The sequence below is a fragment of the Protopterus annectens genome, chromosome 10.part0, assembly GCF_019279795.1.
Source record: "Protopterus annectens isolate FY-2018-M chromosome 10.part0, PAN1.0, whole genome shotgun sequence".
Classification (NCBI taxonomy): domain Eukaryota; kingdom Metazoa; phylum Chordata; order Ceratodontiformes; family Protopteridae; genus Protopterus; species Protopterus annectens.
The window spans coordinates 659,364,000-659,436,088 of NC_056744.1; positions in this window are offsets into that span (position 1 = coordinate 659,364,000).

Genomic DNA, 72,089 nt, shown 5'->3' on the forward strand with positions numbered 1-72,089 from the left:
ATTGAGGAGCATTCTTCCTTCACCAAGGATGATGCCACAGTATGAACATAAAATGATTGATTTCAAAAATTAGTTTAGTTTTTGGTGTCACTTTGGGGGGTATACAATATCTGTCAGCATGTTGTTTTGCCAAGGATGGGCTGCACATGTCCTCCTGAGGCTTCTGGATACTTTATCCATCCCCTTAGAGCCTTTTTAGGCAATGCCAAAAGTAGAAAAATACCAACACAAAGTAAAAGTCTTCAAGAAACCTTAAGGTGTTACTGCTCAGTGGTAGGAGCTTAAACAAAAAACTCCACACCCTTCAAACCCTCCTCACTATGGCGAATGTAGATATCTGTGACAGAGGCTTGGTTTAAAGCCATAGAAAGTACTCCAGCAGTGCTAGGCTACATAGCCTTTCACACATTTAGACCATCAACAGCACAAACTGGGGCCAAAGGTGGAGGTGTCTCAATCTGTGTTAGCAACAAACATACCTCCAGGTTAGTTAAACAGTATAATACCATAGAGCTCATCAATGTGCAAGTCACTATAGATAAGATCTCTCACCATATCATGGATAGCTGCAGGTCGCCACCTATGCCTCTAGAGTCTCACGACTCTTACCTAAACCTATTACAGGCACTCACCATCCAACCAAGCACTCAATTCATGGGTGACTTTAACTACCCCTCTGTATACTGGGAAACCTACACCATCACCCAGGAACAGATAGTGCACACTGCCATCAGAGTATTAAACATACTGGTGCTCATCGCTATGGGAGACTGTTGCACCCCCTATGTCATGTCCTCACTAGTGATATTGGGTCACAAAGCTGTCCCCTTTGAAGTAAAAATCAACCCAGAAAACCCAGCTAAACTAGTAACTCTAAGGAACTATTCTAATGCAAAGCACATCCTATTAAGTGACAGTATCTCAAAATTTAAGGCTCCCCTAACCCTGAGACCACAGCTAACAATGCAGAATTATTCACAAAGTTCTTATACATATGTGAATGACTGCATAGAGACCGTCATATCTACCAGAAGTAAACCCAAAAGAAACACTAAAAACAAACCCACTGGTAGAATCCTCACCTAAGCAGGGTATATAATAAAAGAAGAAAACTCATGACCAAAATCAGGAAGAGCAACTTCCTTAAAGACAAGTGTTCTTTTATGCAACTAAAGAAACTAAGAGGTCTAATTAAGTCCAACAAGGCCAACTATGAGATCAGGATAGCCCCACAGGCTAAAGAAAATCAGAAGGCCTTCTTCAGCTATGTCTAAAACCTTAAAGGTAACAAACAGCAGTTTGTGTTACCTTTAAGATAGCACACAGCAGTGTGCTAAACTGGTGGTGAACAGTACCACCTTTATCGATCAGGGTGGCATAGCAAATTTACTGGCTGATAAATTCAGCTCAAACTTCATCCTCCACTACCCCAAAGCTTCACCAGGTGAAATCCCCTCCAAAATACTACCCCCAGCTATTAGCAGGGACCAGATGCTGGCAGCACTTGCTAAAGAACACCACCTCCATGAGTCTCACAAACATCCTCGGTTGCCTCCTGAACAGTCCAAAGCACTACCTATCAGGACCACTTGAGGCACTCTTCAACTTCAGCCTTGAAACAGGCTACATTCCAAGTAAATGGAGGTCCATAACAGTCATCCCCCTCTGCAGTGATGAACCATCATCTGACCCAGGGAACGACAGACACATTAGTCTAACAACCCTAATATGAAAAGCCATGAAACGATTTATCATGAAAATAATAAACAAGGACATTGGCAACCTACAGGCACTTCTGTGGTGGTGCAGCGGTAGCGTTGTTGCCTCACAGCAAGAGGTTGTCCCGTTCGATCCTCGGCTTGGGTTATGAGTGCCATCTGTGTGAAGTCTGCATGTCTTCCCCACGGTCGAGTGGGCATTTGAAAGACATGCGTTGAATGAGCGTGCCTTTGAAGGTTGGGCGTTGGGCTGGCAACTCAACACCATAAAAACCAACTGCCAGTCATTAGCAGACCGGAGTTCAGCTGTGGCGACCCCTAACCGGAAAAAGCCGAAAGACAAACAGCAACAACATTGACAACCTACAGGCACTGGACCCATTTCTATTTGGCTTTGGTAAGGGAAGGTCATACCTACTTAACCTGGTAAACTTCTTTGAGAGGGTCACCAAGGCAATGGATGAGGGTAAAACATTGCATAATGTGTATCTTGATCTAACCAAGGCATTTGATACAATATCTCATTCAGGCATTGTTTACAAGTTCTCTGAACTAGGCATACATCCTTACATGACTCTCTGTATTTTCAGCTAGCTCACAGATAGAACCCAAGAAGTCAAGGTGTTATTTCACACCAAGACTCCAACATATTGCAAAAGGGTATAACACAGACAGATGATTGGTGTCAAAGTCATGGGTTAAAACTCAATGCTCAAACCAGACTCCTCGCAGGTAAGGCAAGTGCCAAGGCCCAAGAAACCAGAACAAAACCAAGACAAAGGGCCAGCACCTGTGGAAATTGCCAAAAAGTATAGCTTTATTAAATGAACATATCAAAACAACTTAGGAGTGTTAACCACCCCAAGTCCAGCACAAAAGTGCCCTGTTAGAAGCAGTCACAGGGTATGGCAATGGGGGGCATCTTTTGCCCCGATATATGCAGATTTGTTTATGGCCTACCTGGAGACCGAACTGATCTATAATGTCAATCACAACATCTATTTGGATGAAATAAATATTTGGAGATGACACCTGGATGATTGTTGGCTGGTATGGAAGGCGGATGTGTCTTACCTGTTGGAGTTTGTGGAATACCTTAACCAAAATAAACGGGAATTGAATTCAAGGTAAATTTTGATTTGAGGCAAATCACCTTTCTGGATGTGACAATTACCAGATAAGGGCATGGCAGCCAGATTCAAGAAAGTTATAATATCACTCTATTCAGACATTATCAGACCTGTCATTGAATACAATGCCCCCTTTGGCATTTATCTAACCAGAGACTTGCAACAGTTAGAATGCACACAAAGGTTTCCCCCCGGCAGAATTCAAGACATGAATACCCTGTCCTATGTTGATTGCCTAAAGGCTCTGTCTCTGTATTCAGTCTCAAACAGGCTGTTGAGAGGGGTTCTTTACCTGACTTACAGGGTTTTTTCAGACCTAGCCCAGATGGATTTGTTGCATGTGCATAAAACAAGCAGTACCAGAAATACTAGTTCCAGGGATCTGAACTTCGCTTGTGACATAAACCAGTCATTCTGGATAGACAGATATGTGGCCCATAGGATCCCCACACAATGGAATAGTCTTCCCATCCATGTAAAACAGACTTACTCTCTGACTCTATATTCAAATGAAACCTTAACAATTGGATGGGAAATTGTAAATTTACCCCCAGTCTAGCTCCAATGTCCCTTATGGACATAGGCTGTCAATAAGAAAGCTTTATCCCAACTAACAACCCCCCACACACAAATCCTTAGTTACTTCCCTACTAACATTCCCCCCTCCATACAGATACCCATAACACTTGGGACCAAAATGGTTTGGGGTGTGTGACTAGGCTTGTAAGGTTCCTAGTGGTCATTAGCCTAGTAACAACCTATGAACCTATACTGCAGTTAGAAAAATGGACTGGTAACATAGTGGACATCTAACTGCCTGTGCTATTGGTCTGTTTTTCCTTGCTGTTTTGTGCTATAAAGCCATTCAGCATACTAGTAACACAATGTAGGTTGAAAATGGGCCATTATCAGAGTGTAGCTAGCAGCCATACCCTTCATTTTAAATGTAGGAATTGTAAGCTGTTCAGATGCCAATGATTCATTTAAACTGTTGCATGTGGTGTTGTGGCTTCTTAAATAAACATGTTTAAGTAGGTCTGTGTGTGATCAACTGTAGCAAGCAGCTTGTCAAGTCTTTCTTTGGAGACCATTTTTCTTTTTTTGGTCCTCAGTTTTATGTTGGGGAGTTGATGAGGGATGGAGAGGAGAGACTGATGGATACCACTTCCTTATGAGAGAATGATGAATACCACCTCCCTATGAGAGATTGATGGATACCACCTCCTTATGAGAGACTGATGGATACCACCTCACTATGAGAGCCTGATGAATACCACCTCCCTATGAGAGACTGATGGATACCACCCCCTATGAGAGACTGATGAGTACCACCCCCCTATGAGAGACTGATGGATACCACCTCCCTATGAGAGACTGATGAATACCACCCCCCTATGAGAAACTGATGGATACCACCTCCCTATGAGAGAGTGATGAATACCACCCCCCTATGAGAGACTAATGGATACCACCTCCCTATAAGAGACTAATGAATACCACACCCCTATGAGAGACTGATGGATACCATGCCACTATGAGAGACTGATGAATACCACCCCCTATGAGAGACTGATGAATACCACCCCACTATGAGAGACTAATGGATACCACCTCCCTATGAGAGACTAATGAATACCACCCCCCTATGAGAGACTGATGGATACCACCTCCCTATGAGAGACTGACAAATACCACCTCCCTATGAGAGACTGATGGATACCACCTCTCGATGAGAGATCAGTGGAGTGGCTTGTTCTATGAAGTCTGTGAAGGAGACAACAGAATTTTCAGTTACCAGGTTCAGCTAGAAGAGCAAAGTTGAAGTGATGGAAACCGTTATGACTTTTGAGACATTTGGTATAAGAAGGCAGCCTACTGCATTTCCTGACTTACTAGCTGAATCTGTGGTAAAAGAAGAAAAAAGGAAGGTAGAGTGGGGAAATAGACAGACTGGAAGGCCAATACTAGAAACAGTTACTGTGACAGAGTGGTCATGCATAATGTAGCAAATAATAAGGAGAAAGTTTCAAAGGTGAAAAGGTAAGTGAATCAACAATGTGAAAAAGAGTAAAAGAGAATGTGATGTCCTAGTGGGTGTCCGGGTGGAGGCCCTGGTGTTGGAGCTAGTGTTGGCAGAAAAGAGGGAGTGGGCTGCTGTAGACAGCAAGCTGAAGGAGAGTCCAGATGAAACTATAAGTGCTAGATGAGGAGTAAGTAGACAAGGGCGTGAGTGGTAAGTCACTTCAGACTGACATAGACTGGATTAAATATCTGACAAGAATAAGGAAAGCAGAAGAGAGGCACTTTAATATCATTTTGTTTTTCAAAATATAGAAGCTATATACACTTACCTTCATTCCTGCGTGTTATATGTGGCAGTCTGTAACAGGAAAAAGTGAGATCTTAGTGTTGTTTTCTGCTTCTTTCAGAGGTGTTCATCTGGACAAGCAATAAAAAAGTGGCAAATAAAAGAGTGATACTCAAAAAAGCACAAGAGACTCTAACAAAGATGAAGCTGGACCACTGGACTTATTTAAGTTGGATCAATTATGGATTGTAGGCTGTTTGCAAAAAAAAAAAAAAGACAAAAAAAGAAGAGGCATACACCATACCTACAAAAGAAGGTGAGGATAGTAATAAGACAAGGGCGTGACATTATCTTACTTAACAACTCATGAGTTCACACAGCTAATTTACTTCCCATCTAGACCCAACCCAGCAAAAAATAAAAATCACTTCATTATTGTCTCATGACAAATATTCTTCACAAATTCTCACTTTAGTGATTTCTGTCCTTTAACTGGCCATATCTCAGGTAATTTATCCAGCTACAACTCTATAAATTGTATCTTCTAGACAGTCCCCAGAATCCAAAACCATTTCAGAATCCAGGAACCTGATTTTTTTTACTCTACGTTCATAGGTTCATAGGTGTTTACTAGGTTAATGACCACAAGGCCTTTTTAAGCCTAACCATGCATCCCAAATCTCTGACAACTTCTGATACCCTTTGTAAGTGTAAGCAAGGGCCTGGGAGATGAACCATTTACAGGTTGCCTATGTCCAGTAGAGACATTGTTGCCAAACCAGGAATGAAGTTCCTGTTTCCCACCCAATTGTCCAAGTTGCACTTGAATTGGGTTAGGGAGGAACTCTGCTTCACATGGATGGGGAGCCTGTTTCAGAGATGGGGTAGTCTCTAGGAGATGTACCTGTCTCTCCAGTAGGTCCTATTTATACCACAGGCAAGGTTTAAGTTTTTATAATGGGTAATTATAGTGTTGTTTGTTTTGTGGCTATGCAGGAGGTCCATCAGAGTGCTGTCTGACAATGGTCTGTATGCTAGGCATAGATTTCCCCTCAAAAGCCTGTAGGAGACAGAATACAAGGATGGGGCCTTGAGGCGGTCTGCATAGGACATTTTACTTATGCTCTGTATTCTTTTAGTGAGGAACCTCTGTGGACGTTCCAATTGCTGGATATGCCTCTACTTGATAACAATAACTGGCCCTTTATTTAACAGTGTAACTGCCCAACAACAGTAAAAGAAAATTGTAATTCTCTCCTGAATACAGTTATTGATAAACAATATCCTGTCACTTCTACAAGTGTAAAGGTCCATTACTGTCCTCAGTAAAATTTCAGCCTAAGAGCCCTACTTAAACAGAGGGGTAGAACTTGGATTGGAAAGAAGACAAGCACCCTAATGATCAACAGGAATTAAGAGCATTCTGTGATCTGTGATGTAAGTACAAATAAGGAATAAAACAGGAAAAAAAACTATTGTAATTCTTAGACTTGTACCTGTGAGTCCCAGAATTATGAAAAGAAGTCTTTGAAAATGCAGAAGAACAGGTGGTTAGTCCTCACGTGTCCTAGTCAACCTCTTCAAAATGAAAATGTTACATTTTTTGAAAAGATATGCAAGTAAACGAATGCTTGCACAAAGCCTTCTTTTATTTCTTTCTTTCATTTATTTATTGACATTTGATCCAAGTGGGTAGAAGCCCAATTTCAGCAGAGGCCTGAAGAGAAAAGCTCAAAATATTACATAACATTTTAAGAACAATAATTTTACAATCTTCAAAAATAAACATCTACAATTTAAATAATTATAAGAAAATTAGACATAATATAAAACCATTGACTAAGAATCGGTACAAAGTATATGATAATCATTTAATATTTAGAGAAATTTTAGACAGTCTGTAGAGAAATTAAAGGTAAGTTAGTCTAATACAAATAGGAATTACAATATGAAGTGAGGGAAAAAACATGCTTATGATATATTCAGAGAGGAAGTCATGGAAGACAATTAGATAGCAGTAAGGAAGTAAGTGAAGAAGGGAGACTAAGGAGGTATAAGGAATGAAAAGATATTTGTTCACATTTAGGGATATAGTTTATTCTGGTTTTGAGCAAGATCAGAGCCAGATTTTAGCTAGGAGGGTATAGACCTGATGGATAGAGATAAGGTGTTCAAGGCCCCTTAGCAACCTTGTATTAGTGCAGACAATGCCCAGCAGATTTGCAAGGTTTGTAGACAGACAGGAGGTTTTGGTCATTGGATCACAATGACCGACTGGGAACATAGTTGTGTAGAATATTTTTAGTGCTGGACAGGCAGATGGATGCTGGATAATTTTATAGGTGACAAGAAGTTGCGTATATGTTAGTTGATGTGGCAGTTCTAACCAATTCAGGCTTTTTTTAATGCTATACAATGGTGGTATTGAAAACAACTTTGTTATAGCATTGTTCAGTTTTAATTTTAGTGAAGCCTGGGAGGTTAGTAAGGATGGAAGCATCATAAAAAAAGTGTGGGGAGGAGATAAATAAATTCTTGCTACACAAAACATGTTCATAAATCCTTTTGGCCAATTCTCTCTAGGTCTTACCCACATAGAATACTGAATAGTATGAGCAGAGTGCCACATAAATGCTCCCTTTTGTGTTTCAGTTAAATATCCCAGTACATGGAATAGTCGGATATGGTCCAACTTGAATGTAACGGCAGTGACTTTAACTGCTGCATTTGGACGCACTCCCAAAACTGCCTGTGAAACCAGACTTGATACTAGGCTGAAAGTGAATGTTTGTCAAATCTGCTTTTGCCAGGCTGTAGGAAACAACATATATTCCTTTTTGCATGTTTTTTTTTTCTCCCTTGTGTTCTGGCACATTGATTTGCCATGTTGGTTTGCTGTGTATATGCCACATAGTAAACACTTGTTTGTCTAAATATTAAAGGACAAAGGAAGAAGCTAGTTCTCAGATAGGATGGTGCCTCCTTCAAAGATAACAGACAAGGACAAAACAGCATTGTAATACAAAGGTTACTGAAACTCATTAAGACTCATTTGAGATGCAATTAAAGAAGAAACAGATGTGAAGGTGTTGTGACAAACTCTCACTGTTGTTATGGGGGTGGGGCTAGCTGGCTTATGATCAGTCTCCATAGTAACAAGGAAGTGCGGACTTGCTCTGAGAATATTTGATCTGTGAAAATTAGCTACTTATTGTTTAAAGTACAGTACTTCTTGTAGCAGCTAGCTTGAAAACTTAGCTGGAGTTAATTTTTTTCTGCATACATTCTATCTGTGTTTACTGCACTTTTCTCTGTGTGCCAGCCCATGTATATTTTAGTCTGTATTTGTGCTACTTTCCTTACTATTTAAGTAAAATCAATTTTAATTAGCTTTACGTTATTGTGACTGATAACAAGTGTATTTATGCATTGTTGCTTAGCTGACAAGAGGGTACCCATTTACACTGAGAAATAAACTGTAAGGACCACGTCTTTGAGACTGCTTTGGTTGACTACCTGTGAAAAAAATACTAATTGGAAAAATTAGATCATACAGGTAACTGGAAGTATCTGATTTTGTCAGAGTGGTGGCAGTACTACCAGCACTAAGAGAAAAAGCTATGTGGAATTGGAGAATTCAACAGCCTTCCCTGGAAATTGAGTGTGTGTGTGTAGATGTGAAAAATATAAGTTTGTGTGAAAGGCAGTTACTGTGGATAAAGTGGTGCTAAGAGACATTAGTTCATGAAGACAGAAGTGTGGCTCTGTAGGTGAACAGTGTACAGTCTAATTTGGGTATAGAGGCTAGAGATCCTTACCCAAGACAATAGCTCATATTCCCTCTGTTATCTTAGTGACAAGGTTGTATTTTGTGGATTTTTCATTGAAACAGACTTGGTAACAGCATCTCCTTTACATTTAGTGACATTGGTTGCCACAAGTCTGTCACACTGCCCATATAATTCTCCATGAAATGGCAAATACTAGATAATGATTTATAAATAAATTTATGTCATAGCCCAGGTTTGTGGAGATCTGCATTGGAAATAATAATCAGCTCCCTATAGTTTTAAATAATGCTATTTACCTCCAGGAATCAAATGAATGGTATAACATCACAGATTGGTGAAAAGGTTTTAAACCACAAACCAAGGGTTTCTAAATAATGGGTACATACGTATCAATTATTTCATTCACAACAAAAGAAATAGTTTTATCTGCTAATGTCTTAGGATAACTTCTTTTTCAAAAATATAAACTTCAATTTTCTGCATTCATAAGAAAAAAATGTGATCTTCAGAAGCAGTTCTAGATAGATGAATCAACTGACCTTTAACGATACTTCTCTTTTGGAGAACAGAATGTATACTCTTAAAACATAAACAATGGCTAGAAAATGTACTTTTGCAAAAAAATGACTTAAAACATCTATATGGTAAAGTCATGTAAGTAAACACATCTAAAAAGGAACTACCACCATTATCAATATTAAAAGAGAATTGAAAATAACTGTAGTATTCTGGAAAAAAAAAAGAACATGAATCTCTTGATCACTACTCCAAAAGATAAAACCATCATCCAGAAGCCGAAAATAGTTTTCAAATAAGGTTGATATTCATATTAAACGCTAAAGACTAATCTCACTGGCATAAAATAAGTTAAAAAAATCTAAGGAGCAAGAAGCCCGCATTGCAAATCCAGATATTTTGAAATACTCTCCTTCAAAGGTAAAAAAATTGGTATGAAGAACTATGTCCATGAAATGACACTCAATAGACACTTGAAAAAGGGTTTCTACCCAGAAGTGCTCATCTTATATTTACACTGCATTATTTTATTAAAGTATTTTGTTTATGTTTATCACTGTGGTGGTTTTGGTACTTTGTTTTTGTGGTATATATATATATATATATATATATATATATATATATATATATATATATATATATATATAAATATTCTAGATGTATCATCTGGAAAAGCAATAAGTTATTACTAACTACTGTTTTTTTGGTGTGTGTACTGGGAAATAAACTATTATCCTTATTTTTATGGATATAAGTATCTAAAAATACTATACAGTTCAGGTTTGCAGTGAGAGTCAGCTTAAGAATTGAAGTTAGTTTTAAATAATGAATAACCAAACTACATTCACAAAACCTCTCATATAAAGTAAACATAATTTCATCAAAAAATGATAACATATGACTCTAAAGATACTTCATATATGCAATATTCTTCCCAACAGGCTAACAGAAAATGTATTGATCTGGGGGCCATAGCAACCCCAACTGCATCTCCACTAGCTTGTTTGAATAATTTGGCTTGAAATGCAAAACAAATACTATCTAAAATGAGTGTTGAACATTCACGGGTAAGCCAGATTTCATTATCACCATATGAAGTGCTGTCTGAATAAACACTTTAACATCATTCAATATTGAAATATTGGAGTACAACTATATACAAAGAAGTTATTTTTATTTTAATAAACACACAGCTCTCAGTATATAGGATAGAAAGTAGCACTACAAAATGTTTCATTTAAAATGGTTAGTTACATACATGCCTTCTGAGTAGAGATCTCCTACTATCTAAATGTCTGATGGACCTTTGTCATGTGTAGGGTGTTCAGAAATTTTGTATCTTCTAAATTGTCTCACATTTTATCTGACAGTGACAATAGGTGGTCATATGCCTTCAGAAATGTGAGGAGTTCATGATAGTCCATGCAAGTTCTAATAATAGCATCTGCTTTTGGTAGAAGAACATTAGGAGAGGCACAAAGACTGTGAGATTGACCAAATTACTCCTACATATTGTATCTTTTCTCCTTCATACTTTATTTTACAGGAACCCAGGCTTGTTCACAAAACACTAGTGTTCAATACGCATTGTGCAATCACTAGTGTGCAACTACCTGGATTTTCTCTGGAAGGTCAAATTGTTGGTGTACTGTAGATTCCCACTTTCCCCCTAATGGCGTGACCTTGGAGTTGGTGCATATAAGTTATGGGGATGTTGTGGTGCAAGGTGCTTGCCACCTTAAAATGTTTTTTATATCTTTTTTAAGTTGTGAATGCTGTTCCCATTTGGAGGCTTTTACTCACATTTGAGTGAGATGATCAAAGATGAGTTGACATCTTATTGGGGGGAGTAATTTTAGGACTTCATATGATACCTGACACATGAATTCCAATACAAGGGCTTCCATTCTTGCTTCTTAGTAGTACATTAATGGTATAGAATCTTTTCAGACCTTGATCACTTTCTAGATTTGGTCACAATAAGCTGGGGGTGACAGCACTACAACCAGAGAGTACCTCCACTTGTTTTCTTCAGTAGGTGCCGAAGGGAATCTCCATCTGTCCTTATCCCCAAGTTTATATTTCAAATGCCATGTTATTTCTGCTAACATGGGAGTTCATCCTAATAATATAACAAATTCACTTGGTCTGTTTCCAGTTAACTAATTTGCTTATTTGTTTTTGGGTCGTTGCTGCCTGACAACCAATGTTTCTCCTTTTAAATTTGTTTGCTAGTTGTTTTCATAGGACAAGAGCAGTCATTGGCCCATTAATACCCTGTGAGGTGAGAGCCAATAACACAAACTACCATTATAGCAGCCATCTGGGCTTTTCTGCTTATTGCCCTAACCCATTCCACTGGTGGCTGATGTTAGCATCTGTGTCACTGCAGAAGGCTGAGCTCTTCCCCTATCCCAAAACATGTGCTTCCATACACATGCTGCAGTGGGTTACCATGACTAGTTTGGCTGGACTAAGATAAAGTCTCTAGTCTGTTGCTAAAATGATTGCCTGGAAAACTTTGCATGCCATGTAGCATTTGATTGATCGAATCCACCACTTCCTCCTCATAAGAAGGCAGAACCAGCATAACCACACACTCTCACCCTCTCCCACATAGCTCTTCTTGTACTCGAATTGCTAGTCAAACTCTGGTTATCTGGGTCACAGTCAGGACTTTATCCCTCTGTACCAAAGAGCCAGGTATCTAGTCAGGTAATTTAAATACATGATTGCTATTGTTTACCTATCACCCTAGATAATTTTAACCACTCATCTTGTGGCATGTTGGTTGTGAATGAGATTAGAACCATTGCCTTCTGATTTAAACAGTATGCATAACTCTGGCTCATTGGTTATATTACCCTCTCTGTCTGTCTCTCTCTCTCTCTCTTATTTTTTTTTGAATGGCAAGTGCCAAATTACTCTATGTCATCTCCACAAGTTCCATTTTTTGTCTATAAAGTTCAAAACATCATCCATACTTTTCAAAGTACATTTATTTCCCACTTTTCCTGAAATAAAAGGACCGAGACAGACTTTGTGTTGTGTGCATTCAAAAATCCAAAGAGAAAGAGCCCACTGGAATTTGAGAATTTCTTGGTATGCAAACAATGTATGGGAACAGTATATCTCTCATGGTCTTCCCATGTGGCAATCAGTATATACCTGGGACATTGCTTTAAGTATCTGACTAAACCTCTTTGTAATCTCACTGGCCTGGACAATTATGGATAGTTTATAATTACTGCATCTGATTCTTCTACCACAGACATGCCATTTATACCCTAAATGAACAGACCTCAGAGTTGTGGCTGTGGTTTACAAGATGGCAATTTAAGGCTTTGGTAGACATTCAGAATGTCATTTTATATAAATTATACTATATCTGGGTGCTTCAGCTCCTTAAGCCATGTTTCATCAAAATGCTTGACATTTGGACTAAGCATCTCCAGTGAATCTAAAAGTCTTAATGGGGGATTATGTCAGATCCTTTCACAGTTTGATTCATCATGTAGAAAACTATGAACTTCTGGGACATCTAGACTAAAAATACTAATCTTACAAAGCCAATTGTATCTCTGTGGCACAGGCTGTAAGTGCAGTGAGTCTAGATAAGAAACAGGCAATGAAGTGTTTGAATGGAGCTAAAAGATACTTTGGTTAAGTAGGGGTTGATGTTATAGGTAAAGTGTTTAGCTCACAGACAAAATGTACAGGGTATGATTCTCAGCTTTGAAAGGATAACTGGCTAGGCTTAAAATGGCCCACAAGGGCAGATAACCTAGTACATACCTATGAACCTAATTAAACACTATCCTGAATGAGACTTCAGACACTGAATTAACTCAAGAAGAATAACACTAGTGCGTTAAGGAGCTGAAATAATACTGGTGGGTTTCAAAGCAGCCATAGTGGAGAACACCTTGTTGATTAAAGCAGAGACTGTCACAGTAACACATTGAAGAGGAAACTAGATATTCACAAGACCAGACTCAATGATCTTGAGAGCATGAGCAGAAGACATAGAATGCAGATCTTGGGACTTAGAAAGAAAGTCCAAAGACATTCTGTCCATGGCTTTACTATCCTTTTCCTTAGACAATGTGTTATATAATTTCTGCTAGGATAAGGAATTGTATATGCACTATGATCAGACAGGGTTTTCAGGTATACAGGTGCATACATGGATGATGCAATGTAAGGTTAGTATAGGATTATTCAGAAAGCGTGTATAATTACCCCGAGTAGCATGCTGAAAACCAAAGTATGAAACTGTAACTGATGCTTCCAGCCTGTTAATTATATATAAAATAAAAATCAAACAAAATGGACTCAAAAATGGCAAGTGTGTAAATGTAAACTAATAAAAAGAAAAATATACTGCTGAAAGACAATACACATTTAATCAATTTGATTAAACATGTCTGTTGCTTATCCATAACATTTTGTTTTATCATCTTAATATATACCTCAGCTACTCTACAAAAGAAAATATAAGAATGGACTCGCAAAATGTATAAACTTTGAGACCACAACAATCATTTCTGTAGAAACCACATGGAAAAAGCTTTTTCAGCACACAGTGCCATTTCCAGCGGATTCAGTGACTCATCAGAACAACAAAGAAAGAAGTCATAGAAAAATCAATATCCGACACATTCTTTTTAGAACATAACTTGATGGCTATTAGATCCTTTTGTGGAACAAGTTACTGTGGTTGCCATAGCTGTGGTGCGCACACAACCTATGTAAGGAAGTTTTTCAGTGTTTCAACTATCAAGTTTTGCTTACCATGGAAATTTTGAAAAAAAAATTATAATGAACATTGGCTTCTTCCAGGCTTCTGTTAAGTTATTTCTTGAATGTTGTTGTTGTATCTTTCGGCTTTTCCTGGTTAGGGGTCGCCACAGTGGGACTCTGGTCCGCTAATGATTGGCAGTAGATTTTTACGAACCGAGTTGCCAGCCCTGACACACAACCTTCAATGAAGGCACGCCCATTCACGCATGTCTCCACACAGAAGACGCTTTAGCTGAGAGTCGAACATGACAACATCTTACTGTGAGGCGACAACGCTACCGCAGCACCACGCTTCACTATTCTAATTACACTTTACTGTTTATCTATTTCTGCATGCACTCTTGTAGGCTAAATAACAAAATGCATGGTTCTATCACAGATCTAAGACATTTTTGCCAAAGAAAATATGATTGGAAACAATGTAATCAAATCCATATAGCTGAAAATCAAGTAAACAGGAAACTATATTGTTGAAACATAAATTCACTGAAAATGCACAAAATGCAAAAACAGGGCCTATGCACAATTACATTTATTTTATTTGGCAAAGCATACCACACCACCACATAGGACACAATGCCAGCAGAACACCTATAAATTTAGTGCAAGTGTGATTTATATCTAGGAGAAAAAAAGTTCTCTAAGGGAGGACTTGGTGTGTATTACTGATATTACTCTCCAGGATTGGTGTGCTGATTAAATGTGAGTCAAACATATCCTTTATACATCAGCTTCACTTTTAGTCCTGTGTAGAAAGGTCTAAGCAGTACTTCAAAAACATGATTTGGAATTGTTTATATTATATGGCTTATCAACATAGTTTGGAACATTTCCAGACAGTTTTACAAATATAGGGTTTTTCAATGTAATTTATTTGGTTTCATATCTTTCACATCTTTAGGGAACTTTATCTTCAGCATGTACCCTCTAGAACCCCTTTACTTCTCCTTACAGTGCCAACGGTTTGGCAGTAGGATCTTGCTTGAGATCACATTATAGGAGTAAGAAGGCTTTTTCTATTATGCTTTAATTATATCCTCTAATAACCAACATATGGTATGCAGGGTTATTAAAGGGGAAGTACTCATGTGCTTCCATGAGTGCATTCTTCTTATAGATATCTACATGTTCTCTCATTGCAGTTGATGCTTATTTGCTGTAACCCATTTTCACCAGGAGTTGGTATGCAGCACAAAATTCTTGACCTTCCTCCTATGAATGGAGAACTGGTGTCCAACTGCTAAATGTCTTCTCACCCCTGAGTGCTCTGATGAGCACCTATACCTGAATCTTTAGTTGAAGCTTCATTATACTTGTCAAGAATGTTGCTTCCTGGCCATTGGGCCAATTCATAGCCCAAGAAGTGTGATATGGAAATGACTAGAACTGGTATAAGGGTGTCTGGATTGACTGTAAATATTGGAAAGAGTTATTTGTACTTTTCCTTGTCACTTATTCAATGTTCTGTTCTAGGCTCCACTAAGATGATCTTGTCGATACCTGTCAAGCATATCACCCTTTTGTGGATGCTGCACTGTTTCACCATGAAATTACTTTCTTAATTATGAATGCATGGCTAGAGTTTTGGAAGCCAACCTCAGAGGATATATTGTTCCCTAACAGTCATGTCCCTGTCCTTGAGCATGCTCAACCTGCCATTTGTCACATCTGATGAATTTAACGAGTGACTGTTTTGGTATATTTGCTCAGATGGATTGATGGATTGTGCTGTACAGCACAGAGGATGCCACCTGCACCACCACGATACGTGTTGCAATACTACTAGAATTCTGCACTGGTGAATCAGAGTCTCCTTTTATTCATTCTCACTTTTAGTGAACCATGTCCACAAGCCACATCCTGATCTGCCCTGCAGATTCAAGAGCAGTTTCATTTCCTTTATTGTTATTCTGCTTTCTCCACCAAAGCAAAGTCATATGTAAGTGGCCTGTTACCCTTACAGACGACGATAACATAAGCTGCCCTTCTTTATTATTATTGTTGTGTTTCTATCCTGTGGCTTGCTGCATTTCTCCGTGGTAGGTTGTGTTATTGATTATACAAAATATCAAAGTATTTCAAACTCAGGGTATGATGCCAGCAAAATCCTACTTTCCCTAAATGTATTTATTTACATTTTGATGACTATTTAAGGTCTACAAGCAGAGACCACTTGAAGACAGCAGCTTAGTTTCCTATGTTCAAGTGAAAATTGCATATAATTTTAATATAAAACTTGAACAAAAGCAATTAGCCATATTATATATGCATTTTAATGTGTTTAGCTTGATTTTAACAGAGAAACAGATCATAAGAGTTAAAATCCACACTAGACCAGCTAATTCATCTGGAATCAGGAGTGTAAGCCAACCAATCCTTTATCATGTATGTACAATAAGGTCCCTTACAAACTCAATTTTGATACAGGTTACAGTATGGAACAGTGATTTTTGATCTGTTGCTGACCTTATAAATGAATCCAGAAAATTATACTACAGCTTAAGGCAAAGTGCATGCATTACTGAATGTGTTCATTTGGAAACCTTGACTCATCTAAAATAAAATCTAATTCTATTGATGAGCTAAAGCATAAAGACTCATATGTAGAATTTCAGTTTTCAGAGTGAAATATTTCTAAATGCCAGCTAACTTAGAATTATATTTTATGTCTTAAATAACACAGATGTTCTGAGATATGTTTATGCAGCTTTGTTATTTTTCTTTCTTTGGCTTTGTCATGGCATAGAACCAAACAACCTGATTTATAACTAAAATGTTCCATTCCCTGGGGCTCTGGGTGCTGTGCTTTAAAACAAAGAACACATAAAAATGCAAGCCAGTTAAATCAATAAACAAAATCTTATAAAACATTTGAAGAATTAGAGCAAACTAAAAGCTATTTAAAAAGTTTGTTCCTGTCTTTTGCAAAACCCATACATCATGGATTTCCCGACTATAGCCTGGAAACAGTTCTAGAGCAATGATACAGTCACAAGGAACTGCCTTGCACAAATCACAAACTACGTCCTCCAGATCTATGTCATTTGAAGGATATAAGTTACAAGCTGGCAGCATTATTCAGACAACTATCAGATTGGTTCTAGTATATGAAGTATGTTTTATGGTGGAAAGCCATTCTTAATGATAAGTCAGAGAATAATATACAACTCACAGAATAGGCAGATAAAATCATGGGACACAACGCCATAAATACCACTAACTGGGTCAGCCATTAATACCTTCAAAGATACAGCGATATCACACCTCATAACAGGCCACAGAGCATGCTGCAGTAAACAGGTAATAGTTTGCATCTACAAGCTTCAGATTTCAGGACTTCCAGACTGCACTGATTGTATTACATAAGTACAGTTTTGACCCTGAAGAGATTGGAGACAGGGGCACAGACCGTGTTGTTCTTTTGTAGTAATGGCATCTTCGGATTAATAGAATGCAATTTTGTATGAATACTTTTGAAGGACAGGACTGTACTAAACAAATGATATGTTGCAAAATAATCTTTTCATACTACAAATTATTATTTGTTGAAATCAAATTTCAGCAACATTCTGAAAGGCAAACAAAAGTAGGGCCATGGTAAAGCAATAAACTTAAAGTGCATTATTATGCATGACAAAGTCCTCCTCCCTTTGAGAATTGTTAGGAAATGCCTTACTGTCTGGTGTAGTATATTCATGCTAGAAGCACACGAACATATGTGCACATGTATATCTGTGGTGCTCACCTCCTGCAGCACCAGGCTTCATTTTCCTTTTCCTTGTAGGTAGGCTTCTACATGGTATTAGGATCATTGCTTGTGTGAGAACGCTATGTAAAATTTTGGGGACTTTCTCCCTTTCCACACTATTGCATGAGCATAGAGCTGGTATGTGAAAGCTAAAGTGAGGGCATGGGAACAGAAGAAAAATTTTCTCCTGCAAACTAGGTTAGTATTTTCTCAAGCAGTTGTGATCGGTGAGTATTTTTTCTAACAATAATTTTTTGATCTTTCATAGCTGAAGTTTGATAAAGGACAAAACATTGCAATCATTGTATAAATGAGTCCAATTATCAAATGCAGAAATAATTGCAGTAAATTATATACTCCAAAATGATTAAAATGAACAATATGTATACATATTTTACAAAATTATGCAGAACAATATGCATATATTTTTCATAATTATCCAATCAATTTAATGACAAGACATAGTAACTTAAGCATTAAGCAGAGGCAGCTGATAAATGGTTGCTTAAATGAATATACAGAGGAAATTTAATTAAAGAGAGAAACAGCTTGTTTAAGACTATATCAAGTAACTTGGGAAAATGTATTGAAAATGAAAAGAGAAAAAATAGCATTGCGAAGTTAAGGAATGCAAAATATGGTGAATGTTGTTGCAAAAATGATAAAAATATGTATGCAAACTGATTACATAGTTAACCTTGGCATGGTAAGAAGACACCAAAAACAAGAAATGAGCCAGCAGCAAGTAGATAGTGTCAAAAAAAAGAGTAATTTAATAAAAACTACCCCAACAGCATAATGGCATCCAAAAACAAACGCAGTGGTTGAAAACCTAGCCTTCTTCAGTGTACAACAAGGAGCCAAGATAGAAATGCTGTATTTATACAGATAAAGCCATGCTGATTGGTTACAAAATAATGAACATGTGCTGATTATCAAACAGCATAAAATAGCAAAAAGTTTATATATGATTGTAAATACATTCAAAAATAGATCATTTTAAGGGGCTTGGGTTCCTACATATGATGATTGGCTATTTTTGTGTATATATTAATTAAAACATATACATAATTCGATATACCAAATATAAAACGCCAGTAATACATGACCCTATGTTGAACAAAATATGCATATATGCAAAATTCATAACATATCAGAGTACATACTGCAATATTGGCATGAATTAATCCAATATAAATATAAAATTATATATGTGTGTATTCTGAATATTGGAACACCATATGTTCAACAAGCATGTATAATATTTTCCATTTATAAACAATCATTTAACCCAGGGCTAAATAGTGCTCCTAATTTCGTAATCCATTTCTTTTCTTTAAGATTGAGTTTATTGTGCCAACCACTCTTGATGGTTCTGTCACCAATGATTTTATCAATAATAGTAAAATGAAATGACGTGCAGGGGAACATTTTGTCTGCTACACTTCCTTTCTGCTCCTGCTGGGGGAAACCATGGTGGACTGTGTCATCGTATCTGTGACCATGCGGTTGGTTTAAGTTTTTTTGGACTTGAGTTCACATTACTTTTGGGTCGCTCCATATTCCATTATTGAGTGTGTTTTTGTGCATACTGCTCTTTATAACCTACTGTCGCACGAATATTGGACTATCTTCATTTGTATTAGATGCAGTACGAGGGATACCATCTCCGGCATTGTCTGTGCATACCTTAGAGTGAGTGGATCATGGATATACGGACCGGGTGAATCGCGATTCTGTTTGGGGCTCTTTGAAATATATATTTTATATGATATGGAGCCAGGGGAATCCAACTATTATAATTTCTTTCAAATCTATGGCGATTTGGTATTCATGCTGTGGACATCACGTGTGAGTAGTGTTTTAATAATGTTTGACGACGATTTGGAAAACTGGGTGTTTGTAACATTTTGTTTGCAACACGTTCTTTCTGCTCCTGTTCGGGGAAACCATCGTGAACTGTGCTATCGTATCTGTGACTATGTGTTTAGTTTACATCTTTGGACTTGTGATTATACTATCTCCTCTGGGTTGTTCTATATTCTATTCTTAAAGTACGAGGGATATCATCTCCGATACTGTTGGTACAGCCCTTAGGGTGAGTGGATTATATACATTAACTGGGTGAATTGCGATTTCATCTGGGGCACTCTAAAGCATATATTTTTTACGATAGTAAACCAGGGACCATAACGAATATTTTTTCTACTATTAACGGCTGGACATATATGTATAGCCTTATTTTCAATATGGCGATTCAGTACTGATGCTGTGGACATTATGCATGCACAGTAGTGTTTGGATTGACGACGGTTGGAGAACTTCAGCAACATCTGATAATAACTGATATACTTGACTTTAAAAAGATAGCAGCCATATTTTTCATCTTTTTGGCTTGCTACTTGTGGATGACATTGGAACAGGGTTTAAACAATCCCATTGCAAAATCTGGGAATTTTGATACAACTGTTGGAGATATCTGTTTCTTTTTTGTGATTGATGGGACTCATTTACCTATGGAACTTTATGTTAACAGTTCATTTATACTTTTCAGGCAGGCGGAATTTATTCTCTCCGTCCTTGGACTGATTTCTAGCACATATATATGATTGTTACATAGTCTGACAACCTTACTCTATACAGGGGCTGTGAGGTATTTTGATCATTTTTTCAAGGTGTAACTTCATATTAACATAAGATTACTGTTTAGGTTATGTTTTTGATCCTTTGTATAATTTGTTACGGCCTACATAGGCTTAGTGTCATTTGCATTTTGGAATAAGGATTGAACTACATTTTATTCTCATTTTTGAGATAACATCCGTTTATCCTTTTTCTGTATGAAGGGATAATATTTCCGGTTTTCAGCTGGAGTTAATCTGTTGGATTCCATACTTTGTTCATCACTTATTTGGTCCACTTTAATAATTATTTCTTCTTTTTTGGGGCACATACATATGCTGTGCAATCTCAATATTAGTTTTTCCTTTTCTTATTGGACATATATTTGGTGAAAGTTTAAGATGTCAGCTCAGGATGAACACTAGTAAATCTGGTTGATTATGATTACTTATCCGGATAGCTGATTACAGACACTGAAGACAGATTATGCTTTTGAACTTTACAGTTAGGCATTTAGTTAAGATAATTTCATATAATAATATTACTATTTTGAAGTCTTTATGACTTACTTTAGTATAATTATTTTTTGCTATACCCAGCTAGTACGAGTTCATGATTCACTCTACATGATTTGAACATTAACAGTGCTTTTTGATGTACAGTTATGTAGGGTTTATGTTCATCTTTTGCGATATTATTCTATTGTTTTTTCAATTTTGCAAAAATTTAAATTTAACTTGTGCTAGTTCTATACATTAGTGAAGGGTCAATGTGAACAAAATTTTGTAACAATCTAGTTGATTTATAACTATCTTTCTGTCATCATATCACAGATATGATTGATTTATGTTGCTTTCTATCTCCGCAATAAGTAACTCAGGCTATATGACTCTACATAATAATAATTTTTTGGTATTTATATGACTGAGTTTACTTAGCATAAGCCAACAATTTATATGGGATTGATAGACTAAGTCAGTATCTGTTCATGATATGTTTGATAATATTCGAGCTATACCAGAATATTTTGATACACAATAACATTTTATTATAATTTTCACTCCATTGATTCTAGGTGGATCCTTGTTTCTTTAGTTATATTTTTTCACTTCTGGGACTATCTCCATTTTTAATACTAATAAACAAATGTTATCTGTGGGCCAAGCGTTAGACCTTTGATTATTTATAAATATATTATTATACAAATACCATTATTGACCTGTATCAGACGTGGCTATAACGAACCAATTTTTAGTTCCATGGTGTTGAGCCATTATTGTCTTATTATTGTTTGATCATTTGATCTTGATATACAGGCCGTGGTTCTATATAAGAACAATTTGGGTCACAATATGGATCTCCAAAAGCTTCTTTTGGATTTATCATCAGATAAAGATGATATTGCAGCATTTGGCATTGGGAATGACACAACTGCCTCAGGAAATATGATCTCTCTAAAACCTGAACAAAAATGTGAACAACAATTTGCTTCACTTAACAAAAATATGAAGGCCTTGAGATCTAGTGTTTGGCACCACAAACTATTAAAAGCATATTTGGCCAAGGGCATTTGCCCTAGGGGTCTCAGAGTGAAAATACAACCCTTGGTGGCTAGTCCAGATGATAATTTACTTTCTGAATGGAATCTCATACAACAGGAATGCTCGATGAAGTTTGTTAAAGCTTTATCTGAGCATTACACTAGAATCATTGAGAGTGAAACTACTTTAGTTTTGAATTCTATTGAGGAATGTAATCACTACCAAAATGAAACTTTTTTCCCTGCTTTATTATCAAAATTGAGTGCTGAACTGTTGAGTTTTGATACTATCTTAAAGGACAGAAAACTTAAAAAGTTTTCTCGTGATCTTTCAGATTATGATAAGGGACAACCGTTCAAGAATGTTAGACATGTCCGATTCCAAGAAGGACAGAATGTTAAGAAGCAAGTCTCTAAATCTAAAAGGAAACGCCCACGTTCCATACTAAAAGGGCATAGTAATAATATTGAGTCCACTGATTTGGAAACCTCATCTGGTACAGATACTGACACACAGTCCATCATGGATTCCCCCACCCCCAAACGTAAAAACTATGTATCCCCTTTAGGGAACAAAGGGGTAGGAGGAGGAGGGGGGGTAGGAAGCACAGAAAAAGTTACCAGTCTGCAAAATCTGTTGGAGATATTGACCAAAAAATAAATAATGTATGTAACATTTCTAGCACTATACTATCAGATGAACAAATATCTCTACTAAATAAAGGTTTATCCTTTATTCCTGGCTTTTTTGTTCCAGAAGATTAATTTACCAATGATTTATTTACATTTTGTAGACTTATTAATTTAAAATTGTTTTTTCAGGAACAAGGGGACACTATACATTCACAAATGGAAGGTTTCAAATATCATGCCTCTAATTTCACTCCTCCTATGCATCCAGCTGTCAATCTCTTTTTGAGAAGTGTACTTAGTGAGTTACACTTCAAGCATAATTATGACAGACCTATGCCCAATAACATCACTGATGGTGAAAAAACTTGTCTAGAGGAACTTGTAAACAATAAAGATTTAGTAATTATCAACGCAGATAAAGGAGGGGCAGTGGTAGTGTTAGATTGGTGTGATTATGATATTGAAGCACATAAACAACTTAATGATGCTAAATATTATACCAAAATGCCACTCGACCCCACCTTGGTTTTCAAAAAGGATATTGATGACTTTTTGAATTCTGCTGTTGATAATGGTATTATTGACAAGAAAACACTTTATCATTTAACTATTACTGATCCTACTAGACAACATATTTACTTTCTACCAAAAATACATAAGGATCTTTCACATCCACCTGGAAGGCCGATTGTATCAGGTATGGGGTCGATAACTGAACCTCTTTCTGAATTCCTAACTATGCATCTAAAGCCGTTGTTACCATATGTAAGATCATTTAATACAGGACACTACTCAATTTTTGAGTATTGTAAATGATATGCAGTTGGATACAGATTGGTTACTATGTACCCTGGACGTAAGTTCACTTTACACCAATATTCCACATTGGGGTGGACTTGATGCTATTGAATTTTGGCTCAATGAATCTAAATTATATCAACCTGGTTTTAATACTCTTCTGTTGAATCTAACTGAGCATGTTTTGACTAAGAATGTTTTTTTCTACAACCAGGAATGTTACCTACAGATCAGAGGTACAGCTATGGGGGCATCTTTTGCCCCTATTTATGCTGATCTGTTTATGGCCTATATTGAACAAATTATGATCTATGACGATACTCATAATTTGTTTTTGCCAGAAATTGATATCTGGCGCAGATATTTGGATGATTGCTGGATGGTGTGGAGATCAGATATTTCATATCTTCGGGAATTTATGGAATACCTGAATGATAATATATGGGGAATACAATTCACTATTACCTATGATCGGGAATCCATTACATTTTTGGATGTCTTGGTAACTAGGAATAATGAAGAAAAAAATGTATGAAATGTCTCCGTTCTCCAAAGTGTCCTCTGGCAAATATAAACTACACGAGAAGATAAAATCCAATTTATCATTTATTCATAGGAAAAATAAAAGAAAAAAGAAAAAGAAGCCACGCAGCTGAAGGATGCACGCCCATCAGATCTCATGAAGCGTGCATCCTTCAGCACATCTTTTTACTTTTTATTTTTCTATGTCCATTGAATAAATTGGATTTTATCTTCTCGTGGTGTGTCCTGAGGTTTTTCTACGATAACTAGGAATAATGATAACACCTTGACAACTGAAACCCATAGAAAATTCCCCCAATATAATACGATTCTCCACGCATCCAGCTTTCATCCAAAACATATTGCAAAGAACATCCCTAAATCGCAATTTATTAGGATTAGGCGGAATTGTTCTGAGAATAATACTTATGTCAATCAGGCTCAGGATTTGTATAATAGATTCATTGAGCGTGGCTATCGTTCAGGATATGTGACCATGGCTCAGAATTATGCATTGGGTCTATATAGACCAAATTTATTAACATACAAAAAGAAACATACTAAGACAAACAAACTCAGACTCACTACAACATTTGGTAGAAATACCAATAATTTTATTAAAATTATCAAAGACAACTGGAACATTTTGGAGGCTGACGTCAGAATTAAAAACATTGTTCCTGAGAAGTGCCTCTTTTCTTTGGAAAGAATTTGGCTGGTCACTTTAATCACTATAAACATCACCATGAGTCCACCTTACCACAAGTATATCAAACTACAATTTTGGGTGATAGGCTTATTGGTTCATTTCCATGTGGCCACTGTGTCAATTGTAAGCATATGTTGAAAACTAAGGGGTTTACCAGCAGGAATACCAATACTGTTTTTGACATTAGATTTTTTGCCAACTGTAACACAGATTGGTTATCTGGCATGTTGTACCTGCCATTCATTTTATGTAGGACAGACGTCAAGACCAGTTAAATTACGTATCTCTGAGCATCTCAGTGATATTAGATGCCATAAGACTACCAATGCATTATATAAACACACTCTCACGCACAGTACTGCAAAATTTCATTTTACTATTATTGATAAAATCATTGGTGACAGAACCATCAAGAGTGGTTGGCACAATAAACTCAATCTTAAAGAAAAGAAATGGATTACGAAATTAGGAGCACTATTTAGCCCTGGGTTAAATGATTGTTTATAAATGGAAAATATTATACATGCTTGTTGAACATATGGTGTTCCAATATTCAGAATACACACATATATAATTTTATATTTATATTGGATTAATTCATGCCAATATTGCAGTATGTACTCTGATATGTTATGAATTTTGCATATATGCATATTTTGTTCAACATAGGGTCATGTATTACTGGCGTTTTATATTTGGTATATCGAATTATGTATATGTTTTAATTAATATATACACAAAAATAGCCAATCATCATATGTAGGAACCCAAGCCCCTTAAAATGATCTATTTTTGAATGTATTTACAATCATATATAAACTTTTTGCTATTTTATGCTGTTTGATAATCAGCACATGTTCATTATTTTGTAACCAATCAGCATGGCTTTATCTGTATAAATACAGCATTTCTATCTTGGCTCCTTGTTGTACACTGAAGAAGGCTAGGTTTTCAACCACTGCCGAAACCGGTTTGTTTTTGGATGCCATTATGCTGTTGGGGTAGTTTTTATTAAATTACTCTTTTTTTTTTTTTTTTGACACTATCTACTTGCTGCTGGCTCATTTCTTGTTTTTGGAGTTATTCACTGAGAGCCGTGCAGTTCCTGACGTGCAGGGGAACATTTTGTATGGTAAGAAGACCTCAATAGTAAAAAAAGATTGCAGTATAGACAGAATTTCCTTTATCCTGAGGTATGAAGTGAAAAAGTGACATCAGTATCTTAACAGAGGGAAAGAGATTTACACTAGCCATGGGATCACTGACCATTCATGCCCACTTCTGTCTTCACAAAAGGGACATTCTTGATGAATGCAGCATATCAACAAAATTGACCTCTTTATTTAGGAGACCACCGTACAATATCAGTTATAAAGGGACCAGGCAACATAGATGTAATGAAAGATTAGACTGCTTGAATTATGCAAAGAGAAACTAAAAGAATCAAGAGTTATTGATCCGTTTAATACATGCTGTGATACCTTTGCACTGGCCCAGTAATCAAGGAGCCTCAGTCCTCACCACTAACATCAGTGAGGGGCATCTACATTGGGAAGGATAACAAATATATACACACACACACACACACACACACACACACACACACACACACACACACACACACACACACACACACACACACACACACACACACACACACACACACTAAAGTGCAACTTCCCTTAAGAACACATATAGATCACAGTCAGTCTGGGGCTGGTTTCTCCCTTTCTCTCCAGATCCCCAATAAGACTCCCCACTGGCACAGCCATAAGGTCCAGATCTCAGCCTAGTGGTCAAGCTAAAACCTCCAGCACCCTCTCTGTCCAGCCAGTGCTTTTTTGTCCCTGCCAAAGTAGCTGACACATACATACATACACACACTTTAAGATATGAGTTATATACAAACACACAGACACTCCTGGGGAAGGCTAGCACAGGTTCTCCAGCTATCCCCCTTCCTGCCAGTCTATAAGGTAGTACCAGCTGCTACCACCCACTATCAGCTACTAAAAAGGCCCTTACCAAAGGGTGTCTAGTTATTACTGTGCAATATTATTATCCAAATAGTAAGTGTGACTGAGCAGCAAGACTACTGGAGTGGCATTGTACAGTATCACTATATACACGCAATGTACTCTAGAGCTTAAATTATCTCTACACAAAACAGCCACAGTTGAAAGGTTTAAACATATTTAATAATAAATAATAAAAACACAAGACAATATGTCTTACTTTACAGTGCTATTCAATAGTTCGGACATCACAGGAAAATGCGTAAAATAATACTGTAGAATAGTTCTGACATAAATATAGAAAACAGCTAGACTAAACTTACTATGTTCTATCTTTTCCAAAGAGCAATCACAGTTTTAAATAAACTTACATATAGAGCAAAAGGAGAGTACTGGTGAGTTGTCAGCTTTAGACAAAATCCAAAAATGCTCTCTCTCTCTCTCTGAAACAGTCTTTTAAATTGATAATACATCACTGCTGACTCATTTTAGATTACATCATTCTTCCCTGGTTCCCAGGCTACCAGAAACTCAGAGTTTAACATAGCTTTGATCTTGCACCTGGTCGGGAAACCATAGCAATTAAAGGCATTATATATGTAAAATCTAGCAATTAACTCTGGTCTCAAAACAATATAAATAATCTGCTGGTCCAAACATCACGGCTCCAAGTTAGAGATCAAACAGTCATACAAGGCTTGACTTATCAGCTTTCTTCCAGCAGAGTGCACCATTACATTTTGATGTTCAACATTTAACACAACTTTCTTCCATTTAAGAGAACAAGCCTGTTGCTTATATTAATATTTACAAATGACAGAATTATCTACAACACTCTATCTAGCTAGGCTGGCAGCTTTCATACATGCTACACTTCTGTAGTTAAACAATTATTAGTACTAACTATTATCACTTATAAACAATCTAGGAATGACTCCCATTGCTCTCAAATTTGCATAACATAGCTGTGAAAGGATGGCCTATAGGTAATTATGTGACATACCTTGCCTCCACAGCCTAAAAAGAGGACTGTGCAATAGCACATTACTATGTGATCTAGGGGAGTCAGTTAAATAATTTTGTTCTTGATTATGGACACTATTCAAGAAGAACACCTTTGTGTGATAAAACTTAAATCCTTCACACATTTTCATGACATGACCTGTCACTGATAACTAACTGAAGGCTGGGCTAAAAGCTGCATATGTTGCCAGATAGCTGTGTGGTGGCCTCCTCTGCCATGCCTGCTTATTCAAGTCTATTTATAGGCTGTCTTCATGGGCAGCATATTTCTAATTGTAGTGGATGTGCTGGAGTTAATTTGCATGGACTTATCCACATCCAAAACAGATTACCTCAGTACTTAAGACTATAAATACAAAATACTTGGATACTTGATCAAATGTTCAATTTAATTTATATTAGAATATTCCAGATATTTCATATTACAGGAATGGTATTAAATATTTTATTTCTGTTCCCCACCTTCCAGCCTATAATGGGCTGGCAGAAAGATTTCTGCAAACTTTCAAGAAGGATATGAAAGGCATTAATCTAGACAATAAACACTTACAAAATAAGACTGCCTGTTTTCTCTTTGCCTATAGAAATGCCCCTCATTCAACCAGAAACACATTGCTCTTCCTGAAGAGAAGTTTTTCTGCACATCTCTGAAAAGATCATACATGAGGGACCATTGAGAAGTTATGCAACAGGCCAGCACATGCAGACAAGATACTGAATAACTGAAAAATGGTGATTGGGACAAGTTATATCTGGAATAAGGTCCCTGACATATACTACTGATGCTGAATGTGAAAGATGAATGGGCGTCCAGAGGCATTCTTCCCATTCACTGGTGGTGTTGGACGTATTAGACCTGAAGGGGAAGAATCAGCTGAAGACCCCTTACATGTTAAAATATCAAGCCCTAAGAGGATTCAGTGATGCAGTCCTCTGTACCTTAGAAGTCTAATTTCTAAAGTAGGGAAGAAATGAATTAAGCTAATTATTGAATCATTTGCTAAATGCCTTAGTATTTAGGACATTATTTATTTGTTTTATTGTATGTTATTTATGAATACATTACTTCTTTATATATGTAAATCTAGCAGTACAGCTGGTGACAATCAAATTGCATTAAAAAAGAAATGGAATAATATTCCATACCACCTTAGACAAACTGACTGCCTAATGTAATTTAAATCAGAACGCAAAAAACATCTATCAAACACATTACTCTGTACCTTCTTACAACCTAGCTAAATTTAATTTAATCAAAAAGCCTACTTACTGCAACAAGCTACTAATTTCCATCCCTTGGGGAATATGTAATAAGACAGCACTTTCATACTGAGATTACATTTCTCATTTCTTCCTTATTTGACTGCACAGATTCTTACCTATCTACTACCCTCTTATACAGTTATATACCACTTCACTTACCTTATCACACATTCTGCCTTTCTCTCACATGCTATGCTCCCATTTGTACAGTATAGCACTATTCACTTCATTTACCCTTTCCTAAAAACACATAATAATCTGTTTTTTCTCTTTCTTCTACTATAGCAGTGATTATGGACAGCGTCTTAAGTATTCTGAAATCTCCTATATAATTTTCACCTGTTACCAAACCCTATATTCACTGTAAGCTGCTTTATCTTAAGATATTTTATTTCATGACAGTATCATACAGTAATACTATTTCTATACTGCCTTACATTTTATGCCACTTTTATAAATTTACATATCTGTTTGAATAGCATATCTGTATTATTATTGTAGCTTTCCTAATATGTTGATTTGTTGTAACTCTTTGTTATTTTATCGGAGCTTTTTTAGTTGGACCTCCATTGAAAAGTGACTTTAGTGCCCGGTCGGACTATTTGGCAAACAAATGTAAAACAAATAAGTACATTTTATTTATTTATTTTATATTTGTTAACCAAGGTAGAATTCCAATCCCAGTGGCTTATTTTTATGTTCAGACTGAGTACATAGAAAAAAAATTATACAAATGATAAAAAACCAATATAACAATATCAAAATTAGACCAAGATTGAGTACATGCACAATTCAAACTAAATGGAAGTGTTATAACAAAGTAACAATTTGACCAAGACTGAATAAATGGAAAAATTCAAAGAAAATGCCATCTCTAGCTCTTCTAATATGTTTTTTCACTGATTCTTAAATTGTAACAGTAGTTTTCCTTAAGGGAACTTGATGTCAATGGAAGAAAGCTGTGTATGGAAGCTTGTATGCACGTATGCTTATAGAAATCCCTGTGGTGCTCACCTGTAATGTCCAAACTTTATTTAGGAACTGTTAATTAAACAACAGTTCTGAGTCCAGGAATTTATGTCTGGGTATTTTAGGCAAATAACATGATGCCAGTGCTGTTATTGCTTTCTGTGAGTCAGTACATAGTGTCCAGTTAATTTTTCTAAGTACAATGTACACAGATAACATTACAAGAAAATCACTGCATTATCAATAGTTCCAAAATCAAGAATGTGAGGCATATAATTCCACGGTTTCTCCATAGTGGTTCTACTACTATAAATATAGAGAGAAAGGAACATGAAACTTGTACTAATCAAGGACGTGGCTTTAAAATAATTTTGCTTTACAATTTTCTGAAGCTATTGTCTGGGTCAAAGTTTCTTAAATAGCTACTCATTTTCATCAAGTGTCTCCTCCTCCACATACACAGTTCATACCCAGAACATTTTTCCAAGAGGTAGAACATCTGACCTTTTCTTTTAAGAGTACTTTTTCATTAATGAATAGTGGAGAGGAAAATATATACAGTACACTGAATAAAGACGAAACCGTTTTACTTTTTCAGAGTTTTTTCTAAAAATATTAAGTATACTTATCCAAGTTTTGGAACTTGTTATGCCTGTCACATTTATTTCCAGAGAACAGCACACAAATACAATCCTTTTAGTCATGTTTTTTCATGGTATTTCCTTATACTTCACAAATATTTCAGGCAACTAATTGCACTGCTGGGTTTTTATACCAAAAGTTAAATATTTGTATAGCAGTGCTATACCCCAGGCAATACAGTCTTTCCAAAATTTATTCAGATGAGTTTTTTCAGCATTCTTTTAATTTGTATTCATTTTAATATTTCACTTCTCTGCATGAATTAATTAGATGTAGAATAAGAAAGGTCAGGACCATCTCACTCATAGCTGGTTTGGAACACAGGGAGGTGGATGACATCTTAATTACTGCCTCCAAGCCCACCGAAACACATTGGCCACCTACAGGATTTGAAATACACCAGTACTGGCAAACCAACAATGGATATGGTTGTTGAAATATGAGTATGAATTCAACATGTCACATGACACACTGATACATGTATGACATAGTAAGGAGACCACTACATACCAGCAATCCAAGGACTGTGTTTGGGTTTGGGAAATGTTACATCTTCTTTGAATGGGGGGGGGTCAATGATGAACACTTGTTGGATGCATTGGAAAGGTGTATACTTTGCCTTACTGGTGGGAGGGTGGCCTAATGGTTAAGGTGTTTGCTTACAAACACAAGGTGCAGGGTTTGAGTCTCACAAGGGATAATTGGCTAGGCTTAAAATGGCTCGCAAGGGCAGTTAGCTTAGTACTAATCTATGAACCTATGAACCTACTTGTGAGAAAGACAGCCTGGAAGTGTTGTTTGAAATCTATTGCAACAGCTGTATGGAGACAAACACTAATATATTGTGTGTAATGCCTAGAGGATTTGGTCTAAATGTATTGCACGCCCACATCTGATGAAGTAACTTTAAACGAAAACTAATTGTGTCAACGTTAATGTTATAGCAGAATAAACTTGTTGGTTTGAATCTCCCTCCATGGCTTCATTGTTTCACCTTACATCGCATTTTCTTGCATTTAAAGGTGTATACTTTATTAGACTGTGGTGTGACATATGTATATGTGTTGCTTGTCTGCACAGTATATAAGCACACTAAATGTGACACTGATATGCCACTGCACAGAGGAAATCCATAGCTAGATAGTCCACTCTTGCCTCTACTACTGCTTGTAGATCTGCTCAGTAACCATGGTGTGCCCTCTTCTTGGTGTCAATTGCTACCCCCAAAGGATATCTTCTTATTGATCACCAAAACTCTTCTGTTCTCACTGCAGGATGGTGAGCAGTTCATGTAGACAGATGTTTTAATGGACCAGGAGCACAGTTAGCCTCCTTCAGCAGCATTCTGTTTACAGAAAAGGTCATGCTAGATAAGTCTCAGGATATTTCAGAAGTGTACTTAAGATGGAGGTGCCACTTCACTTATTTTATGCCATGACATCTGGTAACTTGCATATGGGATCATTCACATACATAGTGGTGGTCAATGAACTGGGCAAATATCATGGTTGACAGCAGGTGGCGAATCATGCAGTTTAATCAATGTACTCAGCACCTCCTCCTCCTCCTGTAGGAATGTCAGGGTTATTAGCACTGTTATGTATATGGCAATTGGTGTCTCAATGCCATACAGAGATGCTGTTGTCATTGCAATGTTTACCATAATATTTACCCAAAGTGAAAAAAGATTTCCTTTTAGGGTTGCCACTGGGAAGTGTTAATGGATGGCTGTGATGGCAGCATGTTTGAAATTGGTGAAAACTTACTGCATATGTAGCTCCAGCCTATATGGCTTACACAAATCAATGCTGGTACTCCACAATGCCCCATAGAGTGCTATCAGCCTCCTGGTCATTACAGCATATATAAAAAAAACATATGGCTTGTTGATGCCATGCTAGTAGATCTGTGGATGGTATATAATTGTTAGCAAACCACTACCTGGTTGACGAACATGCCATCCACCGTAAAGATCTGTGATATAGCCAAGTCCTGTACATTTTCTTCAGCTGTTAGCACCACCACAATTGTCCCTGTGACCACTGTCTGATAGGTTCATATGAAAAGAATGCCCTCTCTTTATGAGTATAACTCCACTTTGATGCATATAAAGTATGTAGGAGTCACAGAAGGAGTTCCTTGCCCTTACTGCTACATCCTTGCAATCATTAGTTTCAGGATCCAGGTGATACACACTGTTAAGATGACTTCCGTTATCTTGTTATGGAAAGCATCCTGGAAAACAGGGTCAATATTACATATTGAAAAACATGTTCATTTAACACATCTTCACCGACCAAGAAACAGCGAAAACACAAATCTTCGAACAACCACTTCAGCAAATTATTTCCCAGGGAAAAAATGTTTGGCCATCATTGTGAATTTTCCCTTTTCCCCACTGTAGTGCAATCTTGGAGTTGGTATATTTAGTTAGGGGGTGTAGGGGTGAAGCCCTCCCACTTTGTAGGGTTTGAAAGTTTGTTTTTTTTTTTGGCCAAGAGATATTTTTCCCTGGGAAAAAATTTGCTGAAGTGTCCATTTAGAGATTTGTGTTATTGCTGTTTATTGGTCAGCGAAGACATGTTCGATGAACACATTTTTCAATAATGTAATATAGACCTGAAAAACATTGTGCCAGCATGTAGTAATTATATTGTTTTATATATATATTATATGTTATTATTATATTATATTATTATATATATATATTATATTATATTATATTTATATATTTTATATTGTTATTTTGTTATATGTTTACATATTGTACATATTAAATTATATATATTATTATTATATTAATTTATATATATGCAATATAGCTTTTTAATAGATTTTATTAATTATTTTTATTTAATTATATTATTATATATATATATATATTATTATATTTTTATATTTTTTATTTTATATTTTATATTATATATTTTTTTTTTTTTTTTTTATTTTTTTTTTCATTTGTTTATGTAGTGTGTACATAACTTATTGGGGACACCTGCACACACGTCACACAAAGAAATATTATATATAATATTTTTCAAAAAATATTTTTAAAAAAAAAAAAAAAAAAAAAAATCTTAAAAAAAATTTTTATTTTTTATTTGTTAGCTTACTTTTGATTGATTGATTGAATATTGATATAAAATTTTTTTCAAGTATTTAAGGCATGTGACAGCTAACAAATAGATTCTGATGAAGTCTGGTATTAACAAACAGATGCGCTACCAATCCCAGTTTGCTGTTTGTGTCCTTTCATTAAATTTTTGTTTTATCCACCAGTGGCTGGGCGTTTGTGCAACAATAATACTGCTTCATTTTTTTTTTTGGCAACAATTTTTTTTTAATTTTAGGATATACCCTTTATATTTAAAAACGCGGTGGGTGGTTTTTTTCATTGTTCGTTTTTTCATTGATTGTGCCAGCATGTACCTTGAGGCAGCTGCTTTGTCTTTTATTTATGTTATCTTTATTGCCATGGGTGCAGTTAACACATGGGGGGCATACTGGTGTGCTATAGGCTGTAACAACTACTTGGCTTACTGTGTAGATGTTGTTATTGCTCTCCTGGTATAGGTCATGTTTAGTTTCTTCTTACATGCCTAGTAATGTCAATACATCTGCTGTTGTTCTCAAGGTGGTACCTGCATTTCTCTGTCTCCAGCCTGCTCTTGCCATGGTGAGACATAGTGCTGTAACATTGCTGTCTCAGCTGGCTGGGGACTTGTACTCATCCATTGTACTGCTACAACATCTCATAGGTATCTCTTTCATTTGGGTTTATATCAGAACATCGAAAGACTACAATTTCGAATCACGCAACATCGAACACGGAACATCGAATGCAAACAACCCCGAAAGCTCAGAATTTTGAAAAAAGAATGTACTAACAGCAACAATTGGGCATCTGTTCACCTGTGCAACATGAATCCTAACCATAACACACCAAACAACATGCCTCTTGAACTGTCAAAACACAACCCAGCCACCTAATGCAAGTACCCTACAAACATACATTGAGTACTCTACTCTGCTCAACAGAAAGTAAATATTAAAAACAAAACCAGCATAGTAGCACACAACAATTACCACACTACATACACACTATTACAAAGAACAAAATAATTACATGATTTACTAGTCAAATACACAAACAAGCTACAAGCTATTTCTTGTGTGGGGGGCTTCGCCCCCCCACACCCCCCACTTAAATATACCAACTCCAAGATCGCACCACAGTGGAGGTAATACATTCACATGTAACATTGCGATGTTATGTGTTTTGCTTATCCTGCTATTGAACAGTGGTTCATAGCAGACGTTCTTCACATTTCACAGTGATGTCAAGGTGTGTAACTTTGTATGGGCCAACTATGGGAGTCCAGGGTTTCCATTTTCGGAATTTTGAGATTTCGGTATTGTTTGCGTTCAAGGTTTGCTGTTTGATGTGCGATTTGAGATTATGGGTGTTCGATGTTCTGGTATACACCCCTTTCATTTAGCTATGACTCCATATAGGTATCTCTTTCACTTGTTCTTGAGCAGTGCTGATGTCCAATGTCATTTCCCAGCACTGTATAATGAACCATCCAATATTTCTTCTGCACTTTTCATCCAAGTCTGCTTTGCCTACAGGGACAGTGACAATGACAGTGATATTTGGTGGTGGTATATGTAGACAACATGCAGAAATCTGTGCACAGGTGCTCGGCATATAGGGTTGTGACCTATTTCCTGAGGTTTGATGGTTTAATTTTCAGACAGTTGTGCCTGCAAAAGATGATTCATACCTGTTTTTACTTTAGTCTAATAACCCTTTAGTGAAAATGTTGATGAAAATGCAGTGCTCTTCTGCCTTTCAGTCAGATTTATTGTTTTTTTCAGCAGTTTCAGTCAGTGTGTGTATAATGTGGGCATCCAGAGACAGTGTAGCAACTGTCTCATGTACATGGACAATCCTCTCTTAATACCACCTAGGAACACAATTTGTGAGAAATGCAATTACATTAAAAACCTAGAGTCTATGCTCTCTCCCCCACAAGCCAGCATATCTGGCACTGAGAAGGTTGGCTGCACAAACACCACACCTCAGACATCACCCACACCAACACAGCACACACTCACATATGTGGAGGTTCTTAACAAAAACATACCTAAATGAAAGAGACCTCCAAAACAAAAACAAACTCCACAGCCTACCACACTACACCCCACACAGTTCACACACCTGTGTCTCACAGCCATCAAGGCTTAACCATAAATCCAACATATTAATCACAGGAGACCCCATTGTGAGACACACAGATGTGCCCCTCACCAGGATGGAAAAGGAGAAAGTCATGGTAAGTGGTTTGTCATGTGTCAGAACCCACCAAATCACCCATGCACTCAAGTCCCTCGACAAGTACTGCTATGACTTTGTCATAGTACATGTTGGCATGATTGGAAGAACTACTTGAGCCAGAACACAAACACTCAAAGATTCTTTAACTTTGTCAATGCCAGTGCCTTGGCCCAGCTGAGTGATACCCCCACAAGAGGTGACAATGTCTTGGACTTGGTACTAACCAACATAGGAATTCACTGCAGCACCCCCCCAGTGTCACCATCCTTGGTAAGATAAGACCACAAAGCGATCACCTTCGAAGTCATCATCTCCCCTGACCCCTCCTCAGCTAGGGTTAAACAAAAAAACTTCTCCAAAGCTGATTACAACCTCTGGAGAGAAGTTCTAAACAGCTTCACAGCCCCCTTCCCAACAGTAGGAACTGGTACTAATGTCCAAACGTGCACTAAAGTACTATACGACCATTTATATAAATGCATGGATTTAGCAATACCTGACAGGAAAAACTGCTACTCCTCAAGGAAGAGTAAACCTGTCTGGTGGACATCTGCAATAAATAAACTCTACAACAAAAGGAAAAAAAATGCTGTCCAGGGCCAAGAAGGAACAGGCACCAAACTGGAAACAATCTCTCCTTAGCCTAAACAGGCAAATAAGGATACTAGTGAAGTCCTCCAGAGGTAACTTTGAGTACAAATTAGCCACATCTACTAAAGGCAATCATAAGGCCTTCCTCACATATGGCTGCAAACTAAGGTGAAATACCCAAATCTGTTCAGAACTGATGGTCCAGGATGCCATGAAAACACATGCCATAGATATAGCCAACCTGCTGTCAGACAGGTTCAGTGAAAACTTCACCCCTCTGTCCCCCCCATCAGTAATCCAGGATATCCCCAGCACCTGCCCCCCACCCCATATCTCTAGGGAACAAATCATTACCGCCTTCTCAAAGGCTAAAAACACAGCTTCCATGGGACCCAATTACATCCCAGACTGCATCATGCATCAACTCAGGCAGGAGTTCACAACACAATTAGGCACCCTATTCAGCCTAAGCCTGAGTAATGGTTTCATCCCAGCCAAGTGGAGGATGGCCACTGTCATCCTTCTGCACAAAGGTGGAGCATCCACTGATCCAGGCAATTATAGATCCATCAGTCTAACTAGTCTGATTTGCAAGACCATGGAATGCATTATCATGGACCACATTAACAAGGACATCAGCTATGTCCAAATGCTTGATCCCACACAGTTTGGTTTTGTCAAAGGGAGATCATGCCTATTAAATTTGGTAGACTTCTTTGTGTCAGTCACCAGAGCCATGGACGAGGGGAAGATGGTGTACACCATCTATCTTGACCTGGCCAAGGCCTTTGACACTATTCCTCACTATCCCAGCTTGGTGTAAATCCATATGTGACCAGCTGGGTGGCTGAATGAGTTCTATCAGTGAGCCAGTTATTCAAAATAGGGGAAGCTACTTCAAGTAGTAAACCTGTAATGAGCGGCATACCCCAGGGATCGGTCTTGGGGCCTCTGTAGTTTGGGATATACTTCTTTGTTGTGAAGCCAAAATCAAAGGTCTATGGCTGACCAAGTTTGCAGATGACTGCAAGCCGGTCAATGTCATCAACTCCCCTAGTGATGTAGACTTACTACAAGAGGGTCTCACCCAGACAAATGACTGGTGCCAGAAACACGGCCTTAAACTAAATGCCAAAAAATGCATCACCCCCTTGGAGAGAGTGACATCTCCACAAATTAACACATTAATAACAACATCTTAAACATGCAAGCAGTTGTGAGGGACCTGTGCACCTAAATTGACAGCAATCTAACCTTTGACCATCATGTTGCCTTCATTGTACAGAGAGTTTTCTACATGGCTCAACTAATTAGTAAGGGTATTTCTTCCAGGAGTAAGGAAGTCATAACTTCCCTGTATTCCTCCCTTACCAGGCCTATCATTGAGTATAACGCCCCTTTTAGTATGTAGCTCATGAAGCACATGCAGCAGTTGGAGAGACCACAGAGGTTCCTGACCAGGAGAATCCATGGATTCAAAAATCTACCCTACATGGATAGGCTAAAAGCCATGTCCTTCTACTCCTTCTCATACAGACTCCTCAGAGGCGATCTATGTCTGGCATGCAGAGCAATCTCTGACTCCGCCTTGATGAAATTGCTGCATATCCACAAACCAAACTCCACTCGCATGACCTGCATGTAAAACCTCAACTTGGTCTGCGACATCAATAAGACTTGCTGGCAGGACAGATTTGTCTACCAGAGACTCCCTCATCTGTAGAATAAACTCCCTCTCCATGTTAAGCAGAGTACTTCATTATCCCTCTTTAAGAGGAATCTGGATAACTGGATGGGAAATAGAAAATACACCCCTGGGATTTCACCTGTGTCCCTGCTGGACAGAGGCATCGGGTGCTGACTTCTGGGAATGTGGGCTAATTTATTGGCTAGGCTTATTAGTAACTTGCTATGATCCTATGATATTAAGTGTCATGAAGTGCTTCATTTACAATACTTCAAACAAATATAAGCTTTTTTACAAAACAGAGCTGATGCAGAACAGGAGAAATTATTCACACAATTAAAAAAATTGAATTCAAATAGAACAGCATTATTATTGTAAGTTTTAAAAGTCAGACATTTATCAATAATTACCCACCTAAAACTGCTTTTGAAATGTAATAATTCAACATAATGCCAAACTGCAATTTTACTGCAGCCTCGGCTGAAATATAAATAAAGTTACTATTTGGCTTTATGCCTGTACCTCTCAATGTATTTAAATGAAATGCCAGCTGCAGTACTTTTATAATGCAGATATTGAGTGGCACAGATGTTGGCCGTACATCATACTTTTGTTAACATTTTCCTGGAAGATGATCATGGAGCTGAATTTGCTGACACCAGAAAAGATTAACATCTGAATGTTAGCAAGAGTGTTTCTGTAAGCACAGTCAGGTTTAGTCAACCATGAATCCAAAGGATTAACACCAGTGCTGTCCAATTAAAAGGCTGCATTTGGGTGTACTCACAATTAAATCCCGGTAGCAACTTACCAGTATGCAGGACATAATTATATGGCTGTATGACTTCAAAGAAATGAGCCTCATGATTTTAGCAAGTCTGTGACTCCTCTAACTTTGTTAACTTTCCCTTTATTAAAAACTCATCAGTTTTATCATATAGTTTTCTGCATTCAGTTTACATTCCCCCAATATTCATGAAAACACACTTTCACTTAGATAAATAAATACACTTACCATCTTCCATCTGTAGTCTCTCAATATGTTGATAATTTATTTAGAAAAATACCGAAGGTAACATCAATCTCCTCTAATTTTTGTCACATATAAGCTGAAGATTTAGACTTGGTCCTAAACCCCTAAATCTCTAATTTAAACTAGTTCTGAATTATATAGTCAGAAATTAAATCAAAACAAAGAAGCAAAAAAAAAACATATTGATTAGTATAATATTTGAGAGTTACACTCATCACATTCACATAAACATGTATATACACACACATACACACACACACACACACACACACACACACACACACACACACACACACACACACACACACACACACACACACACACACACACACACACACACACACACACGACTCACTTAAAACTCCATTTGAACTCACCAAAACACATACCAAAACACAAACAAATAGACATCTCATGTGTGGGGGCTAAGCCATTCTCTAAAATTTTTATAACCAACTCTGAAATTGTACTTTGGTGTAAGTGTTGCTCAGGACACAGGGTCAGCTAAACATCCTCTCAGTCAACCTCTACATAGTCAGCACTCCCCTTCCACACATTCAAACACCAAACACATATCTCATTCACTTCCTGCGCACACTGCAAACTCCCAATCCTTGATCCATATCATGGACATAAACATAGACATGCTGTTAGCAGGGAACTACACCCCGCAAATACCAAGCAAACAGCTACCTAACCAATGCATACTTCAATTTCCCATTCAGACACAGAGCATTCCTTAGTCATGCACCACACATCACAAACTACACACACACACACACACACACACACACACACACACACACACACACACACACACACACACACACACACACACACACGCAAACCCAGCATCTGTCTTTTATAGAAACAACCAGTTCTTAAGTCAGACTGTGCACTCAAGCTGTTCACCTTACCTGCACAGAAGCACTTCAAACAGAGCATTCACAAACCGGCTCAGTCAAACCCACAAACAATCTCTGGAATCTGTCTTATCTTTCTGAGGACAACAAGGCTCTGTACGACGTGCACACTTTCATTGAATAGGTATATTGACTGGAACATGTATTATACGAGCCAGTACTTGACTGCCAAGAGAACAATGAGTAGGATGACACCCAAAGATGTTTAAGTAAATGTTGGCCTTCTTTAGCCCTTACCTAACAAATAACAGTCTTACTTAATTTCCACATCATCTGAATATCTCTGTATCACATATCTTAAATGCAGAAGCAACAGTGGTACAACTAATACCTTTGAAACCAAGATAACGTGTCATAATCTTGTTATACTTGTTATTAATGGAACTAATTTGAAAGAAGGGGATGTCATGCCACTATTTTCCTTAACTCTTTTACCAGCTTTGTAAGGGACCATTCCAGCCCTAAAACCAGTAGTGGTCTTATGCTATTACTGTAGTATACCCTGAAGAAAGTAGTGTTACATGGGATGTGAGTCATGTGACTTGGAGGATCTTGGCATTTATGAAGTAAATCGTTGAGCTAGCAGCATATCTGTTTCATGACGTTTCTCATGCTTACAATGGTATCTGACACTTACATATCTTTCAGGTATGTCAGAACATAAGTCTTTTATACTGAATATGCTGAAAGAACAGTCACAAGATTTGAAAAGAGTGGCAGATTTATTTTTCGGTGACAAAATTAGTCATTCATTTTGTCTTTAGCCACAATGCCTTCAGCCGTGGAATCAGCACTTCCTGCATGAAGTCCTTTGCTTTTTCTGTTAAGTAGCTTGTGAACAGTAACTTACATAAAAGCTGTTTTCTTTAATTTTGTCATAGTCCACCTTTCAAAATTTGTTTCAGTCCAATGACAGGGTACATAGTTCATACAATGCAACAAATATATGTGTTCTGCTGTGTACATTCTTTGAGTTATATGCGTATAACTCAGATATCAGATCAGTTTTGGGGAATAACATTTTCAATTTTTTGCTTGAAATGATGACAATATAACATCTAAAAAGTAATGTCTTTCAGCTTTTCCCGGTTAGGGGTCACCACAGTGGAACACCAGTCCACTTATGATTGGCAGTAGATTTTTACAGTGCTGAGGTGCCAGCCTAACACCCAACCTTCAACAAAGGCACACCCATTCACGCACACACCTACCTGCATGTCTTTAGCGTCACTCAACCATGGGGAGGACATGCAGACTCCACACAGTAGGCGCTCCATCCAAGAATTGAACCAGAGGACCTCTTGCTGGGAGGTGACAACGCTAACTGCTGCACCACCGTGGCCTACAATATAACCTCTAACTGCTTTGAAATTTCGGCAAACTTGTCAGAAAATTGGAAGCCCTTCATCCAGAGATTTGAGGTGTGTCTCACTGTAGGTGGTCTCAGTGTAAAAACAAAGAAGGACAGTCAAGCATGTTGTTCATGTTTCTTCATGTTGTAGAAAAGAAATACATGAAATTATTCATTGCCTTTGCTTAAAATGAGGTCAAAAATGGTTTAGAAGTACTGAAAGCTAAATTCCAGGCATACTATGAGCCAGATCAGCTGTGTGTCAGACATTTGTTTATTTTACTTTTTTATTTTATTTTTTTAAAGAAACGAGGGGCACTATGAGCTCTTGATGCATATATTATTGATCATATAATTAATTTTCAGAGATAATTGTGTACAGCATAAATTATAACTACATGGGAAGCAGGCTGCTTACTGACTCAAACCTAAAGGCACAGATGTGCTATGTATGAATGAATTGCCAAATGTACTCCTAACATTTCTTAAAGTTGGGGTTGAAGTAAATAATGTTAGCACAAAACCTAAGAATAATGAGAAAATAAAGCTAAAATGCTAAACAAACATAAAATGTTGGAACTACATGTGGCCGCAATAACATATTGTTCATGATGGTGTCTAGTAAAAAATGAGCAGCAAATCACTGTACCTAATAAACTAGATGTAGTTGTAAGCATGAAAAAAACAGAAATGTAGGGACAAAAATCAAGTGTGCACGATATGTGGCACAGTTAGTTATTAGGTGAGAATGTATTTTAACACACAAAGTGGAAAAACAGATTATTAATATTCTGAGGCACAGAATGATGCAAAGACTGAAATGCTTGAGAGAGATGTAGAAATTGCTTCTGTTAACAAAATGCTAAGAAAAAGCAGAAATATGGGTTGTGAAGCAATAATGTGTGACAACAAGTCTTAAAATACGTCTAAGAAAGTGTGGTCATAGAAACTGTATATAAATGGTAAAGTTGCTGTATTTAAACTTGATACCAGAGCAGAGTGTGAGACAATGAGTGCATTCAGAAATAAATGTAGTAGTGCATTGCATGGTATAGCATGGTGAACATTAACAAGTAGAGATAAGACAATTGAGAGGTACATATAGTATGACTGGCTAATATCTAAATAGCGCAATTTGCATAATATGCAAATCACCATATATTCACATTCAAATGAGTGTCTACTTGCAAATGAGATCCATTGTGTATGTAAATGGTGAAATGAAATATGGCAGACTAATTCAGAAATGTGAAAAATTAGTGTGGTGAGCTGTGGTAATTACCAGGCCTTCCTGCAGTTCTACCACATTCATATCTGTGTATGTACTGAGACATGATTTCAATGCAGTAACAACAGTCCCTCTATACCAGTGTTTTGTGCCTATCATGCAGTCAGGCCCTCGGGTAACTATGAGAGGGTATCTATATTTGTCAGAAACACTATTAACTCACGTGAAATTACTCACAACCCTAACACGAAGCTACTGGAGATCACAATCACTCAACAAATCCAACTATTACTTCCTTGCTAGCTTGAGATCCCTAAAAATGAATCCAAAAGTTACGGAAATTCCCTTAATACCTTTGAGGAATTAAATATCCAACCAAATACCTTCTTGCTAGGGCCTTCAGTTACATAGGTATTGATTGGCAAACTTACATCTTACCACTGTATTCTTCCTTAGTATATCTATCATTGAATACAATGCCTCCTTTGGTATGTGCAACTCCAGGCATATAGCTCAACTGAAAGGTCTCAACAAATTTTGGCCAAACAAATTAAAGACCTTAAATCCTTCAATTATCACATTAGATTAGTACATATCTCTAAATACACGGTAGCCTACCAGTTGCTCTGAGGATACTTGTGTCTTGCTTTTTGAGCTATGAAATGCACACTCCTATTTGACCTCCTACTTCTTCACAAAAGTAGTGGCCCTACAAACACCCATACTAGGAACCTAAATTTGTATCAACAATTAAACAAGACTTGCTGAAGGGATATGTTCCTAATGCCACATATTCTTAGCCTGTGGAATAAGTTACTACTACAGGTCATTGAAGTGCTACTTTGTCTACCTTTAAGGCTAGCCTTGATGATGGGTGGTCATAAATTTATCATGTACAGTCCTACTTAATTTGAGGGGTGGGCACTAGAAAATACTCAAAAGGATGGTGAAAACCTTTAAATGTATCTGCTTAAAAGTGAATATGGCTAGGCCGCTTATGGCCCTTGTGATCACTTTCCTAGTTTTGTTCCCATGTTCTTATATTCTTAACACCATCGATTTTGGTGTACATGAGTTTTGCTTGAGCTAAGGTGCTTGCAGTAGCATCAGCTATAGCTAGGCAGCATGTATTATTGGCTGATAAAGAAAACAGACCCTGGTAAACAGCTCCAAGTCTGAGAACACTCCACAAAAAGCACCAGCACCAGCAGGAACAGCAGTATATCTTAAGTTTTTATTCTACAGAATTCAGCATTTTTGTCTTAATAGAATACTTCATTAAAATAAACACACTCAGTTTTCCATTTGATTTATACTAGTCTTTCCACAACTAAAGAACAATCATTGGCCGAAAATTTTATATCATTTCCTGCCATTACAAAATCCAAACTAGCATTGTTAAAATGAATACAAAATTCACAGCAAAATAATATTAATAAAACACGTTTTTTTTTAAACATACAAGCAGTATTTTCACAGTTCACACTTATTCCTAAAACAATATTTAATTTGAAGCAAAAATTATATGCATTTTCCATCACAAATTAGCAGCCCTCATTTTTAATACAGGACCCTTGGGAGCCAGTGCCAATGAAGCTGTGCATTTATACCTCCTGCATCATAGAAGGGTCCATCATCAACTGCAAACCATCACCTCCTTGACTGGAGATGCTGTTAACTGCTACTGTATGGACAGAGAAATCACACAGGAAATAGTAGAAATGCCCTGTTTTCACATGGAATCAAAGTGAATGCACAGTCTGTCTATCCCAGTACACACAACGGTTGTGTAGTATTAACTATCATTGAAAAAAGGAATCTTTTAGTGTCTGACAGGGGACACATTAGGAGTTTTTCAGGCAGTGACCACCTGACAAATACTTTCCTAGTTCCTTGAAGTGATGCTAGGACATGTATATGGAGGTACAGTTTTGGATTCTGTGAACAGTAGAGATGAGAACCATCACTATGCAGGCATTCTGCAACATAATGGATTTCCCCTGAGGTTCTGGGGGTCCATGATCACATACACATTGTTATCAAGGTCTCATTTGCTCCATGTGAAGTCAAATGTATCAATCAGAAGGGCTTTCACTCCATCAACCAACAGGTGGTGCACCGTGCACATGATATTAAATACAGTCTGTCTGTGCATCATCCCACATCTGGCACAAATGCAATATATATGACATCTTTTCATATGGGATGACTTTCCACTGGGTCATCTAGTTAGTAGGTACACACACTGCCACTCACAGAGAACCTGTTAGACTGGTCCCATTAATGTAGGTAGCAGACAACTCATAATGTTGTGCACTAATGTATGCTACAGGTGATAGTGGGTATAACTTGGAAATGAGGGTGATGACTCCCATTCACAGACCCTAGACCATGGTAGAGATTAATAACACTGTACAGTCATAGACAATGCACATCATCTAATGGGCCTTTAGATTTCTGAAGATCCACTTCCACCATCTGGAAACATCTGGTGGCACACTGAGGTATGCTCCTTGGATCTTCATCAAGTTATTTGTGGTTTGCATCATGAGCCATGCCATGGTGTTATGAGATCAGTTACAAAAGGGAGACACCATAGAACTTCCTTATCTGCCTGTGGCAGCAATGGAGGAACCAAGTGAACAGCTGCCAGAGGAACCAGCTGTGACAGCTGTGACAAGACCCTATGGGAGGCACAAGCAAATGCAATATGTCAGCAAAGAGGCATCATCTGGTTTACAGCCATGGGCTATGACAACATAAATATAGAATAAACCTGTTGAGTGCAGTAACATGCAGTAACACATCAAGGATATGCATTAAAGTACATCAGCTGGTCAAGCTGTGCATCAGACATGACTATGTCCTAGGGCAGAGGGGTGGGTGGGTATAGTCTTCATTATTTGGACAAGTGAGATGGGGAACAGTGGCAAGGGACAGCAACAGCAGTGTAGGTAAAAGTATCATGGATGGTGGATGTAGTAGCCAAAGACATAGTTAGGAGGCCAAAGCAGTCAGGGCTCATATCCTTCCATGATGGAGTGTCAGGACTGGAGGCATCCTAATCGGTGATGCCATACCATGTCAGAAGCATATACATGGGAATGGGCAAATATTAGTGTTTTTCATGATAGGGCTACAGAGAATGTGATGACATTGAAATATAGGATCCTGATTGGCTTACCTGGTGGGGAGTCCCCATGATGAAGACAGAAAAGTGTTGCCACATCCAGAGAGATGGAGACATCAATGGACAGTGTGCACAGTGAAACTGATCCTGATATGGTGTATACCATCTGCATGTGTAGTGTGCTGTTATGCTGCATCTATTTCCTATTACAGCCATGGTGACTAGGTGCCTGTATCCTTATAGATGTACCAGTGATTGCCACCTGGGCCACTGATGAACTTAGCAGATATGGCTGCTACAGGTCCTTATATATCATGTTACTCTGCATGCATTAGAGGAGGTTTTACAGTACTTACAGTAGTTGCAGTCTCACACACAGGCCACACAGCACAACCATTGCATCTAACATGGTATGGATAGTAGCAATCTGTACCTTGATCTCTGAATTGCACATCCGTTGATTGATATTAAGGGTGACAGCCAGGTCTGGGAATGTTTTGATGTCATGGCAGCAATAACCACTTACTAATCTAGCCCCCTAAGCTGGGCGAACATTCCTAGGAGGCAGTGTGGCTCAATGATGTCATCTGTGGTAGTGATATCTCTGCAACAAGGGTGGGGCTCTCATGGACAGAATGACTGTTGCTGAACACAGGTGATACTAGAGGTTCATTCTGCTCCTCCATAGTCACCTTAGTTGAGGGTGATGTGACTGTGCCCTCCAATGTTAGCATTGCTGACAGTGCCACTTTTTTTGTTGGAATGTGCCATGTGCATGTTATCACTCCTATCAGCCACTGGTGACTTGCTGTGCTGAATCCTTTCTCAGTGGAACCTGTGAATCCATACAGATAAAATGAGTGTGGCAATATTGTATCATATTTATGAAACCCACTATCATGTGGTACACAGACTGCTACATGCTAATTATATGTATAGCTTATGGATGGAGATATCCCATGTGGTGCAGGTTGCTGTTGTTGTTGCAGTCCCTGTATCCCTGGATGACAGATATGCATATGCATTTGTCTTAGCAAATCATTCAGAGATGGAAGTCACCATCCTATGGGAATGGTGCATACTCTGCAGAGTCGGTCGTCACCAGCTCAGCTCTGCCATCCATGCTACTGCCCGGTATGAGGGCTCTAGTCCTTTCTTTGGTGAATAATCCCAGGAGTTGCTCCCTGCTTATGACTCCTCTGTATTGTTTGTCCACCACAGTAATAAACCTGTTTCTGACAATATCTATGTCATGACCCTGGTGTGCATCAACATACTGCTTATTCTACAGTGCATCTGTACATTTGGCCTACTATGGCCTGTTATGGCCACCCATTGCATTGATATCCTGCACCAGTCCCTGAAACATTTGGCCATGGAATATGCTGTCAGCATTACCTAGGTGAAGGGTATGCATACCATGTGTACATAGTGGTTGTAGTAGCATCTCTATTTCCTGTCTGGTGAAGTTTTTCAGTCATTACCGATTATTCAATCCCATGCCAAGACACGTGTGCATGACTGTTAATGGTTGCCAAAAGGTGATGCAGCACTTTCCCCATTCCCCTTATACTGACCACAACCATGTGAAGTGCAATGGTCTAAGCATTCTGGACATAGTACCCATGCCTGCTGTCCATCTGACCTGTGCAGATAGTACAATCTGTGCCTAGTGTAGTGGAGGCCACACATTCCTTATAGCTCAACATGCAGTCATTATGCATATGGAACAGTATTGCAATACCTGTAGAGCAAGGAAGTCACTGAGCTTGACCATGTCCCTGTGTCATATCAGAATAAGCCCCCTTGATAAGACTGCAACTTGTTTTGCCCTTTCCCCTGTCCCCTGTCTGGTTGAGTCTTTCAGCACTGGTGTACAACCTGTCCTGTCCTGCCTGTTTCCTGTACCTTGTCTGGCTGAGCACCTCCCAGCAGGACTTCAAGCTGTTCTGCCCTGTCTCTTGTGGGCTGTCAGGCTGCACCCCCCCAAACAAGACTGAAACCTGAACTATCCTCTCTCTCTCTCTGTTCCCTTGCAGGTTGAACTTCTCTAGTCTTTCAGTCCCCTGTCATACTGCATGTAGCGGTACCTAACGCAGTCCACTGCTCTGCTGCAGTACCTGTTGTTCCTATGTACAGTAAACTCTCAGTTAACTAGAATTCAAGCAATCAGAACCCTCAAGCAACCAGAAAAAAAAATTGAAGAAATACAGTACAGTATCAACAATTCAGTTTTTCATGTGTTGAACTTTTGGTTTTCCCCTGCAGAAACATACCTTATGTTTTTAAAGTTTTAGAGTTTTAAAAAGAAAGAAACAAATAAATTCCCTCTCTTTCCACCTGAGAACAAGTCAAACCAAACAAGTCAAATCACTAAAATGTCAACACTCGCTCCATACTCAGTCAGTTTGCATCAGATTGCACATTCGGTCTCCAATCTCTCACACACGCACACTCTTCAGCTTTCATACATGCATTCACTCACTCTTTCTCTCTCCAAACTCTCACACACACTCTCTTCAGCTTTCATACATCTCTCCGATCTTTCACACAGTTTCACTTCTTCTTTCATACATGCATTCACTCACTCTTTCTCTTTCCGATCAGTCACATACACACTCTCTTCAGCTTTCATTCATCTTCCGATCTCTCACATAAAGTCGCTTCTGCTTTCATACATGCATTCACTCTCTATCTTTAGTCAATTCATTCAGTTTCAATCTACTCAGCATGCCACTGAAAACCATTTAGTGTGCCACTGTTTCTAGTGGAAATATGTTTAAAATGTTATTATTCCAGCCAGGCTTTTAATTACTGTATTTCAATATTAAAATCAAATCAAAGCAGTGTTTATGGTATGGTATGGTATAGGGCACAGTATTTGTCAGGTCTCTTTTTAATAGTAACTCTCAAGCAACCAGAAACTGCACTTATCCGGCATCTACCAATCCCTACGGGTGCCAGTTAACTGAGAGTTTACTGTACCCTATATATATATATATATAGTGAGTGCAGTTTTGAAGTCCATCAGTATCTCTTTCTGTTGTCGGTTTGCCTGTATGGCTGTACACTTGGATATCCTCTATATTCAGATTCTCTAAGTTACTTGCCATAAAGTGGTCTCCTGCAAAATATTGGCTGCATTTTTTATAATGTTAAAATGGGACTTGTAGCACAACAGTTATACTAATAAGGTGATTTAGCATGATTGCTTCTGACTCACACCTATAATACAATTTGTTTACAGCCATAGTCTGTACTACAGAGGCATGCCTACTTATTCCCAGGCTGGTGTGCACACATGTACAACCACTGTGATGTCTCACCACACTACTGTCACTTTGCATCATGCTACTGACCATGTACATCACAATATTGTTAATGTGTATGACATTACCCACTACCCTTTGATATGCATCACACAGTGTTCATTATAGACATACATACTGTAAGAGTGAGGGGATTCTTAGGGAATTCACTATAGTACATTAAGGCAAGATAACAGGCCTGAAAATATAGTCATACTTGTATTTTCATGTATGCATTTAGCTTCAGGGAAAGACAATTCATTAAAAAGGAAACAAAGTATGATATGAACAGAAATACAGAATATTCCTTTCTCAGGGAAAAGATGTACATAGCAATGGAATGCTAGATAGAGGCACATGCAAGACAAGGCTTGGAAACCAAGGCAACCAAGGCTAAAGAAGCGTTTAAAGGAATACAGGGTTTTGGTATTATTAGGAAATACTTCTGACTCAGTCAGTGGAAGTCACTTAGTTAGATTGGACTGACACAGAGAAAAGATTAAGTATCCAGCATTTTAGAATATGAGTTAGTTTTTGGGCTTATATTTAAAAGGGTCTCTACAATATAGACACGCCAGCCTGAGTACAGAAGACAGGCAAATAAAGAATCAGAATATACATGCAGAAACTTTGGATATATTTAGCAGCATTATTCTTACTAACCAGCATTCTAGCATTTCTACAGACTTGTTATTGTTTATCAGCACTGTTAATAAAGGCAGTATTTGGCTATTGTGACCATCTAATAAAATTTTATTAACCAAACTATAGTGTTTGCAGAATTCATTCTGAAAAGTACAAAAGACTTGGCCCATAGATGAGAGACTGACACCTGTTCAGCACAAGTTTGGGTACCTAACAGATAAAGACTTTCATTCTAGTCTCATTTCAGTTTTCAGTTAATTCCAGTATACTACAGTCTTATTATTTTTTTTAATGGCAAGACAGCCAGGAATGGGAGGAAGGCATTAAAAGTAAATCCTTAAACCCCATAGAAACCTTGCATCTGCAGTCAGACTATATGTGTTTTACAGAGCAATCTACAGAAAAACAGTGTTTCCTTCAAAGCAAGCTTACCAGCAGACAGACTACAGGTACCAGTGCTTATTTGGAGAAGTTTTTCAAAACTTCAACAGAGACAGCTGTATTTACAGTAACATATTTTTCCAGTCCATCAGTACCAGTATTTTTCCAGATGGGAGACAATCAACTCCATACAGAATAATGCCATAGCCAACAGCACTACAGTTACTCCTTACACAGCAAACCTTTCAGTAAGACACCACTGATATTCCAGATGTAAACTTCATACGGAAAACACCCAGAGCAATGTACCTTTGCATACAACAATTGCAGCTCTTAGACAAATTGCAGAGCAGCAGCATTTACTTCAAAAAATCTCAAAGAACTTCAACAGACCAGCACTACTTCAGAAAATCTAAAACTTTCAGCAATGTTCCTTCCGAACATAAAAAGACATTATCTAGTTAACAGCAACATACTTCATGTCCACAAACTTTCAAGTTTGCAGTGTGACATCACACAGACAAGAAGCAAGAAAAAGTTTTATAAAGCTGCAGATGACAGGACACGGTCTTACAAAATCATAAAGTTATATAAGAAATTATATGCACTTTTTAGCTAACACCTCATGAAAGTTTAGTACATCAGTAAAAGCCATTTGCATACCTTTTGTCAAGTAATGCTTCTACAGTTAAGACATTGATAAATGTTTGGCTTAAAGTTAAAAATTGGGTAAAGCAGTATAAAAAACTGTGTTCCAGAAATGTTCTTTTAAAGTTAAAGGTTATTAGTTCAGGAATGTTAAATATTTCTAGATGCAAAAGGGTTAAATCACAGAAGCAACCTGCAACAGATACATTGTCTCATGTTTCTCAGAGCGAGTCAGCTTCTATCAATAATGTAATTCAAAATACAGAGTTAAATCACAGTACTATTTTAAATACAAATGTTTATAATATAATGAATCTTGTTTACATGTAATTCCAGGTACAGAGTTAAATTGCAATGTGGTAAATATAGACATAAACACAATCAGTGTAGCCAGGGCAAATATTGCACTGAGGGGATAACAGGAATCAGAGAGCAGATCTTCATGAAGTAAACACCAGCATGAATAATATGCAGATCTTAGAGCAAAGTAAAGAGGAAACACATTCCATAGGCAAAGTCAGTGTTGTTAGTTCAATAACAAGGAATTTTTAGCTTATCTATAAAGAGTATGGCAGTTCAGCACCAAACCAGAGCATTTATCTATCATTGTTTAAGGTTAAAAGAAATGACAATATTTCATTATTTACAGAAGAAATATGGAATAATGTACTGATTAATACAGACAACTCAACTTCAGTTTACAGCTAGACATTTATTAGGGGACACAAATGTAGTTTTGTCAGGATTTAAAGGGTCAAAGATTACAGCAGCTAATACTTTGACGTGTAACAGCTCCATACTAGGTATGGACATGTCATCACAGTTGTATGTTGTTTTAGACTTCAGAAGCAAGATTTTATGGAAAAATAAAAATGCGACAGAATGTACAGTAGTCCACACAGATGACACTTGTAAGAATCTTCATGCAAAAGTTTGTCCATATACAGAATTTGAAGCATTGATTCTAACAGGAACACGCAGATTTATGAGTTAAAGATAAAATAAATTCTAGTTCAGCTGACAAAATTAAAGTGCGCAGAAACAGATATTGGGTGTGGCCAGTTAGAAAAAAGGGTAACTGTATGCATCTAAATTGTGTAGGGTAGACCAGAAATGACAATCAAGTTAATTAGCAGAATAAAGGGTTTACAGTTACATATATGGCAAATTAATTATGTTATTGTTTTGTTTAGCAGTCATTGTTAAGTACTTTGTATTAAAGTGTTGCAATGCATAAAAAATATCTTAATACAGATGGAGAGAAAAAAGTTAAAAATCACTGACAGGGTATACAAAGATATAGATGTGAAATACAGAAAGCATAGATTTTAATAAACTATTATAGCTCATAAATATTTATAGGATATTTCAAACACAAATTTAGGAGGCAGACATCTATTACAATAGAAGTCAAAAAAAGTAAATAGCATTAATAGCAAATCTAAATAAAAATTTACAAATACAGGTTAATACAGTATATGGTAATTATGCTTCAAGACCAGTTATAAAAGTATCCCTTTAGTGCTGATTTTAATTAGTCTTCAGAAAATAGTCATCATGCTTGATAGGCTATATGATAAAAAAGAAAATGGATTAAACAGTACAATATTTAAAGATTGAAATCTATTAACAACATGGAAAGATTTCATTTGCTATAAAAGAGAGATATCATGGTACAATAAGGGGGTCTATATCACATTATCGAAATTCCAAAATGTCGAACACCATAAGCTCGACCTTGGAATCTTGAAATGTGATATACTCGAACGCTCAGAACAGCAAATTTTTTCCAAGGGGAAAAAAATTGCTGTTACGAGAATACACATACAAAGAGCACAAGCACACCAAAATACATAATCCATACATACACACTTCACAGAACCCTACACTAAACCGTACATACACTACTAGCTATCCACTTACCTTAACCCAACCCTAACCCTAAGGTCCCTAACTAACGCACACTCACCTTACCCGCTCCCTAACCCTAAGGTCCCTAACTATCACACACTCACCTTGCCTCGGTCCATTCGCACACTTACATTAACCCAGTCCGTCACATTCGCACCACAGTCGAGGAAAAAACAAATCAACAGAAACGGCCCACCGAATACTTTCCCTAGGAAAGTATTCGGTGTTCTGCAGCTTCGCTATTTCAAGTATTTGCTGAATTGGGGTCGATATTATAACATTCGAAGTTTTAAGACTTCAATGTTATAATATAGACCCCAATAAGGCACCAGTTCATAAGGTAAAAAGCATGAACATCTAATAAAGCCTTATTAACCTAACTACACTGTTTGCAGAATTCATTCTGAAAAGTACAAAAGACTTGGGCCATAAAGGAGAGACTGGCTTCTGTTCAGCACAGGTTTGGGTAATTAACAGATAAAGACTTTCATTCTAATCTCATTTCAGTTGTTTCCAGTTAACTCCAGTATACTACAGGCTTATCAATTCTTTCATATACATAAAAATATTTCAACCATGGACATTAATACCCTTCTAGCCTGGCAATATGCCAAAACAGTTCTTCCCATAGTATGTGTCCAGGCTGTTCTTAAAAATATCTAAACTAGTGCTTACTGTAATGCAGTCTGTTCCATGTATCACAAAAGAAGATACTGCCAGCCCAGCTATCTGGAATTTTGTAAATAACTATATGTCATTTGTGAATATTAACATGATTTATACAGAAGTGGAACAAAAGGAGATACTGCCAGCCCAGCTATCTGGAATTTTATGAATAACTATATGTCATTTGTGAATATTAACATGATCTATATAGAAGGGCAACAAAAGGAGATATGGCCAACCCAGCTATCTGAAGTTTTGTAAATAATTATGTCATTTGTGAATATCAATATGATTCATATAAGATGTTTGTGCTACATGTGTATTACAGCTGTACGTCATATAAGATGGTTTGTACAGACGTGTGCTGAAGAGGTAATTTACAAAGTGCTGTTTGAAATGCATCCACAGTGTACCCTACTGGAAAAGAACAGAAATGTATATACACTATTAAAATATATACATTTAAATAGTTACAATAGGGGAAACTGGAACACAGGAAGTTAACTTGCAAAACTTCAGAAAAATAGTTGAAATTAAATTCCTTTATGGCTGGGCCATAATAAAAGGATGTTATTTTTCAGTTTCAGTGCAGTGACATATATAGTGTCTAGAACTAAATGTTTTCTGTATTATCTTGGAAGTGTTTTATTGTTTTATGACTTCCAGTATCTGTCTTAGATCTAAGAAAAGCTCTTGTCTGTGTATTTTCATAGGTAGATGCTACATGCTGCCAGCTGCATCAGTGGGGGTTTTAACCTAGGATAGAGTCAATTGACAAGAAATGATGTCATTCTGCAAGCTATTCCAGCAGTAATATTTGAGATTTTAATTTAAGAGCTCTCTGAGAGAGAGACAGTATTCTGTATTTTGTCTTTGACCTGACAACATCAAGATCCACTCACCACATCTGCCTTGCTTGCTCTGAAGTAAGTTATTAGGGTACAGTAATTATCTTAGATAGCGTCAGGAATATAGCAAATCTTAGCTTAGATGTTTTTCTGTATTTATTTGAGACTGTCCTACAATGTTGTTTTAAATATTTCCTGTCATTTTGAACTCTGATGTAACTGTAAGTATATAGTGAGTATTTTCTTGTTCTTTTATTATTTATTATGAAATATATTTAAGCCTTTCATTGTGGCCAGTCTGTGCAGAGATATATTTATGTTCAGAGAGTACTTGTGTATTTATTTGATGTATTTGATGACACTGTGTAGACCACTCCTAATAGCCTTACACTTGGTCAAACTACCATTTGTATTGATAGTAACATTACACAGTAAGATTGAGCCCCCTTTGTTAAGGCCTTAAACTAGCTGATAAGGAGTGACTGTAGGCAGGGGAAGCTACCTTATAGTCTGGGCAGAAGGGGGCATAGGTAGTAAACGGGTCTATATTAGAACACCGAACATTCAAAATTTCGAGTGTTCTAATATAGAAGAAACAGAAAACCAACTTTTTTCCTAGGGAAAGAATTTGGTTGTCCGTTTCTGTTTCTTTGGTATTTCAGCGCTGTAGTGGAAAGTTACGGGTCGGGTTCAGGTAATTGTGCGATTGTGTGGATGTGAGGGTTAGTGTGGGTTAGGTGAGTTAGGGTTAGGGTGCCGGTCAAGTAAGTGTGCGATTGTGTGGATGTGAGTGTTAGGGCAGGGTAGGTGAGTTAGGGTTAGGGCGTGGGTCAGGTAAGTGTGAAATTGTGTATGTGAGGGTTAGGGCTGGGTAGCTGAGTTAGGGTTAGGGCGCAGGTCAGGTAAGTGTGCGATTGTGTGGATGTGAGGGTTAGGGCGGGGTAGGTGAGTTAGGGTTAGGGCGCGGGTGAGGTGACTGTGTGATAGTGACGGACCTTAGGGTTAGGGTTTGGGTTAAGGTAAGTGGATAGTTAGTGGTGTATGTATAGTTTAGTGTAGGGTTAGGTGTAAAAGTTTAGGTGTATGTGTGTGGATTGCTGTTTGTTTGGTGCGCTTGTGTTGTGTATATGTGTTTTGGAACAGCAAATTTTTTCCCTAGGAAAAAATTTGCTGTTCTGAATGTTTGGTGTTTTAAATTTTCGATTCATAAGGTTCGATATTAGAACACTCGACGTTTTGAGTGTTCGGTGTTCTAATATAGACCTGTAGTAAACCTGTACCAGCCTTTCCCAGGTGTGTGTATGTGTGCGTGTGTGTGTGTGTGTGTGTGTGTGTGTGTGTGTGTGTGTGTGTGTGTGTGTGTGTGTGTGTGTGTAACTCAAACCTCAAAGAGTGTAATTGTCAGCTACTGGGGAGGGACACGAAGCACTGGCTGGACCAAGAGGGTATTGGAGGTCTTGGACTGGTCACTCAGCTGAGATCTCAACTCTATAGTTGTGCCAGTGGAGAGTCTTATTGGGGATCTGGAGAAAGGGGGAGAAACCAGCCCCGGACTGACTGTAGTCTCTATGTGCTCTTAAGGGAAATTACACTTGATACAGAGAACTGCATATGGAAATACTGTTTGTGTACTTGTCATCTTTACAATGTATGTCTCCTACTGGTGCTAGTGGTGAGGATTGAGGCTCCTTGATTACTGGGCTAGAGGTGGGGCATCACACCATGTATCAGCTGCTCTTTCAGGGAAGCAATTAGTGCATGTATTATTCCTATAGAATCATCTACATAGGTTGTCTGATAATTCTCTGATTTTTGATAACCCCAAACATTCCCAGAGGTAGTCTCTAAATGCTCTATATATCTGAATAAGATCTCCATTTAAATATCTATATGAGACAATGTTCAATTTCAGATATTTTAGTCTATCATAATAACTTACATTTTCACATATGTGGATGCCCTTTGCATATTTCTGTTGTACTCTTTCCAGTTTATTCATGCTTGTTTTCTTATAAGGTTTCCATATTGTTATTCCGTACTCAAGTTTGGGTCTAACATAATTAACAAGCAATGACTTCATCATTTCTGATTTCCTAGACTTCATAAATGCTTTAATACAACATATAGTTCTATAACTATCATTAACCAGTTGGTTTATATGATTAGAAAAACTCAGAGATGGATTTACCCATATGCCCAGGTCAATAAATGAATCAAAAGTTTCAATCACTGTGTGTTATATTAAATATTCACCTTTCAATTTATGTCTTCCAAATCTCATATGCTTAGTTTTTGACATATTTATCAGCATATTATTCTACTGTGCTCAAATGATCAATTTAGTCATGCTCTTTTGCAGACATGCCCTATCTGTAACATATGTAATCAGTTTACCAAGTTTCGCGTCATCTGCTTACAGACTGTAGATCAACTCAGATGAAAAAAGATAAGTCTGAAAATACAATATAAACAAATATAGGCCCAGGACAGAGCCTTGTGGGACACCCTGACTGTAACCCAAAATGTAACCTCTCCATTTGCTTTCTGATACTTGTCATGTTCTATTTATAAGCCATGCAGCTATCCATATTATCAAGAGTACATCAATACATAGTTGTTCTAATTTATTGATCAGTGTTTTGTGCATGATGCTGTCAAATGCTGAACTTAACTCTATATAAATTATATCACAGCACAATTTTTCATTCGTAGCTGTTATTATATTGTTATAGAACATAGTGTTATAGCTGGTAATAGATTTATTTTAAACATATGCATGCAGATATATGGTTTCAAGTCCAAACCTTTCCAGTTCTGATAATAATGTATTCAGTATTACCTTCGCCATTATTTTTCCACAACATGAAAGTAGACTTAAGAGTTTGTATGACTCTGGGTTTGTCCTCCTCCCATTTCCCTTAAACTCAGGTTTAATAAGAGAATGTTGCCAATCTTAATGAATCTCCCCATATTTTTACGAGCTAGTGAATGATAGATATAATGGTGCTGTACATTCTTTCTGAAGTGCTCTCAGGTCATTATTACTAATTCCATCTCTTCCATGTGCTTTGTTTGGATTCAGTTTGTCTAGTTATTTTTCAATATAATGTAATTTGATTTCAGTATCTGAGGGTACCTGGATGTCACTAGGATAACCTAACACCCCCTTTCTACAGCCAAACTGTTTTGCATGAGATTTTGTAAATATATCTACAAATCTGTTGTGTCTGAGAACAAATTTTAGAATCTATACACAATTTATCAATTTGTATGTTTTTACTCCTTCCACATCTAATGTGTCTATGTGTGGTCATGTGATCCAGACTATCATCTTTATTAAATTACATCTATAGAGTAGACATGATCTCAACAAGCACAGACTTTCGAACGGCACCCATGTGATGCACCAGGGATTTTGAAGTCATTCCTGACCTGCTGCATAGGGACCAAACAGAAGTTTTGCAAAACCTATGCCTGGAACCAGCTCTCAAGAATGGTGACTGATGCAACTGGCATTACCCATTCCAGTGAACAGTGCACGCACAAATACAGTGATCTGAGGAGATACCACCCACACTTTCTCTGCCACTGGCAAGAAGAGATTAGGATAGGGATCCACCTTTTTATTGCAAGCTTTATGTTCCAGGTATGGTACTGTACAATAAGTGCTGCACCTAGGGGTGTAGTTGCCTTTTGTTGTCAGGGATACACTGTGCATATTACTGTTTGTTTTTTGTTTACTACTGCCTTGGTAGATTGATGAAAACTGGATGACTTTCCACAGGAGGCGAGCCAAGTTCTTAAAGCAGTGATGTAAGTGTAGTGTATGTTGGCAACAATGTACTATTTTAATAAACTGTAACAGTGCATTATATTTGCGTCTCCTTTTTTTACTTTTTTTTTTTTAATTTGCTTTGTTGTTTTGTTTTTCCCTATTATTTCTTTTCCCACAGGATCACTTATGATGTAGGTAGTGGTGAGTCAGCAGCCACTGTCCATTACACAAGCCACTGCACCTTGTTCCAGCCACTGCACCTACCACTGTCTGTGCAGTAATCCTCAGATCTGCCTCCACACAGGCTGAAGAAAACCACTCCATGGAAGGTGACCTGGAGGTCTTACTGTTGGCCTTCATTGCAACCTCTCAAGAGGGAGGTGAAGGACACTCATTTGAGAGTGGAACTGAGAAGGATTTTCCTGGCTCATCTAGGGAAATGTGTCAGTTGGTAAGGGATGAGGTGGAAAAATGTTCAGATACTTTCATAGGACTGTGGAGCATCTCATTCTGCAGCTGATACAGGTCACCAGAAATTGAGCCCGCCAATAATGCAGTCATAGAGGTGACTGACTTCTGAGTTGGTCTCCTCTGAGCTAGGTGGGCAAGCCTATCCCACCCATCTCTATTCTCTATCATTGCATTCTCCATTCGTTTTTGTCTTTCCTCCTCTATTTTTAGTCCAGCCACTCATTCACCAGTTGTCTACCCCATGTTGTCCATTATTAGCCCCCACTTGTATGTCACTTCCTTCTCTGTTAGTCGTTGTTTGTGATATATATGCATTTATCTGCCTCATTTCCTTCCCTTCCAGTTCATCCTATTGAGATACTCCTCCACTTCCTTCTGTCTCTGCCTTTCTTTTTAAAGATAATAAAAAATTATATATAAAAAAGATTTTTTAAAATAAAAAATGCTTTTTATTTAGTCACCCTAAAAAGTAAAAAACAAGGAAGAAGAGTGAAACCTTTGCAAAAGAAACACTAACAAGCTGATTTCAGAAAAGCATTCAAGGTTGGTTTTGGTGATTCCTAATGCTTCCTCTGGTACCTCATTAGCAGAATCAGAAAACCAACCTCATATGCTTTTCTAAAATCAGTTTGTCTGCATTTCCTGTGTTGTCAAATGGCAGGACTGGTAGATGAAACAATGTTGTTATAAGGGCAGTACATACAATGAAATAAGCAACCAATCTTTCCAAAAACTAGCAGCTTAAAAATAGTATCACTGCAATTACTGTTCTTTTTATTTAAGACACAGTTAAAATTCTTTTTGTATTACTTATAATTGTTTATTTTTGTTCTTTCATTCAATACAGGAAGGGCACACAAACGATATGGACAACTTTTCTGTTTAAAGTCATAGAACCAAAATTGGTAAATAACTATATACAATATTTACAAAGCACATCATATTTGTAATGAATCTCCAAATGCAATTATAATGTTCATAGTGATGAAAAAAAGAGGCAATAGTTCCATTCAACACCTTAACTTAAGGGCAGCTGCATTTTGGAGTTAATTCTCGATCATGCTTAAAACTTTTTGCCATGGACTGTTGACCTCAGATCTTCAAGATACTCTATTTAAGAAAAAAAATCCTTGCATGAGGAAAAGAAATCATTTGCATTGTGGAGTAATGTTTCTTTTCCATTTTCTTGTGATGACTGCTCTTGTTATTGCTAATATGCTCCAAAATAAATAGCATTCCTTCTTGTTCAAACTGAAGTTAAGAAAAATATTGTATAAAATCAAAATTTTATCCCAACACATTTTATCAGACCGCAGAGCTTATAAGAAATAATTAACCCCGATATTATCTCAGTTTGATCCAATCAAATATTACATGAATCCACTCAGCTTTATCTACTTGAATATAACTCAAACATTTGAATTTATTTTTTGTACTTATTTTTGCCATTTTGACAGGGGTATAAAAAGAAATAAAAACAAAAACAAAACAAAAAGATGATAGAATTCAACCATGCTAGGTAGTACCACTAATAGTTTTTGTTAGGAATATAAAAGGCCCTGTGCAGACTTTTCCATTTAAATATTTGCCGGTATTGAGTGAGTGAAATTCCCCTTATGGAACTTAAGATGAAGGCCCCATTGCTCTTTGGAATGTTGCCATTTTCTTCTAATAAAATAAATCCCAAAACATATTATTTGCAGTATCTTTAAAACAAACATAAAATTTATAAACGTCTGATAAAATACCCACAGAGTCATGATTTTTATACACAATGAGATGCAGATTTTCTCTTTATTTTGAAAATTTCTTATTGTGTACTTGTAAGGGTTTATAACACTTACCTTGAGCATTATTCCTAATTCCCTGTAATATTATCCAGTCTTATGGCTCTAGATTCAATGCCAGTATTAATGTAGGAATTGACTTTAATGCTATAGCTTTAAAAAAATTTAACCAATCTATAAAATTGCCCTTTTTCCAATGAGACATCTTTGAAGTATGAGAACTCTCTGTTAGTTCTTTAGAAGAGCAAAAGTGAATTAATACATTGAAACACATTTCAACGTCTGTGCATCCCGTTATGGTAAGTTTAATGTTTTTATGTTAGTAATATAAGAATATTGTGTGTGCATATGCATTATATTGGATATGGATGGATATAATTTACCACATATAATTTCCAATGATCTCTATAGATGTGTTTATTAGTGTTCTTCTTTTTTAGAGTTGAAAAGTTTCATATGTAAATTATACCAGTCAGTTATATATTCATTATCAAGCCATTGTACAATAACTTCACATGAGGCTTCCTGAGCATAACTCTCTATATTGGTTAGTTTTATTCACACCTTTCCCCAAGATCTTATATTATGACAGTAAATGATCCTTGTTCTTTTTGGGAGGGGGGGATACCATAAGAATCTAGGATATTTTGTTGATTTTTTTTGTATAATTAATTCAGAAAAAGAGCTGATGATTGAAGTATAAAAAAAAAACAAGTAATCTCCATGGTATCCCCGAAGTCTCAAAACAACCCACTAAAGTATAGTGGGTCCAAAAACAAAACAGTGTAAGAAACTTCTCTGTGTGGAAGATTTGCAGTCCATATATTTCTAGTTAATCACTGTATATTAATCATATCAGATAATAGTAGTAGAAGTAGCAAACTTAAACTTGATTTAAGTCAAAACAAAACAAAAAATAATAGAAAATATATAATTGTACAGCATTACTAAGTATTCAAAAGTAATCCAAGCAAGGCAGGCAATCTGTTTCCAGTCGAAAATCCTTTATTAAGTACACAGACAAGCGATCCAAGTAAAACAAAAATAGAGTAATAAAACCACTCCCATGCCTGATAAAAAGTATATATATATTTAGAAAGCTTGTGAGGAAATTATTACTCTATTTTTGTTTTACTTGGATCGCTTATCTGTGTACTTAATAAAGGTTTTTCGACTGGAAACAGACTGCCTGCCTTGCTTGGATTACTTTCGAATACTAAGTAATGCTGTACAATTATATAGTTTCATTATTTTTTGTTTTGTTTTGACTTAAGACGAGTTTAAGTTCACTACTTCTACTACTATTGTCTGATCTGATTAATATACAGTGATTAACTAGAAATATATGGACTGAAAATCTTCCACACAGAGAAGTTTCTTACACTGTTTTGATAACTGAAGTATACATACGACCCTGGGCATTAGAATCAATTTGAAAGTTTAAGCCTAACTTCAAAAGTAATAATCTTTTTATTCCCAAACTCCGTTTGTTTAGACATTTCTTCCATATTTTCAGAATTCCTATCCCTTATTTTATCACAGGATTTTCTTATTGATACTCATAGATAAACCAGCTCTTGAGTTTCTTGACCTTTCCTGACCTATGTAGAACTTAGGGGATTATTGTATGGTGTGCTTTATTTAAAATTAGAAATGTGGATGCATGACTGCTGAATTTCAGGTCAGGCATTTCCTCAAAATCTCTTAAAGATTTTAGAATCTCTTTCAGAAGAATTAATGGTTTAGATATGGTCAACATTTTATCAAAAGCACTCTGCACACTTACCTTTGGTACAGAAGGTTATAGGCTCTATTCCCACACCAGGTATTTAGATTAATTTTCTAGTGCTTACACTGTAGTACAGCATAAGGATTGGAAGGGTGGGTAGCTGCACTCCTTATTGTGCCATCCTTCAGATGAGATGTAAGGCCCCATTTACTTGAGTTGGTGGTAGCTCAGAAGGATGTAAAGAATAATATAGCAATTACAAACAAGATTTCAGAAAGTTCCCTGGTGTCTTGGCCACATTTCTCCTAGTCAGTATGAATATCAACTTGGATCTGCCCTGAACAGAGACCATTTGCCTAAAGGGATGAACCTAGTCATAAAGGTGTAAATAAATAAATGAATCTGCAAAAAGCATCACTTTCAGCTCATAAACATTTCACACCATTATTTCATGGATATTGTTAATAGACCTAATACTAATTGATAATATTTTTATGGCTGAAGCAAGCATCAGAGAAGACACTTTCTAAATCCTCTAAGCTAATATCTAGAATGGAAAGTATATAATCTTTATGCCTCTAAAAGTTACCTCAAAATAACCGTCAGAGATTATACTCATGAAAAAAAAAAACTAAATTTAAATCTAAATGGAAAACATTTGCTAATTAAAAAATATAACATATGGAATGGGTAAAAGTCCCATTTTAATTAGGAATATCCAGTCCAATCAAATCATCCTTTGAGTTCCTAGGCACTACCCTTCCTCAAGCTTGGTAAATAAGATTAGGTAACCATTTCCTAGAATCCAGTAGTGAGCATGTCAATTAAAATATAATGTATAATATGAGTCCTCTAAAGTGGTTTGAGAAACAAGAAGCATTCTTATCAGTTTTGAATACATAATTTGATACATATTATAAACAACAAGAGTTCATGAATTATATCAAACATGTATTAGTTAAATATGTAAACATGCAAAAACTGCAGAAATAAGATAAAGTCACATTGGAATAAATGTCAATGAATTATGTTTCATGATAATTTCAACATTTGCTTTCATGAGCATATTAACATTGCTTCTAATCATATATGCAATAAATTAAGCTTATATATAGCATATGTCTTTATAATGTTTCTGTATTTTCAACACTATACTTCTATACAATTTAAATGTAGATGCAGTATATTTAAGCAATAACCCACACCTGGGTGTGGGTAATGCTGGATTTACCCACGGTTGGTGTGGTTTGGTCACGAGGGCAAAGCCCGAGTGACCAAACAAAGACAACCGTGGGTAAATCCAGCATTACCCACACCCAGAAGTGGGTTTTTGCTATTATACAATGACATTATTTAAGAAAAAAAAATACTTGTCTTAAAAAAATGTCCTTGTATAACGGCACCGTGCTGTCCTTCCACCGCTGGACAGCTCCGCTTTGCCATTGCTGATGTACTGCGCATGCATTTGGAACTTGCGTTCCCATGCATACCCAGTACATCAGTGCTTGGGAAAGTACACAATGGAGAAAAGAAGATCTCTGTTGCTCCGTTTTTCTGTAATTTCTTTTTTTTTTTTTAAATTGGTTTGTGGTAATTTAGGGGTAGGAGAGCTGCACTCCCAACTCTGCACATACAAGAAAGACAGCTTGAAGAAAATACAAGGGAACACAGGTACGTGTATTTAATTTTAGATACTGTACCTGATTTTACTTCTATTTTCTTCATGCTGTCTTTCACGTATGTGCAGAGTCAGGACTTCAGCTTTATTTATGTTTTTTAATAAAAAAAAATTAAAACTTGGAGAATATACCAATGGAAATAAAGTCCGGGTGACCGGACCTTTTCCTTTGGTATATTGTCGGTTTTACAATGGGCACACTGGCCAATCAGAGTGCACGTTTTGGAATAGTAATGGCCAGTCATTGTATAATATAGCAATAACCCACAGCTGGGTATGAGTAATAGTTGATGTGGTTTGGTCATGACGGCAAAGCTCAAGTGACCAAACAAAGCCAACCGTTGGTAAATCCAGCATTACCCATACCCAGCTGTGGATTATTGCTATTATACAGTAGTGTTAGTTTTGTGTTATACTGTGTTTGTTTTGTTGTTATTTAGGTTTCTATTTGTTTTATTTTGTATTCTTCCACTTCTTCTTAGATAAAATAGTCCCAGACTTTTAGTTCAATATGAGAATATTTATTTCTGTGTGCAGCAAAAAATAAAGTAACCTTCAGAAATAATTTACTAAAACATTGCAAACTAAAAATTATTAAATATTATTTATAAAAATGTCATGGTGTGCAGTGCTGAAAGCAAGATCTGGAAAGGACACCACAGTCTAAACAGTCTACTCAACAATTTTGCTGTAAAGTGCTGTCCATATGCATAGTACATGGACATAGCATCTTTCTGCACATTTCAGAATTAGTGAGAATAACAGCATGCATTTTACTATACTGGCAAAAACATTAAAGGAAATTACACATTTGTACATCTGAAGTCTGGACATGAAAATACCCACCCTGCTAATAAATTGAGTTATTATTAATCTTAACCATAAGACATTCGGCTGATCATTCCACTCCCCCAAATTCTGAGACCAAATGACTATTAAACAGAATGGATGGAAAGAGCTGAGCTCTGCAACAGCAACAAAACAACCTAAATAAACCAGCACTGTTGCTAAACATTCAGCTGCATCAATCAAAATTCCATCTAAATACACAAGCCAAACATTGCACTGACCTGTGCATTTTGCTAGTATATCTTTGTACATTGGTGCTAAATAATCCATTAGGATGTAAGACAAGATTTTTAATAAGATTAGGGTTTTATTATTTTTACTGCATTCTTTTCATATTGCATGACTTTGATGCACTGCTTTATTTATTTACACATGGTCTCTGTAACAGTGAAAGGAATGTCATAAAGAAATGTTTCACTTCAGATCTAATGCATATAAAAGTTGCTTTGTTTCTAATTTTAACATTTAAGCATCACAGCTCTTTAATTTATTAAATGGGTTTCTATGCCGTTCAAGTACATTGAATATATATAAGAGTTGTTTTGATTTGATTTTTACTTCAGTATTTAAGGGCTATAACTCTTTAACTTATACGGCATAGCTTTAAATGAGATTTTATGCTGTTCAAGTGAATACATGATGTAATGAGCAATCATTCAATTGATTAATTAATTAAGCCATACTGTTGGTAGATATATAAGATGTGAGCTATTACATTTGTTTTAAACTTGTCTGAAGAAGCGTGCATTGGCAGCGGATTTTATGTAATAAAGCTGTTACAACGTTCGTGGTGGTGGTCTACCTGCTTTCTTGATTATCTTAATGTGTAGTGTTAGATGACATCCTTGTCATTCAGTACTGACACAAGCTTCAGACAGCATACCTGTACTGTTCAGTTACTGTATCCCCAGTGATCTTGTGGCAACATGGAACTGTTATTTCTTGTGCAGCTTGCACAGGTTTCCAATCGGCTTATTTGGGAGATGAATACTTTCAGCCTTAATAATAGAGGAGGGTGAATTTTTTTTTTTCATATTTAATTTTTTTGTTTGTATGTAATTGCGGTTGACATACTAGCCTGTGAAAAAAGATGTACAGCTAATGTTTTTTAGTACAGAGATGATCTTTTGTATTTTGCAAGATGAAATTCATTCCAGCTGCTCCATGATGCGTTAGTGGCCAGACCTTTTCCTGTTGATTTATGCTGGATTTACAAGTACACTGGTTGGATTGCCCATTCAGAGTGCAGGTTTTTTGTGTTTCGTGATCTTACATTGTATAATATAAAGTTATCTACTGCAAATGAAAGATATAGACATTGTAAGAAACATTATCAGAAAGTGTAATTCAAAATGTTCACATGGATTGCCCCCAAAATAAATATTAACCATATAAAATTATTTAAATAAAGAAATATTCCAAAGAGATTCAGTGTTCAGACAAATAATTAAGATGTAGGTTTACACTTGGAAAATGAATAGTTCCCCCCATTTCAGACCTTATTTCTCATAAATTCTTGGTATTACATTTATTCTTCCCATAAACACTGCCCTCTCATCCTCCCCTCTGTGCCTCTCAATAAACTACATATTAGTCAAAGGCTTACTAAAGCAGGCACTCATCCATTGATTAAATCAGATAGAAGTCCTGGTAAATGGCAGTATAAACACAGAATGCCTCAAAAGCTGTACATTGCATTTACTTTCCTCAGATCACATCACCACCCTCATTTTAAATAAGCGCTCATATTACCTATTGAATATTTAAGAAAAGTATATCTGTTGATCATTCTTCAATTTGGTAAACAACTTTAGTACACATGCATATGATATACCTGGAAGTAATCAATTTTTTTAAAGAAGAAAAACAAATCTCATCTCCAGTATGTATACTAACCAATCAAATCTTGAATTTAATACTAAGATTTGATAACACTTATGCATAGGATATGTCTTTATAATGCCCAAAACTGGGCATAAATCCCTATATCACCAGATGGATAGCCAAATGGCTTATGGACAGGACACATGTTGTTAGAGTGAATGCATCCAGATCCAGCAGGAGGCCAGTTGCTAGTGGTATGCCGCAAGGCTTAGTGCTGGGACCTCTCTGTCTCTAATAAACTTCTCTGAAGTCAAGGCTAATTTAGAAGGCCTTTGGCTGACTAAGTTTGCTGACGACTGCAGGTTGGGAGCAATCACTGAATCCCCCAATGATGTAGATAGCCTTCAGAAGAGTCTGAATCAGACAAATGATTATTACCAGAGACATAGTCTAAAACTAAATGCAAAAAATGCATAATCATACCCTATAGGAAGAAATCGCTTATATGCCATTTTGAGCTTTCAAGTTTGATCAAGACGCATTCGAGGGAATGCATCTTCGATCATATAATAGGAACCCTAAAAGCCCTATCCCTTTACTCTGTCTCCTACTGATTATTAAGGGGCGATCTATGTCTAACCTAAATGGCACTCACAAATCCATCCCTGATGGAACTGTTACACATTCGTAAAACAAAAAACAAGCTGCACGAGGGCCACCCACTATAGGGATCTAAACCTGGTCTGTGTCACAAAAAAACTGCTGGAGAGACATGTATGTGTCTCAGAGATTACCCCTTCTCTAGAACATGTTTCTTATTCACATAAAACACAGCCCTTCCCCAACCCTCTTCAAATGCAGTTTGGGTCAATGGATGGGGAATTGTAAATTCACTCCTTGGCTGGTGCCCATGTCCCTTATGGGCAGGGACAGTCTGCAAAGTACTCAAAGGTATAGGGACAAACCTAAGCCATCCTCTAGCCCTTAGAGATCAAAAATCAGGTTAAATTCAGGTAATAATGGCTGGGCTTGTAAGGGCTCTTTAGCCATTGGCCTAGTAATCTCCTACAAATCTATGAACCTATGAAAACATAGTTCCATTATTTAGTGAAAAGAGCTTTGGTATTCTTATAAACTACTCCTGAAAAATGTTTATTGGAGATTAAAATAATGAGATTATTACAAACTGTATGTTCTAAAAATTAACAACTTGATTTGGTAGGGAATAAACATTAAACCTTTCTTTGTATTTATTTCCATTTACTTGGCTCTCAGCAACACTCTTAACTATAAGGAGATTACATAGTGCATAGACTTTGTGCTAATACACTGTTGCTGTATTAGATGAATGAAAGCAACAGACATGTTATGAAATGAGAGATAAGTATTTGCACCAATCAACTTGTCAACCAGACAGAAAACTTCCTCAAAATCCATGGCATGTTTTAGTCTTATATTTAATTTTATTTATTTTTTATTTTTTTATTTAACATTTGTTGACCGGGAATGTCCGACTAGGTTCCACAAATCCTGTTTTCAGCGGAGGCCCGGGGAGAAATGCTCCAGAAATGCTATTAATGTTTAACTGAATGAATGAAACCTTCTCTGATTATCCACATGGAAACTATTAGTGTTCTAATTTTATAATCCATCCATTTTATTTTTATTTTCACCCTTACTTAGATGTTTCTTATTGTCATGTCACTTTAAAATGTATGCGTCTTTTAAAGATGTAACGACACTGCATACAGAAAGGCAACAGTTTACAGTTGCTGAGAGTGTAGTGCCCAGAGAGGTAACTTATTTAATGAGGCTATTGAGAAACTTTCCTGCTTATATTCATTATTGAATAAAAAGCCAGATGACATTTTTCTACCAACTAATGAAAGCATCAACACCCCATAATTTTAATAGAAGATGAAGTTATTACAAAACATGAAACTGCAAAAAGCTCATAGCTGTAACAATTAAGCAAAGCAAGACATGACAGCTTGATTAAGAACAGAGCTTCTAAGTATGTTGAGCAATAGGTGGGAATCCAAGGAATATAACCAACAGCAGATTGGCTGTTTCTCACTTTCTCTCTCTCTCTCTCTTTCTCTCTCTCTTTTTTGGTACTAACCAATCAGCTAAAATAGTGTGACAAATAACATGAAACATCATGTTCATTCACTGAAATTAAGTAAAAAAGTTGAAAAACATGTCTGTTTTGTTACTAAGCAACTACTAACAAAATATTCAGAAGTTATTTCAAAGTGCATCTTGTTTAAATGCAATTAAATTTAAAATTCAAAAGACCATTCCCCTACAAAACATAAAAAAAAATAATTAATAAAAATCAAAAATTTGAACTGAGTTGCTTGAATAATACTAAGACAAATCAGTGACTAAATACAACTGAATAATAGCAACAGAGACTCAATGTGTAAAACATTAAAAAAATGACTTTATGTATTTGGAAGTGTTGGATTAAATATTTGTCTGTGAATATATTATTAACAAATGAATAATATAAATCCTACCTTTTGATATTTACAACTCAGAGGTAACAATTAGAAATACATTGAAAGGTATGTTGAAGCAATATTCAAATTAACATCATAAACCATTTTTTTTCAATGAAACAGAATATCAGTTTACAAAAAGAGCATAATACTGCACTATTATAGTTTTTTTTTTTTTTGTTAGAAGCAGATGGGTATAGTGATGTTTGCTGTTTCTAATGAGTAATGTCAGTCCAGGAAGCTTTTTCTGAAGTTCTATTAAAAAAAGCAGCTGTCTGATCAATATCTCCTGAGAAAGTTGCAATATTATTATCTACACTTCCAAAAGAACCTTCTGACAGGAATATTTCTGTTAATGAGTTTTTTTTTTTGTGAAAGTCTTTGCTATTGATGGACTGAAGAAGGAAGCACTTGCTGAAATGTGAAATTTTTCATGTAGATAAAAGATTTCCACTGCAAAGCTCTTTACAGTAGGTGTTATGACAGCCATCTTGGCCTTGCCCCCACACAATTAAAATGTTGACCAGTATGATCTGTACTTATTTTGAGAGAATATCTGGAGTACAGATGGTCAAGAATGGTAGAGAAAATAAGATTTCTCACAGAAGGTACAGCATGGCGGAGCTACAGGTAACCTCAAAGTAGTTACCACCCTCTCAATGGCTACAGAAACTGAACTGAGAGACTGCAGGGCATGTACCATTGTGAGTGGCAGCCTTGGATAAGAAGCTGCATCAAATGCAGTTTATTAAAAATGAGGCCTCAAGTGTCTGTTCTGAATAAGTGCATACTGTTGAAGTTATAAATGTCAATTAATGATTGCTAAAAAAAAGAAAATACATTTATGATGACTGCCTGAGGTTATATGGGGGTAAGGCCAGGGGGCTTAACAGATGATAGAGTATGGACAACAGGATATCTCATCCTGATAGGCACCAGCTTTGACAGTTTAATGTTTGATAGGGTTATATTGCAACATGGATTTGTGTAAAAAACAAATAAACTGTGTATCATTCAACATCATAAGAATATAGTACAAAACCAATAAAAATGTAATCTGACCACGTCAATACTACAGACATTAAAAGATAACAGATATGCTGTAATCCAGAATAAAGCATAAAAATGTATATTTTTTACCAAACATCCAGAAAAGTTATTTACAAATAGAGACTGTAGTCAACACATCAAACTGATGTGCATCTCTTCAGCTAGATAATGGACTAATCAGATGAAACACAAATAGACTGGCTAAAGGAAAGCTAGGATATCAATTCCCCTCTCTTTCTTCTTTCTAGACTAATAAGAACAGTGCCCATGGAACCTGGAGTTACAAGGTACAGAGTGGTTATCATTATAAGCCTGAACTCATACCCAATGAACAGCTGTTGAAATAAATTTTAGAAAATCCTAAATGATCTAACACTTGCTTCAAATAGATATAGAGGGAGGAATGTTTTCAAATCTAAATTACAAATTGTGACAGCGGCATCAACTGACATAGTTTAGCCTATCATTTTCAAGAAACTACTATTATCAAGTTGGGAGGGAGTGAGTAAAGGCAAACAGCTTCAAGCCTGAGCAATTACAAAAGATAATATATGGAAAAGAGAATGACTGTGCTGGAGGGTCCCAGAGTTAAATTCAACATGTATATACTGGAGCTTATAGGTGTCATGGGCTGTGAGGGATTATGGATGGGCTTCTGTAACTGGCAATGATGCAGGAGGTGGAACTACTTATAGATTCCAGAAAATTCTAGTGGTCAAAGTCATTATTTTACAGAATTAAATACAAAATCATGGCTTTGGGAATACATATGTATGTTTCCCTCCAGGGAAGCAGCTATCCTCAACTGACGGGGGGGGGGGGGTTAAATGTGTAATAGGCATTAAACCAAAGTAGAAATTGTTTGGATATTTTCAAGGGTCATGAGGGATTGTAACATAGGTAGATTTGTGTTCAGGCTTCTAGCACTGAGCAGTCTTATTTTGGTATTGCAGCAAAACCACTCGAACCAAAAATGAAAGGATCAAGAAACCACAAAAAAACAGCAAATTCTTTTAAAACAAATCTCTAGCACCTTGGCTTAAACCAAGCCTTCAAAGAGTATAAAATAATTAAAACTAGTCCCTCTTATATACCAGCAATAATACAATATAAATTATATCTAATTAAATAATTATACAATTATACCAATAAAAAAATTAAGGTACTTCCAACAACATTCTGTATTAAGCCCTCTAGGGGCCAAAGTAGAGTATTTCAGAATAAACTGTGCCTCTTTATACAACAATTTTTTTGTAGGCATACAACCTATATCACAATACAGTTGCTCTAATATGGTGGCCTTAAGGCCACTAGGATCACAATTATGAAAACTTTTAAAATGTTCAAGCTTGCTAGATTTAATGTCTCTTTAAATGCTCTTGTAGCCTCTTCTTGAAAGCCCTTTTCATTTGTTCTATATAAAAAAGTTCACATTCACATTTAATGGCATAAATAATACCCTCAGTCAAACAACTATATTCCCCCTTAACTATAAAGGGTACACCATTAATATGAACAAATGTCTCTACTAAATAATCACAACAAATACATCTTTTACATGGAAAAGTACCTCTATTCATAACACAGTTTGCTAATATCGCAGTCAGTCTCTGAAATTTACTATGGACTACCATATCTTTGATATTCCTTCCCCTTTTGTATGAAAAAAATGGGCTTATTATGTGTAATTTCTTGTAAATCTCTGTATCTGTTCAAAAAGTCCCAATAGTGTAATAACATTTTTTATATATTTAGGACTCAGAACATTATATGTAGTCACTATAAAAATCTATTATTTCCTATATTTTTTTCTTTTTGATGCCTATTGGGACTACCTCTGCTATAAGAAACTTTATTAATCTGGTCATCCCATGCTTTCAATAAACCATTCCAGACAATATTTTCATCATAACCCCTACGTAAAAACATTTTGGCAGTCCTTTTTACTTCTTCTTTTCTATCCTTAAGCTCACTACACAAC